The following is a 71,652-nucleotide window of genomic DNA, read 5'->3' on the forward strand; positions in this document are numbered from 1 at the left end:
TACAAGCATTATTTGCTTAATTATAATATTACATATCCAAATGCCACCTTTTTTCCTTTTTTAGGGAAAATTAATATTCGGTCCCTAGTTTTTAATGTTCATTAACTAAAATTTTATTAGCTTTTAGATTTTGATCAAAGTTCATAGCATTAATATATTAATGAATTACATGTAAGTTACATAATTTTTATTGTCACATCCCAGCCCGGGACGGATCACTTCCCGGGCCCGCTCTACCACCGTAGCACGATATTGTCCGCTTTGGGCTTACCATTCCCTCACGATTTTGTTTTTGGGAACTCACAAGCAACTTCCCAGTGGGTCACCCATCCTGGGAGTGCTCTGGCCTCCTTATCGCTTAACTTCGGAGTTCCTACGGAACCCGAAGCTAGTGAGCTCCCAAAAGGTCTCGTGCTAGGTAAGGATATGAATATACATTTAAGGATCACTTCCCTGGGCGATGTGGGATGTTACAATCCACCCCCCTTAGGGGCTCGACGTCCTCGTCGGCACACTTCCGGCCAGGGATTAGCTCTGATACCATTTTGTCACTCACAAGAAGCAGTACCATCACGACCATCTACTTCGCTGTTTCATTGGGTTTCCATCCCAAAAACTTAAACTTCTATATTTCACACAATATTCTCTCCAAAATGCCGCCGCAAATGAAGATCGTTGTGAAGGTGCCAATGGACTGTGATAAATGCAAAACCAAGGCCTTAACTATTGCAGCTGCTGCACATGGTGTTAGTAAAGTGTCGATAGAAGGAGCAAACAAAGATCTTATGGAGGTGATCGGGGATGATGTAGACTCGTTCTGCTTGACGAGGTCATTGAGAAAAAAGCTAGGTTGTTCCTGCGCCCTAGTCAAAGTTGAAAAAGTGAAGCCGGCAGTTAAAACTGTGGAAAAGCCAACTCCAACTCCTTCAGCAAGCTATGTTCAAAACTGTTGCATTTGCACTCCCCATTTTCGTCCAATGTACTGTGAACTAGTTCATGAATATCCAGAACCAACCACTTGCTTTAGAACTCCATGGCGCATGTTAGCCAAGCCCAGCAGTAGCCTGACTTCGATAGGTGGTCATGGCGGCGGCGGGAGGAGGCGAATAGGCTTGGGCAGGCTCAGATTGGCAACCGATAACTTACCTTCAACAGACGCTATCGCTGATGACTATTACGCCGTCTTGGGTTTGCTTCCAGATGCGACGGAATATGGGCAGCGAGGCTTATGCACACTCTGTTCTAATGCTCAACAGCAATGGCATTTGGATGTGAATTGAAGAAGATGGGAGAGATAAAATGGAAAGAAAGAAAAGCACTCTGATAGGGTTTTACAGCTGGAATACACTAGCTGGTGTTTAGATAGCAGAAAAAGAAAAAGGGAAGAAAATGAATACAGAAAGGAAAAAGCCAGGATTATGCCTTTGCTTTTGTCGACCACCAAAGCAGAAGATGCCATCAACTTTTGAAAAAAGAAAAACTTTCATCATGCATGTTCCCACTTTTCTGAAGAAGCCATTGGAATACGCACATGGAAAAAGATTTGCAACAACCCAGTACGTAGTAGATGCAGTACGCACCAACGACTGCTTTATTTATTTTTTGAATGATGTAAATTATTTTTCTTATCTTTCGGAGACATCTGTATAAACCCCATCAGAGGGTAATAATAATAATAATAATAATAATAATAATAATAATAATAATAAATAAATAAAACGTCAAGCCCAAAATAATGGGCTGGAATGTTATGTGGAGGACAAAGGCCCATATGCCCAAAAGAGTCAGGCCCTCTATTATCACCAACCAGGTGACCAAAAGTACGCCCAGTACTCCAAAATTATTCGGCAACCTACTGCTATTTCCACCAACCAGGTGATCAAAAGTACGCCCAGTACTCCAAAATTATTCAGCAACCCGCCGCTATTACCACCAACCAGGTGATTAAAAGTACGCCCAGTACTTCAAATTATACATGAGCATTACTCATGTCAATCATACATAAACATTCATGAGCATTACTCATATCAATCATACATAAACATTCATGAGCATCACTCATGTCAACATCCATGAGCATTACTCATGTCAATCAACATAAACATTCATGAGCATCACTCATGTCAATCAGCTTCGAAAGCTTCATTTACAGAGCTCTAGCTTCAAAAGCTTCATTTACAGAGCTCTAGCTTCAAAAGCTTCATTTACAAAAGCTCTAGCTTCAAAAGCTTCATTTTCAGAGCTCTAGCTTCAAAAGCTTCATTTACAGAGCTCTAAGCTTCAAAAGTTTCATTTACAAAGCTCTAGCTTCAAAAGCTTTATTTACAAAAGCTCTAGCTTCAAAAGCTTCATTTAAAGAGCTCTAGCTTCAAAAAGCGTCATTTACAGAACTCTAGCTTCAAAAGCTTCATTTACAGAGCTCTAGCTTCAAAGCTTCAACTTGCAAAGCTTCACCTACAAAGCTTCAGTGCATGGTCTACAAAGACCGCCTCCAAACAACCACCATTTCGGCTCATACATGGATTGAATTTGAAGTCTCCAGCCAACAACCTTTATTGACCGAAGACTTGGGAGACTACATTATGTACCATATATTGGGCCTCAACTTGGCCTCATGAAAAATACTTGGGGGACTTAGCCCATTATCTATGTACTGAGGAGCGAGCCCTTATTCTATAAAAGAGACTCCCTCACTTTCATTAGAGAGTACCCATTATTCATGTATTGAGGAGTGAGCCCTTATTCTATAAAAGGGACTCCCTCACCTTCATTAGAGAACATCGCCGCCAGCTGAGCAACCGCCTCGTCGCAAGCATCATTCCTAATCCATTATTCATGTACTGAGGAACGAGCCCTTATTCTATCAAAGGGACTCCCTCACCATCATTAGAGAGCATCAACTCTAGCCCATCATTCATGTATTGAGGAGCGAGCCTTTATTCTATAAAAGGGACTCTCTTACCTTCAACGCCACAAGCCGAGCCAACCAAGGCAACATAAGCCACGAGCCTCGCAGCCTTGCAACATGTGCTACTTTTAGTTGAGCATCATTTCAGATTGAGCACCGCCTCTTATCGAGCATCAGTTCAAGACAACATCTAGTTACTTCGGCCCACACATGGACTGAATTTCAAGTCTCCAGCAAAAAGACTCTCTTGACTGAAGACTTGGGGGACTACTGTTTATACCATACTTAGGGCCTCCGTATTTAGATCTCGTACAAATACTCGGGGGATTTAAATGTAATTATGTAATAAAGGAAGGGGCAAATATGTAATAAGTGATGAGCCATTATTCTATAAAAAAGACTCATCACTCTCACAATTGAGGAAGGCCATTTGCTTAGGCCATGGGAAGAGTTCTCTCACCCTTAGAAGCTCTCTCCCTCACTCCCCTCACCTCTAAGAGAAATACAATAATCAGTGTGGACGTAGCTCAAACATTGGGGTGAACCATGATACATCTTGTGTTATTTACATTCTTGCAGATTCATGGTTGGATTTACATTGTTCCAAGACCTCCGGTTTTGTGCATCAACAGAACTAATGTGTTTCAAGTTCAAAATTCCCTTATTTTTTAATATAATTTATAATAATAACATCGTATATAATAAGAAAATAATAATTATATATTATTATTCCAGCATCAGATATTTTATGCTTGGTTTTTCCATAATTGCTTATATAAGAAAAAAAATCATAAAAATTTATCTCCGGGTGTGAGAGACTTTCTCTCTAAGGGTGAGAGCTTTTTCTCTTTGTGTGAGAGCAGTACAAAACCTTGTTTTCTCCTCCTACCGCCGGCCCTAATCCTTTTAGGGTCGGCGGAAACCTTTTTTTTCTTTTCTTCTGTTAGTTTTTCCATGGTCTTTCTTCCTGTTTTGTTTTGCCTTCTCACCACCGACTATCTTTGTTCTCCTTCCCTCAAATCCACACATCCAACTTTCAAACCACTCATCTATACACCCATCTACATGAACTTCACCTACCTTCCACCGATTTCACCTCAAATCCAACCTTTAACCAATTTTGACTGCAATTTGTTGCGGTCATCATCTGAGAAGGCGAGTAGAGCTCCTGTGTTTACACCGGTTTAGGTGATTTCACCACCTCCTTCTCTTTGTCTGCCGAATCTGGCACTGTTGTTTGTGGTATGCCCACAAGCTTCGTTTATTTGGTGGTCGTGTTCGATGTGTTGTTATATGCTGGAAGACGAGATCCTTGTTCTTTCTACCTCTGAAGTGCTTGTCCGGGTATAGTTGGTGGTGATGTTTCAAGATCGTTGGAGGAGCTGCAGCTATCGACGAAGGTGCTAGAAGAAGACCTTTAGGGTTAGGTGTCTGTTTCTCTGTTGTGGGCTCAAACTTTGGTTGGGCTTTTGGGTTACTTTTGAGGTCCATTCCTTTGCTTATGTGGATATTGTATTTGGACCTCTAATGTGTATATGCTTGTTTTGTTAATGAAGTTTCCTTTGACCAAACAAAAAAAGAAAAAAAAAGAAAAAAAAATCTTATATTCTATCCATTAATACTCTGATTACTAAATTGTTTATTTTATACTTGTACTAAGGGTCAAGATCTCAAGCCGTCTTGCAGGTCCATATCATGGCAACTTGAAGCCTTGAAGTTAGCACCACTTGCAAATGTAAGCTCATACCAACCGAGCTCTCTATATAGACATTGGGATAAGTTATTGTTTTTGCATTCACAATTGAGGTATTAATTTTACATTTTTATGATAATTTTTTATATTCATTTCTTGTTTCTGATTTCACATTATTTTGTTGATCTCAATGTTTCTAACGAAGCAGGGAAAAAATATCAGAAACTCATGGAGGAGGAAAATCTTGCAGATTACCATTTGAAATCCAACAAAAAATTATTTCATTTCTCCCACTTAAAGAGGCAGTAAGAACGACTGCTCTTTCAGCTCGTTGGAAGAGCCTTTGGTCTCCAGTTGAAGCAAGTTTGAATTTTGATGCAAACCCAGCAAACCTTAAAGGAAACCCAGCAAAACATGAAGAGAAATACCAAGTTATGGGAACTTTCATGAAGTCTTTTGTTTTCCCAGAGCAATGGAAGCTTTATCTCAATGTTGTTGGAAGCAGTGAAGAACCACAGATAATTGTGGCCAAAGTCACCAAGGGGGTTGGCAGAGAGCTTCATCTCGAGTTCTTCGAATCAATGAAATTAAAAAAGATTTGAAGGGTTTGTGCCTCCGCAAAAATCCTGCAAAAACAGATGGTTTTTGTGGTGTGAAGCATCTCGATCTCAGATCAGTTACCGGCCTCACAGGAACTTTCGTGTCAGATTTGTTCTCCAGTTGCCATGTTCTTGAGAGCTTGAAAAGTGCATGGGATTGCATAGCCTTGATGTAGAAACAAATAGCCTCAAGAGCTTGGTGGTGGAAGATTGTTCAGACATGGTTTCTATTACAATTTCTGCACAAAATCTCAAGTCGCTTTGGTACTATGGTGTTCTTCCTCGGATTGTTAGGTTAAAGAATGCAATGAGCTTGGTTAATGTGGTGATTGATTTGAGAGATGGACCAGGCTGCAGTCAGTTTGAACGTGACCAATTTTTTTACAATATCTTAATTGGATTTGGATCCTCTTGATTTCTCTCCCTGGGGATCATAGGGATCAACGCACACAGACAGTTGATAACGAATCGTGCGGTCCCAATTAAATACTTTTTATATTTTTAAAAGAAAGCAGTCTCGTTTTACATGAAAAATATAAAAAAGGAAAAAATTATGGTCACACGATTTTTTATCAATAGTCCGTGTGCGTTGATCCCTAGGATCCCTAGAGAGGGAATCCGGCGAGGATCCAATTCCATCTTAATTTCTTTCAAGGATGTTGAGGCTCTCACTACAAGTGGCAGGATTCTTGAGGTATGTTTATAATGCATTTCGAATTGAACACTGTTTGGCTTCTTATTACACGTAAAAAGTCATAATTCTTATGTGTAGATCACAGTTTGACACGTATGCAAAAATAACTTATTATTAAAATCTCAAAAAGAAAAACTTTTGCATACATATTAAACTGTGATTTGTCTAGTGTGTAACAATGGTGACTTCATACATGAAATGAATCAAGTATTATCATGTCTGCGATTCTGACAAAGTGTAAATATGCTCTGTGTTTAAGTGGTTGTGTTCAGGTGGAGTGATTTTTGGATATCTTGATTTCCAATTCAACAAGCTAAAGTCATTAACATGGGTAGACTTTTTGATCAACAAGGAAAAAAGGAGACTCCCTTGCTTGCTTCCTAAATGCATGTCCTTTGTTAGAGAACTTGTTGGTTGAGGTAAGTGTTGTAGTTTTTAACCGATAAACGGTTTTCGGTCACCCAATACTTATGTTTATTCAATCTAATGCCTAGAAATAAACATAGGTGTGCAACGAGAGAAACATGATGTGCAGAAATCACATGGTTAATTTTAATACATATGCTTTATTGACACTTCCTCGCATTGATGAATGAGCAGATTGACAGCAACCTCAGCAGCATCCCTGCCCAGATTTCCACCATTACCTCTGGGAGGAGTTCTCTTGTATCAGGTCCAACACTTCACAGCTCAGACACCTCAAGAGCGTTGATTTTTTGGGGTTTACTGGCAAAGACAATGAACCACCACCGATGGATCTTGTACTTGAGAAGGCCATTACGCTCAATTTATTCACTTTACATCCCCAGAAAATTGAAATTAATCTTTCTATCCCACATCGGACCGCTAATTCTAACGATCCCCACTTGCTACTTTAACCTTTGAGTCCCACATCGGAGATCTATGTCAACTTTCGATGGAAACTGTCTTTTACCATTGTACCTTTTTAACTTTAATCAAGAAAAAATTGTTGCCAAAATGTGTACGGGATACATGGGAAAATCTTTAAAATATTTATATGTATTAATTAAATTTTAACCAGGACGAAATTGTTAGAACAATGCGTACAGGGTACACTGGAAAATAGTTTAATTTCCGACGATAAAATAGATGGACTCGGGAACTGAATGAAAAGAGAAGGAACTCTGTTTAAGAGGTAAAACTAGTTCAAAATTGACCGCAACGAATTGTAATAATCTTTGGTTGTGTCTCATAGATTAATAAGGGATTTGGATCCTCTGCTAAACTTAGGAGGTTGAGCCTCCTGAGCAAATCACACGGGCCGTTGAATTTTAATACAAGTTACAATATTATAACTTTTAGAGGGTCCCCTATTTGTAGCCGTTAGATCAAAATCCAACGGTCCGTATGATTTGCTCAGGAGGCTCGACCTTCTAGCTCAGGAGAGGATCCAAATCCATTAATAAGTATCACCATTTGAACTCCAAAGTTTATTACAAAAAAGGGTTGTTGTGAGCTAAAATACGATGCTAAAGCAGCACACTTCAGAAGGAAAATCATAATTCTATTTGGTTCCACATCGACCCAAAAAATGGACATGGATCCTCTCCGGATCCATGCATCCTAATCCTAGGGACCCACTAATCCGGACTATTGAAATTTGATCAAACAGCTAAAATTATTATAACTTTTAAAGTGGATCTTGTTTGTAGACGTTGGACTAAATTTCAATGGTCCGAATTGATGGATCCTTAGGATTATGATGCATGGATCCGGAGAGGATCCATGTCCCCAAAAAATAATAAGAAGGCAAATTGTAAATCTTTTTGGTCCCACAACGACATTTCAGACAATTGTTTAATACGTTTTTGTTAATTTTTGTCTATATAAGAAGTAAAAATAGACGTATGGATAACACTACCGAATTCTAAATTGTCGCATTGGCTAGAACGGATTTACTCAGCGCTTACAATGTTTTCCAGGGAAGCAAATAGGTTTCACATACACCCATTTATCTATCACATATGGTAGTACAGTCCGAGCATGAAGTTGAAATAATAAAATCCAAATGGCAGATGCAAAAATAGAACTGAAACAAGAACAACAAAGATAACAACAATGGCAAACATATTACCAGCAATCACTTCACCAAACTAATAGAACTATTTCATTAAACACGTTTGATAACTATTTCGTTTTTTGTTTTAGTTTTCATTTTTAATATGCAAATTGGAAACCAAAAAGTGACAACTTAAAAGAGAAATTAGTAGTACAAGGACAAGTTCCTCTGCAGCTGCAAATCCACCGGAGTAGAAATAATAAGGGTAAAATACAATATACCCCTCAATTTTAGATGTAATTGCAATCTCATACAACATTTTAAATTTTTTTAATTTCATACATTATTTAATATTTCATTGAAATTTCATATATTCGTTAGTCAAATTATTGAGTAATAATGTAGCAATGTATGACCTATATTTTTGCTGATCTAATAACTTTCGGCGGGATCTAATTGACTATTTATAAAACTTTAGAGGTAATAAAGTTAATAATGAAAATTGGCAGCGCCTTACTAGAAATTTGTGAAAACATTGGGTACAGCAAAGTAAGTTAACAGCAATCAGGTACAGAGAACGGCTGCGCCTACCGTCAGAGTCATGGGAGCCATAGCCGCCGCCATCTCACTGCCACTCACCTCCCCAACTCGCCGCTCCCTCACCGCCTCTCTTCGAACTTCTTCTACGATTCTGAAGCTCAACTCTCTCCCTGCAGCTGCATCGCCGAGAGCTCCTACTCTCCGCGTATCGGCCGTCTCGTTTTCCATGAACGTGGAAGCCGTTGAGAAAGCCTCCCCCGCTTCTTTTCTTGATCGGAGAGAAGCCGGATTCCTCCACTTCGTCAAGTATCACGGCCTCGGCAACGACTTCATCCTGGTATTCAATTTCTTTGACATGTTTGAATTTTGTTGCAATATTTGAAATTTAATTAGCATTGAAGAAGTTCGGATTTTGAGTTTGATTTTGACTGTTTATTGCGATTGATAGGTTGATAATAGAGATTCTTCGGAGCCTAAAACCAGTCCGGAGCAGGCAGCGAAGCTATGTGATCGGAATTTTGGGATTGGCGCCGACGGAGTGATCTTCGCGCTGCCGGGCATCAATGGCGCTGATTATACCATGAGGATTTATAATTCTGATGGGAGCGAGCCCGAGGTGAATCACATTTTCCCAAATATCGGCTTTACTTGATTCTTTGAAATGTTAATTAGATGAGTGATTGCCACATTGTATTCAATGTAGACGGTCTGAAATGGCAATGAACTTGTTGCATTTTATTGAATGGTGGTATTGTGAGTGAGTCGTGCATTTCGAACTTCTGAACTTTGATATCTAAATTTTGTCTGTAGATGTGTGGTAATGGTGTCCGGTGTTTTGCCAGATTCATTGCCGAGCTTGAAAATTTGCAGGGAAGGCATAGGTATGGGAAAGCTGGTTCCATATACTGATATTTTTTATTTTATTTTTCGCTTCAATGCGTTCTTATATATTACATTGTTTGCTTTAGTTTTTGTTTGCATTTAACGTTGAAAAGAAAAATTTATTCGTTCGCGTACGAATGGGTGTGTATATTTCTAACAACGCCATATGTAAACAATTGCAGCTTTAAGGTTCATACTGGCGCCGGTCTAATTATTCCAGAAATTCAAGAAGATGGGAACGTATGTTCTTTTTTATTTTATGTTTCAGTTGATGTAAAGTATTTCAGATTGGGATGATTTGAACACATCAAACATTTTGCAAAGCCTGTGACTTTGACAATATTATAAGAGTATCCATTGCTGCTCTGGATGCCTCCATCGTGCATTAAGTATTGGATGTTCTTCGTCTTCACTTTAGCAGACATCAATTTTCTTAATTACAGGTTAAAGTTGATATGGGGGAACCGATTCTTAAGGCGTCAGATGTGCCTACCAAACTGCCTGCAAACAAAGATCAATCTGTCGTTAAGTCGGGTCTTGATGTAGATGGAGTAACCTGGAATGTAACCTGTGTTAGCATGGGAAATCCTCATTGTGTAACCTTTGGTACAGAAGGAGGCCAGGTAACTATTGCTAGAATAACTTACGGCATATTCACTTATACTAGGGGTCTGGAGCAAAAAAAAATTTCATATGCATTTTGTCTGTTTTTTACCCTCCACTCCAATGAATGACCTAATCTAGGCGTAATAAAGCCAAAATTTCTTATGATTGATTAATGGTTTCCTCCAGCATATCACATCCTTTTCAAATCATCGAAACTTTTCTTGAACAGTCACGCACAAAAAAAATAATTCTGGTTGTGACTTCTTGCTTTTTGTTGAAAATGAACAGAATTTGAAGGTTGATGAATTGAAGTTAGCTGACATCGGTCCCAAATTTGAGAATCATGAGGTGTTTCCAGCACGAACTAACACAGGTTAGAATTTATTTGTCTGTGCAAATGCTTTTGTTTCTGGAAGCAGTTAGAGTTGGCATACCCTATTGTTAATGTAAGGTCACAGTTACATCCAACTTTGAAATTTCTGTATCCTTCGGTTTAAAATCATTGGAGTAGTGCTTGCTTGCAGTGGGTATTTTGAGATATACTTTGAAAAAGACATACTCACAAAATTGTCTAGCACTGACATCTTTTTTTTTTTTTAATTTACAAAGTTAGAGTGGAGAGGTCGCACTTGGTGCGATGGCAAGTTCCTTCGCCCATGAGCGGTAGGTCTCGGGTTCGAGACTTGGGAGCAGCCTCTCCATAAATGGGGGTAAGGCTAGCCGACATTCACCTCTCCCAGACCCTGCGTAAAGCGGGAGCCTTGTGCACTGGGTACGACAAAGTTAGAGTGGAATATTTATTCGAAAACAGCTACTCCGAGCTTTTATACTCTGAACTGCCTAAAAATGTAAAAATAACTCATGTGATGTCCATTCCAAAAACGATATTAGGTGCTTCAAGATTCCTTTCTCCATTCTTGCTTAGCAGTTTGAAACACAGTTTCAAGATTCTGTAATGGTCATGGTATATATTCCAGTGCAAATGAAATGTTTGATTTCAATCAAATTTCTTGGATCCTTTGCTCCTGTCTTGTTCTCAATTTGTCATTGTTCTGAAGCGTTTATTTTGCATTCACAATTCTCATTTGATTGTGATTGACAGAATTTGTGCAAGTTTACACACCTTCACACCTAAAGATGCGTGTTTGGGAGCGTGGGGCAGGTTAGTGCTGCTGCAACCAATAGAAGTTATTATACTGTGATCGTATACCAAATCCTTATGCATTGTTTCAGTGGGGAGTATAATTATTTTTCATTATAGGAGCAACGCTTGCTTGCGGAACTGGTGCTTGTGCTGTAGTGGTTGCTGCAGTTCTTGAGGGTCGTGCTGAGCGGGTAAGTTTTGGCATTCTTTTTCTTTTGGATATATTAACAAAAATAAATATAGATGGTTATTTATTTCACATGAAAAAAAAAAATTCCACTTTCATCTTTAACGTTGCCATGTTACATTGGTCACTTCTATAAGCGCGATACCCCTCCCATAAGCAGTGCTCTTCATGAAAAACCAGGGGTGGGTATTCTGATACATGTGGCCGAACAACTCAACAGCTACGTTAGTAATGCGGGGAAAGTTTAGTGTGCAACATTTAGTTATCTTTGACCGTTGCTTATTCATGTATTGTAAAATTCCAGATCAACTTCATTGTTACTGTAGTTTCTCTTGCTGTCCACTTCGCTCATTTTTTTTTATGTGCTTATCTTTTGGACATAGAATTGCACGGTTGATCTACCGGGAGGGCCATTGCAGATTGAGTGGAAGGAGGAGAACAACCACATCTACATGACTGGCCCGGCTGAAGTCGTATTTTACGGATCAGTGCCTCTGTGATTTCTTTTCACAAGATTGTCTTTGGATGAAGCATGAAGATGGATTTTGTAATTTAAATTTGTCTGAGTTATGTAGAATTGCCAGTAAAAAAACCTGTGGAGTCGGAGACGTTGAATATATCATGTGTTTGCTTTATGAAAGTTTGAATCCCTCCAGTTGCACTTGTGCTCCATGACGAAATGGTAATGTGAGCCAAATGGCCATCGAAAATGTGACTTTTAAATGATGGTTAGGGCCATGCGTTGGCGTAGTCATATTGGTTAGATGTTGTGCTCTCTTTATGCATTCAAGTTTGAATTGTCCTCTATGCAAGTTAGAATATTGCGCGTATAAAAATAAAATAATGTTTAAGAGATTGGCCCTACGAACACTTTGTGATACAAGTAAATATTAGAGAGTCAAACTCGGCATTTCAAGTGTGAGCAACAAGCCTTTTGCGCTCCATTTTCACATTGCATTAATATCCCACTTTTAATCTAGAATTATGCTTGGCTCAGTAACTCGGAGTGCGCATGGGTGATTGTGTTGTCGATGTAAGTGGGCTCCAGAATACAACAACTTAGTCACCCATGCAACCTAGCGTTAAGTTAGTGTGAACTGTCGGTGCAATTGGATCCCACAACTGAATAACTTTATGTCACATAATGCATCAACTACTTGTAATCAACCGCGCATACTAGCTTTCCCCTTCAGTTTAGCGTGCTTTGATCATAACGTAAAGTGATAGCATTTCATTAATGAACAAGAACAATTACGAGGGTTGTCATGATGGGTACATTGCTACAGTGACCCATTACTTGATCTGGAGATAATTTGCACAGACAAGCATAGAAAGTAATCCCTTAACTGGTTACCACAAGCAGCATTGACACCAGTACAAGCACCAACAGTACAAATTTGTTACAAAAACAGTGGAGGTAACAAACCTAAACCGAGGTATACACAACGTCATCGCTAAAAGCGTGACATCTTTAAACCATTGTGGATAAGGTGAGGCCACATCGTCCATCAACTTAGCAATGGCGCTCCACGCTCCGGCCATCCTGCATTGTCTCCTCGTAAGGCAACTGCCCGGTTTAGCTTTTACCAAGCCAAATCGCACCCCCATTAATCATTACTTGAACCTAGAAAGTCAGTTCAAATTACATAAGATAAGCCTTGTAATCATCATTCATCATGATAAATTTTTGGAGCCTTTTTACTTGATCGACATGAATCAGCTCTTATATGCTTCCCATATTCTTTAATATAGCTTTGTTTCTTACTATCGTTCATACACGTGTGGACAATTAATCATTGATGTATGTAAAACTCATAATAAGAACAACACTCGTTAATTGTTGACAAGTTAACACTTGATAAGACATGAAACATAACTAATTGTTACAATAGATATCAACTTTTCAGAGTATTTTAAATAGAAAAATGTTGGAGAGATTATTTTTTTAATGATTCATAGAAGGAATTTGACTTTTAAATGGCACATCATATGATCTACAAAATAATATTAAAAAATATAATCTCTCTAACATCACTGTTTTAAATAATTTTAAAATTAATTGTGCAACTCTATGCGTACATTTTGTTGAGAGGTTATTTCACATTTAGAAATAAGAATCTTGCATAAATTAATAATGTGCACGAACTAGATTTACATTTTAAAGTCTGCACAACATTTATCAGTGGTTCGGCAACTTTAAAACAAAATTAACTCATATTTTTTAAAAAGGGTAATTTTAACAAAGTCAATAAATGTTATGATATTGACAATATATTAATTAAATTTATTTGAATTATAAGTAGGTCAATGAGGCCACTTAGTACTACGATATAATAGTATTCCTCTTACTTGTAAATAAGATGTTTTAGATTCGATTCTTGATAAATGTGAAGTTGAATCACATTGTTATGGCAAGCTCATTGTAAGGCTTAGCTCACTCTCCCAACCCCTTAGTGCAGATACTACAAATATAAATAAATAAATAAATAAATAGGTTAATGAGACCTTGAGGTACTATAACACCTCAATCAAACAAAATTTACTAATTCATGTGACTATAGCTAGCAGCGTGCAAATTCTTTCAATTCGAATCAGGTCAATCACACACCTCCTAGACTTCACACTTCATGTGACTCTCGCAATTTCTGTTTCTTTCTTTTACATTGGATTTAGACTCTACAACTAAGCAGTGTACAAACTCTTTTTTTTTTTAATCAGGTCAATCCCATGCATCACTCACACACCTCCTACGGTTTACATCTCGCACGACTCCTATTTTTTACATTTAGATTCAGAAACTCCAATGTAATGTCCACTTTCTGGTTCTGTTTTTTTTTTTACATTTGGATTTAGATGTTACGTTGCAATGTCCCATTTCCTGGTTTTGCGCAACTGAGGTACACATACAAACCTCACCACCACCATCTGCTTCATGATCTCGTGGAGGGCGTTGTGTTCTAGAAGGAATCATGTCAATCACAATGTTGTAGTCACTGCGACTGAGCCGTTGGGATCTGGTGCTCCTAGCCGTCGCCAATGACCTCGTGTTCTTCATCATAGAGAGGCGAAGAAAAATACAAGAGAGAATGGAGAGATAGCCAAAAGAGATAGAAGGTAATAAATACGAATGAGAGAGGAGAGAAGATAAGAAAAGAAATAAACTGAAGAGTAAAGAATATAAATGTTACTTTTAACTAGCCTAAATTATTATGAATATTTCATTGATTATGAAAAAAAAAATTGATCATTAATTTATGACTAATTAGCAAAGATTCTATCTGGCTAAATAACATTTTTTTTAAACTAATCCAAAAATAAAGTAATAATCATTATTCGATTTTTCTATGGTTAGATTAGATAATTAGATGAGATTTTTATTGCTCATGTTTGAAGTAAGTTCCACACGGAAGTTCTCTTTTTCAAGAAGTTATATTAATATTGTAATATTATCAACGAGTGTTGTTATTAGTAATTCAAAATTTTCATTTTACTTTTCGCATATTTTCTTGAGGAGACTGCAAAAATCAGAATCATGTTTAAACTACTCTCTTCTTTTTCTTTATAGGGGTACAAATGGAAGTTCACTTTTATAAATTCACCCAGACGCAAGTTAACATACGCGCCTCGTTTGAATTATCACCGGGCGGCCCCACCCAGTTTGAAAAACGCATAGAATTCCGTCTCGCCCCAACGGCCACTTCCCCCGATACAAAAGCGCACGGTAGCCGTTGGAGAATTAGACACCACCGTTCTTCCTCATTTTTCAAATCCACCGATTCGATTCAAATTCTCTGAAAACCCTAAAAGCCCTTCCTTTCGCTCGAAAGAGGGAAGAAAGCTTTCTTTCTCCTTATTCCCCTTTCTCTCTCTTGGTCCAAAAATTTCATATATTTTCCGGTTGATTTTGTTAATCGAGTTGGACTTCGTCAGGATACACAAAATCACAGAGGTAATTTCGTGTTTCGATCCCAATTCAATTGTAACCTAATGCAAGGATTTTTCTACCAAAGACGGAATTTAGGGTTTTCTTCTGGTAATGCTGATTAGTTAAAATCAAGTTAATTAATCGGCACGAAAAGTTTCTAAATTTCTTGGTAGGGATTTAGGGGTTTTTTGATTGTGTAGCTGATATGGTTTATATGATTTTTGATGAAGTGTGTTGGTGTTGGTTTAGGTTTAGGAAGAGTGAAAAAGAGATGGCAATCACCCCTGATCAGACTAGGAAAGTTGGGATGGGGCTGTCACCATCCCCATCTCCTTTTCTTACTCCTCGTCCCGAAAGGCGGCGCAAAACGCTTGAGTACAATCCAAATCGTCAAGACAAGGATAAAGAGGTTAATGTGCAAGTTCTTCTCAGATGCAGGTAAGTTTTAGTCTCCCTTTTTTTTATGGTTCAAATTCTGATATGGAATTTCAATGATCATTTTGGTGGTTGCAATGTGATAGAAATATGTTCCGCTTCTCATTTAATTGTTGATATACTTTTCAACATCTGGACCATAGAATTGTTTGTGTACGTATTTCTCTAGTCATTGAAGTTGTGTAGCTTCAATTTTTGTTTTAATTTGATATGGATTTGTAGTGTAACATTGTTATGCCAGAGTGGTTCATGACATCGAGTTATCGGAACTTGCTCCAGTTTGATTCAAAAAGCTAAGCAATATCCTGTTGGTTTATTGTTGATTTGATTTCAGGCCTTTAAGTGATGAAGAGCAAAAGTTGAATATCCAGAAGGTGGTATCCTGTAATGAACAGAAAAGAGAGGTCACTGTTATGCAAAGTCTAAATAACAAGCAAGTAGATAAACTGTTCACTTTTGACAGGGTAAGGTTCTTTAGTCTCCATTCTGATAATGTTACTTCGTAACACTCTTTCAATCAACATGTAAAAACTGTTTTTGTTTATTAAAATTTGCAAGGTTTTTGGGCCAAAAGCACAGCAAAAATCAATATATGAGCAAGCCATTTCCCCGATAGTTAATGAAGCTCTCGAGGGATTCAACTGCACTGTTTTCGCTTATGGGCAGACGGGAACTGGTAAAACTTACACAATGGAGGGCGGGATGAGAAATAAGGTATAGAATCTACAGATTGATTATCTTGCCATATACTTGCTTTGATTGACAATATAAGATATCTTCTCTCTTCTGGCAATTATAATGTACACATACTGTTTCTTGTAGAGTGGCAATTTGCCTACTGAAGCTGGTGTTATTCCACGGGCTGTTCGTCAAATTTTTGATACACTTGAAGCACAAGATGCGGACTATAGTGTGAAAGTGACGTTCTTGGAAATATATAACGAAGAAATAACTGATTTACTAGCGCCTGATGAGAGTCCAAGAACTGCAGACGACAGGCAAAAGAAATCTATTTCATTGATGGAGGATGGAAAGGGTTGTGTGATAGTAAGAGGCCTTGAAGAAGAATATGTGTACAGTGTAAATGAAATTTATACTCTCTTGGAACGAGGGTCTGCCAAGAGGCGTACAGCAGACACTCTGTTGAACAAGCGCAGCAGGTATGTTTTCCTCAGTCACTAAAAAGATATTTAACACCAGAGGACCGCTTCATGTTAACTCTTGTCCCTTTTTCTTTGTCTGCAGTCGCTCTCATTCTGTCTTTTCCATTACTGTCCTCATAAAAGAAGCAACAGTTGGTGATGAGGAGCTAATTAAATGTGGCAAAATTAATCTTGTGGATCTGGCAGGATCGGAAAACATATCTCGTTCAGGTGCACGAGAGGTACTATAATAAGTTTTCTAAGCTTAGGCTTGCTGTATTTTGTTAGTCACTGGAATTGCAGCCAAAATCAGGCCCAGATAGTATATTTGTTTGCGTTTTTACATATCTAGGCTCCTTCTGTTATTCTAGTAGTATAGGTCTTAAAGACAATCCAAAGAAATGATAGAGCCCCAAAGTTAGCTTTTAAATGAATTTGTAATAATATTGAATTGCATATCAGAGTTTGATAAAACTTCTGTTTAAAACTGTAGGGACGTGCAAGAGAAGCAGGGGAAATAAATAAGAGCTTGCTCACGCTGGGCCGTGTCATAAATGCACTAGTGGAACATTCCACTCATATACCTTACAGGTACGTCCGGATATATATCGATCTTTATTCAATCAGTTTGTGGTTCACTATCTTTTTCTGTTATCTATATGTTTAATCTAATGTGCCGACTCTTTTTGCAGGGACAGTAAGCTTACAAGACTTTTAAGAGATTCTTTGGGAGGAAAAACAAAAACCTGCATCATTGCCACAATTTCTCCAACTGCTTCATGCATGGATGAAACTCTAAGCACACTGGATTATGCCTATCGTGCCAAGAACATTAAAAACAAACCCGAGGTTCGTCCTCCTCTTTCAGTCTATTGTTTCTTGAAATGTATTGCTTTATGTGATGACCATATGATGATGATGGGGTTTATTTTTGCAGGCAAACCAGAAAATGTCAAAACCTGTGCTGCTCAAGGAATTGTATTCAGAGATTGAGAGAATGAAAGAAGGTTGGATGACGATTGCATAACCTCGGATTGGAGATTAATTTTATACTAATCTGTTCAAAACTGAATGCAGATATTCGAGCGGCACGGGAAAAGAACGGTGTTTATATTCCGCATGAAAGATTTGTCCAGGATGAAGCTGAAAAAAAGGTGGACCTTCTCAAAGATTGGCGTTTAAGTTCCCTTTTGCATTTGTAATTTTGTACTAATGTAGCTTCATCGTTTAAATCTGAAAACTTTGCAGGCTAGGATTGAGAGAATAGAGCAATTGGAGAATGACCTCAACCTCACAGAAAAGGTACAGTTTGCTCTCTCCTCAGTTAATTATTCTTCTATGATATTCTGGTCATCAAACTCACTTCTTCTTTCAGCAAGCGGAAAGTTTTCGTGATCTGTATATCAGCGAACAAGAACAGAAGCTGGATTTACAAAGTGAGCTCAAGGACTGCAAGGTATGCATCATATACCTATATTTTTCCTCTACTCATTTTCAGTTTATGCATCTTATCAGGAATTTGATTTCGCCTATTTCAGATAAATCTGGATAACTGTAACAAGGCTCTGCTTGAACTTCAAGAGGATTACCAAATAGCCACCTCAACCTTGAAAGAGAAGGAGCATATCATCTCCAAAATGCTATTCTCAGGTAAGGAAATTGAGATATTATTGAGAAAATTTTGTACCTTTTTCTCATATTTTTGAAAAACTCTCTTTATCAGAAAATCTTTTAATTGGACGGGCAAAGGAGTTGCGCAGTGATTTGAAGAACGCATCAGAGGAAATGAATTCCCTCTATGAAAAATTAGGTATGATTAATGAACTTCAGTATGCAAGGTCATAAGCATGCCCCGTGCAGAAAAGTAACTTGTCTCCTGCATTTTGGTAATTGGCAAATGATTAATGATTATTGTAGTTTTATTTACTCTTCTGGCTGAACAAAATACATCTGACAAGAAAAGATGATGAGTATTTTAACCTAAGCAGTCACATGTCACCCAAAATCCTTTTTCCTGAACTATTGCATCATCATATGTACGTGAACTATTGCATCATCATATGTACACGCAAGTCAAGTGCTTTTCTGCTCTCTGCAGATCAGAAAGACAAGATGGAAGAAGAAAATCAGAGCTTGGTTTTGACATTTGGTTCTCAACTTGATCGGAGTTTGAAAGACCTACATAAGATCATCCTGGGGTCTGTTTCTCAACAGCAGTATCAACTAAGATGCATGGAGGAACATGTTCAGTCATACCTTGCGAGTAAATGTGATGTAAGAGAGACTTGGCTATGTCATGTACTATGCTTGCCTTGTTTCACCATAGTTATCTGTTTATTAAAACTGTTGCTATTATCAGGCAGCACAGGTACTGGAATCCAGGATTAAGAAGATAACAAAGACATATAGTTCTGGAGTAACAACCTTGAAGGAGCTGACCAACATGCTGCAAAAGAAAGCATCATCTGACCTGGACCAAATAAATGCTAAGACGTTATCACATACAGAGGCTGTTGAGAAGGTATCCTGTCCAAAAGTTTCATGTACCATTCGTAGGATGTTCTTGATTTATTAGCTGAGCATAGTACAAATGTTTGTCTTTATAGTTTCTTGAAACTGCGGTTAAGGAAGCCAACGAGGTCGTCCAAGATATTCAGCACTCTCTTGATGAGCAGAAACAGCTATTGGCTTTCTCCACTCAACAACAAGAGGAGGTAGGTAATTCATACTTGTTATAATTTGCTCTTGAAAAATGATTAGAGATTCTTAATCTTTGAGTAAAACTGTAGGGATTGCAAAGAAGCTTGATGTCAGCACAAGTAATTTCGAAGGCCACTGGTAACTTTTTTGATGACCTCCATGACCGCGCTTGTCAAGTTATGAGAAATCTTGAAGAAACCCAAATTCAACGAGTCAACCAATTGGTGAATTTTGAGAAGATGTTTAAGGTAAGCAAACCCAAAACCTACAGGTGTGTTTTGACACGATGATATATGTAAGGCTGATGAACTTTCATTGCTTTGAAACAGGAAGAAGCTTGTAGAGAGGAAAAACATGCTATGGAAAAAATTGCAGTAATTATTGGAACATTGACATCTAAGAAAGCCTTTATGGTAAGTATTTGATTTATTTTGTCGCTTGAAGAAGAGTAGTTTGTAGGTATTTCGTAATTTGACATTTAGAAAAAAAAAAAAAAAAAATTAGGTATCGGAGGCATCAACCAACATCCAGGAAAAGAGTAAAGAAGACAACACCAGGCTGCAAAAGGCAATCTTTAACATGCAACAAGTGGCATCGGATGCTAGGACGGAATTGAGCGAATATTTCGGAAAGGTGGAATGTGATTTTATGAAAGACACATTCTCAGCAGTTGAATCTCAGGCAATCATGGAAAACTGCCTCCAAGAGTGGTAAGTTTATTACTTGAACCAAATCTGAAAATATAGTGCAAAAAGATTGTATCCTCTGTTTGTGTAGGAAAATATAGCGCATGGTATTCTGGTATTGCAGCACCCTATGCAACGTTGATCATGCGTACATGCTGCATGGGTTTCCCCCTATCAATTTATTACTCCCTATAACCTTTTTTTCCCTTCACATGGTATATGCAGCTCAGAGAGAGTGGGTTACTCTGGGAAACAGTGGGAAAATGCCCAGTCAGCCATAAATACTCTTAATCAGAACAGTGCTGCAAATATCGAATCTACTGTGAAGTAAGTTTCCCATCTTTGACACATCAAACTTTGTAGTCATAGTTTGTTATACCATTCCAATGCTCCATTGAAATTTCAATTCCTTGCTTTCAACAGGGAAAATATCTCTGCGAACCATTCTGCACATGAAAAGTTTGTTTCTGCATCTTCCCGTGTGGATTCAGATTTCAGTGCTTTAGCCTCCGACACATTGTCATGCGTTAATGGTAATTTCAATTTACTTATACAACGAACTAAGTGCTTCACTCCTATACAATGCCTAACTGGTGGTTTGAAAACCTGCAGATTCGCTAATGCTGGACTATGTAAAGACAAAGGAAATAGACTCCATGACGGCTGTATGCGTTGATCAGCTTAAATCAGTACAAGAAAAGCATGGTGATGGCGTATCAACTATACGAAATCAAGCGGAAAAGTGCTTTGTAGAAGATTATTTGGTATGTTGTCACCTAGTACACGGTCAACTTCGTTGCATGCCTAATGTCATTGCTGACTGGTATGATTAAACAGGTGGATAAGCATGCTGGTGCGACCAAGAAACAAGTCATTGCTGTCCCCAGCTTGGAATCTATCGAGGAGATGAGAAGCTCCGTCGAAGTCAAAGAAGACGGTTCATCTAATAACAAATTAAAACGGAGCCAAATGGAAGGCAAGATCCCAGGTCCTAGAACTCCTTTCGCGGATGTCAACTGAATTTTGAATGAAGAATTCAAAGTACCTGCTGTATAAGGTTTCATTTCACAATATCGAAACATGCTCATCAACTGATGAGTTCCGAGTTGTTTTCTGCTGATCGAAAAAGTCCTATGCTGCCGGTGCACGCAGCTCATTCGGAGAGCGATGCATGGCTGGCAGGGTCTTGTGTTCCCATTTAATCCTTAGAAGTTACGAAAGAATTATGATTGTAATATTTTTGTAGTTTCCGTCTATGAAAACATTTAAAAGTTTCTCCAACTTCTCTAACTGATTGAAGTAATAATGTTGAAAACCATCTATGAAAACATCTAGTGTTTTAAGCTTCTTACATGACAAGTGTTTTAAGCTTCTTACATGACATCAAATGATTAATTTGAAACACCGTCACCTTAGCATTTATTGGCTAAGAGAAGAAATCAAACTATTCTTATTTTGTGAAAGTTTTTTTCACATTTACGGGCGAGAAAGACGAAAATTAAAATAAAAAAATATGTGGATGAATGAAAACAAAATTAGTCATTGGTTCTCAGCTTCGTTCGCAGTCGGCAGGCAGCCCACGCTTTTTTATTTTATTATCTTAAAAAAACACAGATTATTAGGTGCAGTAGTAACTCATTTACCAATTGTTTTCTGCCAATTTGTTTGGTAAGGACCAAGGAATAATCTTCCTTGTTAAACAAGACATGGATGATTCTCTGGGTGCTTTTTTGTTAAAAGTGCTTTTCTGACATCAATGCTTAGAACAATCTGAAATACTCAGAAGCTGCTTGGCAGCTTCCCTCCACGGTAGTAAATAGCCATAGCCCTCCGCTGACGACCCGCTGCATCAAGTTTAACTGGTCGAATTTATCTGCTTTCAAGCCAAAGCTGGTCAACGCTCACACGGTTACTTAAAGGTATACAATTTCACACGTGGATATAATCTAATCTTAACTGCTAAATTCATTACAAAAAAGACAACGATTACAAGTCAAACGAACAAGGGTCAAACTCGCTGATTACAAAAAACCCACCACACTAGCTGCTTCCTTAACGCGGTCCAAGGGCAGGATAGTCATTTCGAAAAAGTCAAAAGCAAACACTAGTAAACTAAATTCCTCTATAAATACGATCACAATTGGACGCTCCTCTTCATTCACTCACAACATTTTGCATTCAATTTTTAGAGACATTTGGCATTTGTACGTTTGCTTTTGCTTAGACATGAAGAGAGATATGAGAGGAGAAGAATCAGGGTTTGGATTAAAGGGTTTGGACATGGCAAAGTGTCTTATGCTACTATCATGTGGCATGGAGACCAAGTTCAAAACATGTTCAAACGATGTGTTCGAGTGCAAAACTTGCAACCGGAAGTTCACGTCGTTCCAAGCTCTCGGCGGTCACAAAGCGAGCCACAAGAGATCGAGAATATTGATGAGTCGTGATGATGAAAACTGTAAAGATGAACGTGAAAAAGGAAGCGACAAGTCCATGGTTATGAACAAGAAGGCTAAAACTCACAAGTGCTCGATATGTGGATTGGAGTTTGGCATGGGACAAGCCTTGGGCGGTCATATGAGGAGGCACAGAGCTTCTAATATGGACATGGCCGGTTTTTCTTACGCTCCTTCAGCTGTCACTTCGAAGATTCCAGTACTAACAAGGTCGAGTAGTAAGAGGGTCATGAGCTTGGAGATGGATTTGAACTTGACACCGTTGGAGAATGACTTAAAATTGTTGTTCGGGAAGATGGCACCAAAAGTTGATGCTTTTGTATCATAATTTTTTGACGTACTTGTTACATACCATGAGGGCTCACCATTGTATTATTTTCATTAATTCCCATTTTTATTCTTTCATTAATTTTATTGGATGTACAACAACGTTATATATTAATTGAATTAACACTTACTGATTTTCTTAACTTAATTCTTGTTTTGTTTTTCCAAGTCTTATCTTTTATTTTTACGTACCTAAATATGATCGTTTAATCTGTATGTTAGCAATTTGTGTTTTTGGTGTGTTTGATTCGTCTAGATATTTACGAGGTCACCATTATTTTAAGTAAATATTAAATTATATTTTAAAAAACAGTAGAAAGTTGACATATGAACAATTCTGTATATATGTGGGCTAAGTCCATGTTTGAACCAGAAAAAGATAGGTCAGCGGTCCATTGAAATATAAAGAAGCCTTCGTAGGAGCCTTCCGTTATGGGCTTTCCTTCCACCTTCCTCCTAAAAAGAACATCGATTGGTACTTGTCTTCTGTTTTATTACCTGAGATAATTTACACTAATTTATATTAGGGAGGGGAATGAGAGTTGGAACATAGTGAGTTGAAGAGGATGACTGTTAACAACAACATTTGTCTTCTTTGAATTTTTACATCTTTTGTAGCCAATAAATTGAACAAATTAACGGACAATCAAGAAGCGTAATAAGAGAAGTGCAAAAAGTAATAATGAATGCGTGCAAATGGTTTTTTTTATTTTTTTATTTTTTTATTTTTTTATTTTATCAAAAGTACGATATTCATTAAATAAGACCGAATTCATACAAACTGAGGATAGCGTGCATAATGCGTGCAAATGGTTGATTGCTCTGTTCTTAAAGCATTCTTCTTCAACGCACTGTTTTTTGAATTCAAACTCTCCCCTCCCTTTAGTATAATTTTGAATAATAATTTTGTTTATACTAAAAATAATGAGAATGCGAGAATCATTATCCGTCCTTCAAAACGGCAGAATGCCCTCAGTTTCATGTTGGGCTTTCACCCGCTGCTTCCTCCTCATGAAACCTGATTGCTCTGATCTTCTTTGACCTTTTTCCCACCTCCTGAGCTTTTCATTGAGCATTATTCAAAACTAATTAAGCATGAGGTCAGTCATTACATTTTATTCTAAAGATAACAACGCAATACTACGATATAAATTAATGTTATGTTGTTACACTTGTGACGGATTCACTTATTTTTCTTTTAAGGCAGTTCTCGAACTTTTTGTCTTCATGGTAGCCACGCTCAAGAAGAACATCAAAGGAACATTGGGCAATTTCATGTGTAACATTAACAGGTCTTTTTGTGGATTCGCTAGTGGTTAAATTAGAACAACCGACCAAAATGATTCTTACTATAATGTTGGTCTAGATTTACAGTTTCATTATAAGTAAGCATCTCAAAAGTTCTATTAGTAATGTGAAAATGTCAATGCCCTCGGCCGAATCAAGCAGTGGGATTGCTTCAAAAGAAATCTTTAGCTCAAGGCAAGCTCGGTTCACGAAAGTAGGCATCAGAAATAGGCATTTTTCGATTCACGAAATGCCACTTTCAATAATAAAGGGTAATTCACATGCACCGATCTCTTGTTCCACATCAAAATGCCATTTTTACAAATTTTGAAAACTTCTATTTTCGAAATTTTCTTCATCAAATTTAACTCATATCTTATCCTACATCCAACTCTCCCACTTAAAAGGAACTCAACCTCGATCATTTGGAATTGAAATGAACGATGAGCAACACTCAAAACTGTAGTTATTAAGGCGCTAATTATGATATGAAATAAGTGTTTGATTACTGATGCGAGAATTACTTGACACACAAATTAAATCCTCTTTTTGACAATTGTAGTATGGATGTAAGTAGGGTATCGTTCTAGGCCGGGGATTAGGAGGGATTGCTAATCTATTCTCAATTAATTTAAATATATTAAATAAGACTCAAGGACACAAAACTAGGCTAAAAACTCTAATAACCCGAAACACACTTAGAATGACTCAAAATAATGAAAACAATTAAATTAAACACTAGGAACTGAAATGGACGGAAATTAAATTAAAAGACTAACAATAAAGAAAACTAACTAAATAATATAATTTAATAATGGATGGGTGTTTGGTTTTGATGAAAAGTAAATTAAACTTAACTAAATTACAGAATTGACAAAAACATAAAATTAAGGTAAAATGATAAATGACGGACTGGCTAGAGGGTTCTTCTCCACACATGACACATATGCAACCTAAATTGATTTTCAGTTGTTCTTTCAATAAATTGTGAATCTCAATACTCCAGATTAACCGTGAACAGCACTTTTTTAATCTTCAAGTTTTCCTTAAGTTATTGAATTGGACGGAAAAACGCATACAACAATTCAAAACATTCTTCAAAAGTCCCCTACGTGAAAAGCACAATAGAGATACAATCAAAGATCATTAAACTTTGTGAAAACTATAAGCATTGACGAGGCATTCGTAACTATGAAAAGCATGATACTCTTGCCAAGAATTTACTTAACGTGATTGTGACTAGCAACCTTTACTACTTGTGAAAATAAGTTCATAACGATTAGGTGAAATTCACTTATATTCTAGCATCAAATTCATGCATGTAAATTAAGCGTGCACTCTCAACCAACATACACAAATCAGTTTTTATACGAACGGATAAGTAAATTGAAATCACAACTTATGAAATCACAACCGAAGGTAATCAATTCATATTACAGATATAATCATGGCTTTGAATTAACCTCTAGCCAAGGTAAATTTAATTACACATTATTAAAACAAAAATAAAATATAAGTTTGGAAAGATTTAACCGAGAGAGATGAGAGTGCTTGCTGCTTCTGTCTGTCTGACTTCCCTTTCTGATCCAGTCTGCCCTCTCTTGCCATGCCTGCCCATTGCCTCTGTCTCTCTGTTTTCTTTCCGCGCTCTGACCTCCTGATTCTGCTGCCGCAAGGCAGCTCCTTCTCTTCAGTCCTCTGCTGCACGCTGCCAAAGGCAGCTCTCTGACTTCCACCAATCCCCCCCCCAGCTGCCTGTCTTTCCTTCTGCTTTTATTCCCTGAACTCCCCGCAGCTTCACGCTGCCACGTTTCTTTCTTCTTTTTTTTTATTTTTCTATCCTTTCTTTGTCCAGCTCCCAAGCTACTCACGCTGCCCTCTCCGTGCTGCCTTGGGCATCTTCCATTTTTTTATTCCTCCTCTTCTTCTTGTCTGCCACTTCTTTCTTTTCTTACTCTTCTGGCAGCCTCTTTTGACCTCTCACGCTGCCCAAAGGGCAGCTCCCTTTATTTGTCTAGCTGTCTCTCTCCCATGCTGCTTTCAAGCTGCCCAAAGGCAGCCCTCTCTCCTTTTGCCAATCCCGTATATCCTATTTTTCCTCCTGTCCTTGGATTCAGCCTTTTTCGCTGCTAGCCTCTCACGTCCTGCCATTTCTCTTCATGCTTTGCCAGCTGCCAAAGCAGCTGCTCTCTTATTTTATTATATCTCTTCCATGCTTCACACTCCCCGCATCTTCTCCTCCTTTGGCTGTGGATTCTTTTGTTGTCTAATTGAAAAGCCATGCTTGGTAAACAGATATTGGAAAAATCAATACCGTGATGCATATATACATTCTGCATAGATTTAAGGACAGAGATTTAGTTCAATTATAATCGCAATGAATAAACTAAATTAATTGATCTAAAAAAAATCATAATGTTCGAAGTAACTATTCTGTTTATTATTTAAAACTCATTTGTGCCATTTTTATTTTCTTTGCATAACAAATCCTATAAACACAAAAATAACGTAAATAGCTCAAAATATAAAGAACTAACTAAGAAAAGACGGGTAAATTTGAAGTAAAAATATATATAAATATGATCCGATCAATTACTCTGTTTAATTACCATGAAACTTACATATTCGGATTCGACTAGTGTTGAAAGGGTAGTACTATCTACATACCTATTCTTACTTCTCACACACTCTCAATTGTCGATTATCAGATCGAATGAATAAAAAAGATCAATTGCAAAACATTAATAAGGAGATGTGAGAAGTAAAAATAAATGTGTGAATAACACTTTCCGTGCAAAAATGGTGAAGCTAATTAATGTACTGAAAATCCAATAGTAGTTTGAATTGATACCAGTCTTTTCAAATCATTGTCATACACTGAAACCAGAGCCAAACTGAACCTTATTTACCCTGTTGGTTAGTCTGCTTGTAAATGGAGTATACCAGTCTCTGGCGATAAAAAGGGACGTCCATCGATCACTCAGTTCACTGTCTAAATCGGGGGAAGAACAAAGTTGCGTACCCTATATTTTCCTGTGCATTTTACCCTGCAGATTTATATATGTCGGTCCCGTGCATCCTAAATCTCGGTACGTACTTTGACCTAGCTGCCCTCATTACGTAGAAGTTACATGCATTAGGTTTGCAGTGAGCTACTTTTTAACTTTTCCCCTTCTACTAAAAGAAAGATCCTCAACTTTAATTTCTGTTGGGTGATTGGGTCCCTCGAGAAAAATCCAGTTCCACCGTAACCGTTCCTTTAGGTATCGTTTAGTATGCAGACGAAACGGGACGGGACAAGAGGAGACGGAACGGAGAGGAAGCAAAGATGCCTGCGGATGGAAACAACGAGGAAGAAAAATGAGACAAAAAGATTATAATTTTGTGTCTCACAGATGTAGAACGAGTTGTTCCAGAAGGGTGAAGCAGAACGAAAATTCACCCAAAATTCGTCCCGTGGAACAACGCGTTCCACCCGTTTTAGGCACATCAAACGTGGGATGGAACACCTCATCCCATTCCGTTCTGTCTCGTTCTATGTACCAAACGGTCCCTTATGTTGATCCACGATGAAAAGCTGAAGTGCCTAAGGCTCAAATTATTGTGTAGAGTTAGGGGTGGATATTTTTGCCAAATTGCCGTGCCAACCGAATTGCCAACCGTGTCATACTTATTTTGTGCCAAATTTTTTGTACCAATCGGTAATGGTACGGTATTGTACCGTACCGAAATTTCATGGTACGGTATTGGTAATGGATACCATTACCACGGTATTACCGTACCATACCGAAAATACAATATAATATATCATTTATAAATTATATAATAGATAATTATATAACACATATTTATAATATTCCAATCATTTGAAAATAAAACCCTACTTATATTAGCATTGTTGTTGGTGACTTTGATCTCTTGAAATTGTGGAAATCAAACACAAAAGAGTTCCTAATTCTTTCACAAATAGCCAAAATATCTTTGTAACCCCCACTTCTATTATTGCTATTGAAAATGCATTTAGCCTAGGGATGAGGGTTGTGGACCCTTTAGGGTATCATTGACTCCTAAAATAATGGAGGCACTAGTGTGTACTAGTGGTTGGCTTAGGGCAGATAAAGTAAACTTTTACAAGGAACCAACGGAATATATGCTTCAATTTTACAAGGAAATGGAAGAAGAGAAAACAAGAAAGATATGCTTTAATTTTTTCAGTAAATTTGTTATTAAATGATTTTCAACTTTAATTCTTCTTGCTACTAATTAATATGTTTTCTTTGTTTGTAATGTAGGCTTGACACAAACTCAATCTTCTACAAGCTCAATGCCTCCTCCAAAAGCTTCGACATCTCAAGCTTGAATAACCGATCAATGAATTCTCCTTTTGAAATTTACTTCCAATTTTCATTTGGTTTGAAACTTTAATTTCTATTTGGATTGTTAACTTCTATTTGTTTTGGTTCGTAACTTCTATTTGGATTGTAAGCTTAATTTTCATGATGAATCTTGATGCATCATTTGAATTATTATGTGTGTGAATTGTGAATGATGAATTTAATCTATAATGTATGAGATAAAAGTACAAAAAAAAAAAAGTTTTGCCCTTGAATTGGGTTAAAAAAACAAAAACAGATTTTGTCCCAAAACAAAATGGCAATTACCATTGTCATACCATGCCAACCGAACTTTTGGCAATACCTAACTTCAGTATACCGAAAGTTTGGTATGGTAATGGTAATAGATTTTACCAAACCGAAAATTTGGTACGGTAATTGGTACAAGGGTTTTGGTACAGTAACTGTACCGAACCTAGCCCTATGTAGAGTTATAAAGTGGGCGGGTGGAAAGATAGGACAAATAAAAACAGACGTAATAATACTTAAATGTAATTATATACATAAAAGTGAAGAATGTCTCTGTCACGGTTGCATAATTATCTCTTGGAATTATGATTAAAACACTCATTATCCTCTCCACTTGGTTTGTTGATAGAACATTAGGACCATCTACTCAATACAAATGTATAGAAGAATAATCATCTTGAAAATAATCATGAGATCATGATCAATCGGTGTTCTAAATTCTGATGGACCCTTTCTCCAAATGGAGAAGAGAGGCAAATCCCACTTACCCATTGTAGTATACTAACTTAACCGTTGGTTTCTTTTCATTTTTTATTTTTGTGAAGCTTTAACTAATCCACTTCAAATTTGTTGCTCGTGATCTCCAATATTATGGCCTAAAGCGATTGTTTGCACTTTGCATGTGTGCAATTCATGTGAAGGAAAGAATATTTGAAGGTGGAATTGATCACTACAAGAAGCTCTCCAAAAGTTGGTCCATGCGGAGCCTTCAAGTTTTTTGTGCATCAAAATAAAAAATAAAAAAACTATACGTAAAACGAAAAATCAAATCCAATCCTCCAAATATTGAATTTCACAAAAGGATATATAGTTGCAGACAATTGTGTTAACATCCACAAAGCATCATGTTCATAATTAAACAACGTTCTGAGCTTAAACAAAACATTAATGTAATAATTGTGGGTCGGAACAATGTTTGTAATTAGCTCAAACGCATTAAAAATTACAACTCCAATCCAACGTTCAATAGTTGAGAGAACACTACTCAGCCTTCCAAACACCTTCGCTAGCCAAAATGTATTGGATGAAAGAAAATGGCCATCCAAACAAAAAATGAATTAAAAAGGAGTGCCTCACACGGAGGTTGTCCGAGAAAGTCGGAGTGAAATATTTTGCGATTGTTGTGAAAACCTAGAGTGAGCGGCGGCCGCTAGGATTTTGTGAATACCATTAATTGGCTGTTTTCTGCAGAAAGGTTTTACAGTAGACGGTGGCTATGGCAGGGAGACATAATATGGAGGGTTTGGTAGCAAAGTTTGGCACGAGCATTTCTCTGTCGGAAAAGGAGAAGGGCAGCATAAAGATTGAAAAGAAGGCCGTGGAGGGTGCATTACTAGGGTTCCATTACAGTGTTGTAGCGGAGGTGTTTTCTATGAAGCCTGTCAATGAAAATGCGTTTATTGATCAGTTCACAAGTCTGTGGAGAGGAAGAGAGAGGGTATCCATTAAGGCTTTGGGTGGGGCGAGTTTCATGGCTCGGTTTATGGGACAGTGGGATATGTGTAGGGTTCTCGAGGTGGATAAACCATGGTTGTTTCGGGATGATTTGGTACTGGTTGTCAATGGTGCGCGGCATGGGCGTTGGGCTGATTCCTTGCACTTGGTCACGATGTGGGTTTAGATGCATAATGTTCCACCACTGAATATGACGGAGGTGGTTCTAGGGCAATTGGGGGCTTGCTTGGTACTGTTGTTAGGGTGGATAAGGATGATGGTAGGGATTGTATTGGGACATTTTTATGTGTAAAAATTACCTTTGATGTCCGGGAGCCGCTTATGAGGGGAGCAAATGTGGATTCCCAGATGAGGACACCATGTGGGTAGACTTTCGTTATGAAGATCTACCTAGCTATTGTCTCATTTGTGGAAAGGTGGGGCATGTTACTAGATGGTGTAAAGCACAGAGAATCGGAGATGAAGCCTCAGAGGTTGACTTGGAGGCTTTATTTACATTTAAAGGGCTGGATGCTGAGTATGATTTGCGAGGCAATTGTTTTATGGGGAAAGGAGAGGGACAACGGGGGACAGAGGGCGGAGTGGTTCCGCTTCATCATCAGTTGGGAGGCTATATACTTGGAATTAGGGGAATTTACATGGAAGTCGTGTTCGGGAAGAAGAAGAGAAAGAGAAATAAAGGTTAGAACGAGAGCGAGCTTTTGATGCAGGGCTTATTGGTCCTAGTGGAGTCATTGCACCGGGTGTAGAGATAATAGAGCTGGTGAGTCACCCGGAGGAGTTTGAAGGTAATGGTGAGATTATTGAAGTGGTGCAGCAAGAGAGAGACATTGATCTTAATATACCGATACTGGAAGTTGGGAAAGAAGAGTTTGCAAGGGTCCTTAGAGGGCCTGGTGCAGGTGGGGGTGTGGAACAAGGGTCATTATCGCAGGATTCAGATCCATTTAATCCTCTTCCCATCATTGAGGCTGTTTCGAGGGGAAGGCTGAAAAGGATTCGGGATGATGATCAGGATACCTTGGTTGTGTCATAAGATGGATTGACTCGTATGCACAAGATACAACCGTTTGTAGTGGACCAAGCGGAGGCTACCTGTGTGGAATCTCTATGCTCGCAATGAAACTTATATGTTGGAATTGTCATGGTATCGGGGGGGGACCTGACAGTTGACAATCTTTTGGAGCAAAATAGGCTCTACTCCACCGAGGTTGTGGCTCTCTTTGAAACAAAAAATAATAGTCGAAAGTACCGTTACTTGAAGCGTAGGCTCGGCATGTCATGTATGTATGCTATTGAGCCTAGGGGAATTGCTGGTGGTATGTGTGTCTTTTGGAGGGATGCGAATGATTTGGTCTTGGTAAAATATGGAGATTTTTTTATTGAAGTTCTCATTGAGGATGGGGTGCGACATTTCAAATGGAGATCGGTGGTCGTGTATGCGTGTACGGATGAGCGCAAGCGAACACAACAGTTTGAGGTGTTATTGACACGTCTAGCAGGTTATACGGAACCTTGTTTGTTAATGGGGGACTTTAATGATCTCCTTTTGGATTCAGAGAAAGATAGGGAGAATGATAGATCCGTGGCAAGCATGCGAGCTTTTCGTAATTTTGTGGCCTATGCAAGTTTATTGGATTTGGGATTTGAAGGATACTCTTATACGTGGAGGAACATACAGGAAGAAGGTTTTATTCAGGAAAGATTGGATTGTGCTTTAGCTACGCATGATTGGGTTCAAAGTTATCAACAAGCAATAGTGAAACACATGGAGCTGGAGGGATCAGATCATGTTATGTTAGTGTTATCGACGGAGGTGAATCAACCTAGGCGTAAGAAACAATTCATGTACGATCCGCGATGGAGTCAGGACCTAAAATGTGATGAGGTTATGCCTGCATGTTGGGGTGGTTTACATGGCAGATCTCATGCACAATCTTCGCAAGGTCAAGCATAGGTTAGTGACATGGCAAAAAAATGAAGGGCATAATGAACAAAAAGAGATTTGTCGTTTGAAAGAAGTACTTCGTGTTGCGTATCAACAATCGGTGTTTGATGGCAACTGGATTCTAGGGTTAGAAGAAGAGCTTACAAGGGCATTTAGAAGGGAGGAAATAGTTTGGCGTACGAAATCCTGAGTACAGTGGTTGAGAGAAGGTGATAAAAATACTTAGTTCTTTCATGCGCAAACTTTGAGATGTCGTAGGAGGAATATGATTCGAGGACTAGAAGCAGAGGATGGGACATGGTGTACGAATGTGAAGCAAATCAATGGCATTGTCATTGATTATTTTACTTCTTTATTTACCACGGATCGGCCTATGCATTTTGTGGAAATTTTGCAATGTGTGCCGACTGGGGTGGGTGAGGTGGATAATCCTATGTTGGTTGCCCCAGTCACTGATGTGGAGATTGAATCTGCTATTTATCAAATGCATCCAACGAAATCACCAGGCCCATATGGTTTCAATGCGGGCTTTTACCATCACCATTGGGAGACAGTTAGAGGTGTTGTTATTGGTATGGTCAAATCTTTTTTTGTTTCGGGAATAATGTTAGATGAAGTGAATCATACTAATATTGTGCTTATCCTAAAGTAGATAATCCCATGAAAATGTCCCAATTTTGTCCAATTTCGCTTTGTAATGTGGTGTATAAAATTATTTCTAAAGTTCTAACAAATAGACTGAAGAGAGTTCTCCCCAAAGTGATTAGTCATAATCAATTAGCGTTTATGGCAAGTAGACAAATTTCGGATAATATTCTAGTGGTGCATGAACTTCCCCATTCTATGCAACATGGGAATGATGAGGGTGTGGATTATATGGCAATGAAATTGGACATGACAAAAGCTTATGATCGGGTTGAATGGACATTTTTGAATGCAATGTTACTAAAGTTGGGTTTTGATGATATTTTTTGCCATTAGGTGATGGCATGTGTGAAAACAGTCTCTTATAGTGTGGTTGTAAACAGTGAGACCACGGGTTATATTAAGCCTCGAAGGGGAATTAGACAATGAGATCTGCTATCACCTTTTCTCTTCCTTATTTGTGCAGAAGGGTTCTCTTCCTTACCCCATAAGGAAGAGAGGATGGGACAACTATGTGGTATGTCGGTAAATGTGGGGGCCGATCCTTTATCACATTTTTTTTTACGGATGACTCAGTACTTTTTTGTCGAGCTGTGGAGGGTGAGGCTCATACAGTCAAGAGTTTGTTCCAACAGTATGCGGTGAGGTCAGGACAATTCATTAATTTGGATAAAAGCTCAGTACATTTTAGCATGGGATGTTCGAAGGCAATGAAAGATCAATTATGACAGATTTTAGGGATTAAATACCAGGAAGGTTTTGGAAAGTATTTGGGGATTCAAGCAGATTTTGGAGCATCAAAGAAGAAAGTGTTCCAAGAAGTACAGAATAGATTGGATGAGAGAATTAATGGGTGGGTGGAACAATTTTTGTTGGTGGTTAGGAAAGAGGTTTTGATTAAAAGTGTTGCGGCTGCTCTACATATATATACTATGTCATGTTTTCAATTGCCTATCCAATTGGCAAAGGAAATTAAACAAGTTATCGCAAGGTTTTGGTGGCGGGATCAGAGGATAAAAAAGGGTTTTCATTGGATGACTTGGAACAAAGTTGCAAAAAAGAAAGTGTGTGGTGGTCTTGGGTTTAAGGAGATTATTGATTTTAATTTGGCTATGCTAGCTAAGGTGGGGTGGCAGCTCATCTGTAATCCAGATTCAATTTTGGCTCGAGTACTTCAAGCTAAATACTACCCTTCTTCATCATTTATGGATGCACCAGTGGGGAGAGGTACATTTTGGGGTTAGAAAGGGATTTTATAGGGAAGGAAAATTTTGAAGGCGGGTGTACGATGGCGGGTGGGGGATGGAAGGTGTATTCAAATTGTAGATGACCCGTGGTTGCCAATACCAAGGACTTTTCAATCCAACTCACGTCATGAGGAGATGCCTACTTTTGTTGCCAATTTGGTGGATATGAGGGGTAAGTGGAAGCGGGAGGTGATTGAATTATGTTTCCATGAAGACGAAGCTCGAACAATTTTAAGTATGCCACTTAGTCAGTTTGGATGTTCGGATTGATTGGTGTGGCATTACACAAGAAATGGAGTATATTCGGTGAAGTCTAGGTATATGGTTGCACAAGAAATGAATAGGAACGGTGAGCTCGGACGGAAAGGTGTGAGTCAGTCTAGCATGGCTGATAATATGGATGTGGTTTGGAGGGACATTTGGAGATTGAAGGTTCCACCCAAATTATGTCATTTTATTTGGAAGGGGTGTAGGAACATTTTGGCAGTGCATATAAACTTACATCGGCGGGGGATTCGTTTAGAGAATACTTGTTCTTTTTGTGAAAATTAGGTGGAAACACAAGTACATATTTTTTTCGATGCCATTTGCCTGTGCTTTTTGGTTTGGTTCCCCGCTTCAATTAGATGTAGCTATGGTGGCAGGGGGTGATTTTTTGGAATGTTGGAAGTGGTTATATGCAAAATATGGTAAGGAGAGGGATGCTTGTGACCTGAGGCGATGGGTGGTTGGTGGTCTATGGAGGATATGGAAATGTTGTAACAGCTTGGTTTTTTGAGAAGGTTGCAATAGAATCCCTTGTTGTCATACAATTACTTAAACAACAATGGGAGGAGTTGGTGATATGTGACGAAGCACATGTGCAACAATCTCCCCGTGGGCAGCAAGTGAGAAGACAAGGCTCTCATGGGTAGATTAAGCCACCTTTTGGAACTCTTAAAATTAATTGTGATGGTGCTTGGTGTAGTCAAATGGGTATAGGTTGTGTTGGGTAGGTGGCCAGGGATTTTGTGGGCATTTTCAATGGTGCTGGTGGTATTGGAAATATTCCTTGTGTCTCAAGTATTATGGCGGAAGCAGAAGCAATGCGGGTGGCTTTGGTGGCTTGTGTGGAGAGAGGCTTTACCTCTATACAATTGGAGACTGACTCCCAGGTTCTTGTTGATATGATTCATGGTTGTACACAACCGGAGGTGGTTTTTGATAGTATCTTGTTGGATATAAGTATTTTGAAGCAACAATTTAAAGCTATTGAGTTTTTATATGCTCATCGTGCTTGTAATAAGGCTGCGCATATGGTGGCATCTTATGTCGTGCCTATGGGGGGTAGTCATTTTTGGGATGGTTTTGAACTGGAGTGGTTGTTTAACATATTGACATCTGATGTAAACATTTCGATTCGAATTTAATATTAATCCAACTTTTGGTAAAAAAAAAAAAAAGTTCAATAGTTAATCCAAAAGCCATTCCTTCAAGATAATAACGAGGTTATTGTGGAACATATGACCAAAACATCACTTTCACCCAGATTATGCATGGTTCATCATGGATCCATCAACCCTTAAAGCAGCTCCAACATGTGCTGGAGCCCGAGGGACAAGTGAGGGAATAAGGCCGGATAGCCCGACCAATCAAGCCCACAGTGTGCTGGTGAGGGAGCCCGAGCAGGCCCGAGAGAGAGTCTCGTAGAGAGTTACCAGCCAGAAAGCCCGGAGTGGGTTTGATGCAAGGCTGATGTCGCCCTGACGTCAGCCACATTTTTTCTTCTATTTTGCGTCAGTCGCTCGGGCCCACATGCGCAACGTCATCAGTGACCAATTGGAGGCCAAGTGGCACCTCGACGTCCGTTGGATCTCAACGGTTATTTGTTTTATACCGTTGGATTTCCAACGGTAATAATAATTTTAAAACCTTATTTAATTGCAACCGTTGGATCTGAGATCAACGGTGCACGTTATTCACCTTTACAAATTAAAAAGAAAAAAGAAAAAACAGTTTAAAAATCATAAATCTTACCGTTGTGCTACGTGGCACAATCTGGAATGTTGGAATTCAAATTTTTTAATCCAACGGTAGATATTAATTAAGTGAATAAAAATTAAAAAAATGTAAAAAATTAATAAAAATCAGAAGAAAAAAAATTTTGAATTTTTTTTTTTAAATTGATTTTACTTTTCTATAAATACCTTCTCATTATCTTCTACCTTACACCACAATTTCATATTTTCTCAACTACTTTCAACCACATTCCTATCTTTTTCTCAAAGTTTCAATCCAATTTTTTTTCCAACAAAATGACTAATGATACAGGTACGAATTTGACACTTCTTGAAGATGTTGCATTGTGTACTAGCGGGGTTGAAGTTACTCATGATTCGCTTATGGGTAATGAGATGCAGTTACTAGAAATGTGGAGTCTTTTTCATACCAACTATCTTGAGAAAATGGGTGGGAAAAGAACCAAAGAATCGATGTCCAGTCGTTGGAAATTACTTAGTCAATCGTTTAGTACGTGGAGAGATGTTTTGGCACAAACTAGTGATAATCTTCGAAGTGGGGAAAATTTATCGGATCATGTAACAATATATTATTTATTTGTTAGCTACTTTGATTATAATTATTTGTTTGTATAATTTATTTGTTACCTACTTTCATTATAATTATTTGTTTGTATTATTTATTTGTTACCTGCTTTCATTTTAATTACTTCTTCTCCCGCATTGTGCAGGAACTTCAAGCACAAGCTTGGTATAATGCCAAAACCAAAAGCAAAAACATATCATTCAACCGGTGGGAATGTTGGAATATTGTCAAAAATTGTCCTAAATTCAGAGTTGTGTTTGTTGGTCCAGAAGTTTTCATGAACAACACCCCTCTACACTCTACACTCGATCATACCTCGCATGTTCATGAAGATGACGTAGAAGAAGTGCCCGAAACGTCCCCTCAAAACAAGCGTCAGGGTCGGACCGTTATCCAATTAGGCCTCAAGGTAAGAAGGTTTCAAAGAGAAAAGGGAGTGCTTCCAAGAATGATTATTCAAAGTATATGGAAGAACTTGCTTGCCAAGGTGAATTGACTTTGGCGTGGGCAATGGCAAAATTTAAGGCTGATAAGGCTAGAGAGAAGGCAAAAGCTGCAGCTATTGAGAGAGAATTTCAAGTTAATGAGAGAGAAATAGAGCTACTTTGGTAAGAAATGGAAGAGGTTAGAGAAGAAAGAATGGCTCAACGAGATCGTGAAATTATGAACACGCCTTTAGAAGGAAAGTCTCCAAATTTTAAATATTTTTGGAAGTTGGAGAAAGCGGACGTGGTGCGAATGAGGCATGCAAGAGAAGCGAGAGCAATAGGAGATGGTCCTAGCACGACAAGAGAAGATCATCCTAGCACCACAAATTGGTTAAGTGATGATGAATAGAGTATTTTTTGTAATCAGAGCCCATAATTTTCCAATCACTTTGGATTGTAATTTCTTATTTATTGAATTGAGTACTTTATGTTGTTTCCAATTTATTGATATTAGTACTTTATTTAAACCAAAATTATATTTATTTAATTTGGTAATTTATTTATACTAAGAGAATCTGTATTCAAAAGACATTTAAACACACCAAATAAAATTACATAAACATACCAAATAATAATAAATAAAAAACTCACTAAATGAACTAAAAAAAACACACCACATAAAATTAAATAAAAAGAAACACTAAATGAACTTAAGTATCTTCAGCTTGTTTCAATTCCCACTGGTGCTCTATCAAGTCAATTTGCCGAGCATTGTGCATATATGGCATTTGAAGTGCAGTATATCGTTGAATGAGCCTATCATTGTAATGTACATCCCTTTCTAATGGCTCGTGTTGCACAAGTTCTTCAGTGACATCATGAGCACAATATATTTGTGTTCTGGAATTGTTCATCGTGTCTGGCTCATATTCATCAATGGCATCATAATCGTACTCATCTTCCACAATCATGTTGTGAAGAATGATGCACGTCATCATGATGGATCGAAGCGACTCTACATCAAACATTCTTGTAGCACCCCTAACAATCGCCCAGCGAGCTTGGAGGATGCCAAAACAAGGCTCCACATCCTTCTTGCACCCCTCTTGACAGCTTGCAAAGTGTTTTTCCTTTGCACTTCACGGACGTGGCACTATTTTGACAAACGATGACCACCTTGGGTAAATGCCGTCTGCTAGGTAGTATGCCCCGTTGTACTTATGTCCGTTGACCCAGCATGTGACTTTTGGTGCCTTTCTTTGCAAAACATTGTTGAACAATGGGGATTGGGCAAAGACATTGAGGTCATTTTGAGCTCTCGGAACCCCGAAAAAGGCGTGCCAAATCCATGAACCAAAAGATGTCACCGTCTCCAAAATGGTACTTTTTGATCATTTTTTATCCCCATAAGCGTCTTGCCAAGCACTTGGACAATTTTTTAAGGTCTAGTGCATACAATCAATGCTTCCAATCATCCTAGAAAAACCTCGCATCTCGCCCTTCTTCAGAAGCCTTTGCAAGTCCATCTCAGTAAGTCTCCGGAGGTATTCTGCAGTGTAGATAGATTTGATTGCTCCGCAAAACCTCATCAAGGATTCAAGAATGGTTGATTTCCCCATCCTCGATATCCCGTCCACTTGGTCTGCAAATGCTCCATATGTAAGCATTCGCAAGGCAGTAGTAATTTTTTGCTCAGGCAAGAAACCCATAGCACCAAAAGCATATTTCTTTTGCATAAAGTAAGATTCATGGTTGCAAACAATGCATATGATTTGTTGAACAAATGTCGTTCCATTCTAAAACAACGTCTAAAGTACGTATCAGGGAATGCACTGTTACAGACAAAATAATCGTCCAAGAGATCCATACCTCGTCGTTGCCTACTTATATCAAGGTTTGCGGAATGGTTGGGCCTGCAGATCTAAGCCACAGCTTGGATGACTCAACGAGAATGTGAGGTTTTGGCCATTCTTGCTTCATCATCTCTTCTTGTACACTCCTCATCATCTTCTATCTTATTTTGGGCCACTTGGAGATTGAACATTCCTTCTGATTGGTTAAACAATTATTCCTCTTACTGATCAATTTCCCACATCATCCTTGAAGAAGAAGACATTGTAAGAAGAAAGTAGAAACTATGAATAATGATACATATTTTGATTTTGGTGAAGAAGGAAACAGAAACTATGAATAATGATAGAGATCTTGAGAAAATTGATGTGAGATTTCTGAGGATGGAAGGTGGACTATATGGAAGATTCAGAAAGGATTAGGTTGTAGATAATGCCACGTGGCATGCCGTCATTCATTAAAAATCTGACCGAAATATATCCTTAATGATTGTAAACAGATTGTGACACGTGTCGTGACATGATTGGTTAAAAATCTTATCGGAAATCTATCATCAACTATTCTGAAAAGATAACGACACATGGCACGATGGCATTAGATAAAAATCTTATCAAAATCCATCACCAATAATTGTCATGTCACATCCTAGCCCGGGCCCCTACCACATCCCGAGCTCGGCTCCATCGTAGCACGATATTGTCCGCTTTGGGCCCCGACCACGCCCTCATGGTTTTGTTTCTAGGAACTCACATGAGAACTTCCCAGTGGGTCACCCATTATGGGATTGCTCTCCCGCGAACTTGCTTAACTTCGGAGTTCTGATGGAACTCGAAGCCAGTGAGCTCCCAAAATGCCTCATGCTATATAAAGGTGAGAATATACATATAAGGCTTACAGGATCCACTCCTCTAAGCGATGTGGGATGTTACAACCACCCCCCTTAGGGGCCTGACGTCCTCGTCGACACACATCTGGCCAGGGATTGGCTCTGATACCAAATTGTCACATCCCGGCCTAGGCCCCCACCACATCCTGGGCTCGACTCCATCATAGCACAATATTGTTCGCTTTGGGCCCCGACCACCAATGGCGAAGCTACAGAGGGACTGGGATTGGCGGCCGCCCTTTCCCTCGTCGAAAATTAAGCCTATGAACGTGGTTCCGCCCCTCTGGTCTCCTCGAAATGAATGGAGTACCTGCATTGTAGTTTGCAGATGGTTTCTGCCTTTCTAGGTTTCTGCTGCTGTGCGAATCAGCTTGTGTAATTTTTTTTTTAAATCCCTTAAATGAAACGGCATCGTTTCATTTAGTATTGAAAAAAAACTCCTTAAATAAACAAACGACGCCGTCGCCATCGTTAATTGCTTAAAAAGATAGAAAACTTTAAAGGGGACCACTATCCCTGACTCATCGTGCCTTCCATTTTTCAAAGCAGACCTTCACTTTTTCAAACGTAATCCCCTTTTTACCAATCACAAGATTCGTGCCCCCCCCCCCCCGAATCCCAATAGCTTTCAGCCTTTCATATTTCAGCCACTCTCCTCCCTCCGTTCTGTTGTCCCTTATATCTCCATCAAGCCGAGCCAGCCTCCAACATAGTAGCCAACCTGTTGGCTGTTGGATTGGTTTTCCACTTCTCTCTCAATTTTAGGTAAATTTTTTAACTTTCTAATTTATATTATCCCTAACCCTAATTGATTAATTAATACAAAATTTTAGTTAATTAATATAGAATCATAGAGTAATACACTAATATAGTTATTGATTTTTTATTTTTGCATATAAATATGAATCCTATGAAAGCTTATTGATGAATGAAATTATTGTCTAGAGTAAAAATTGAATTCTTGATTATTGATATTAATTTATTAATTGAATTTTTGTGTATTGAATAATTTATATGAATATTGGTATTGATTAATTGTTGGTTTAATTTGTTAGTACTCATATTGACTATAGTATAGTAGCTTACTCTAGAATTAAGAGTCAAAGACTGTTTTTTTCTTTTCCATATACAGTTAAACAATGGAACGATACTATAAGAAACAGTGCTAAAATCCTCCTTCAAATATATCGGGTGGTCCTTCTTCGAATATTCCGAGTAGTCCTCCTTTGAATATTCCAAATATTCCTTCTTCGAGTATTCCGGGTAGTTCCCAACAAAGTGAGGTCACTGAGTTGGATGAAATACTAGCTAATCTTCCTGTAGACCCTGGACATAGACGTTGAATGCTTGATTATCCACCTAATTATCATGAAGCAATTCGCCGACATTATTTCCAAAATAATCCTTGTCAACCTAAAGATCACATCATGCCGAGAAAAGTTAGCAACAATCGATGTTTTGTCACCCGTTGATTTGATAAATTTAAGTGGTTGGAGTATAGTATAGTAAAAGATGCCGCATTTTGCCATTATTGCTATCTATTCAAGTGTGATTTTGATAAAGAGGGAAATGCTGGAAGTGATGTCTTCATTGAGATTGGGTTTACAAATTGGAGGAAAGGACTCGAAAATTTTCGAGATCATAAGCGAGGTGTTGGAAGTCTTCGTAATAAAGCTTTACAACAAGCTGGAGATTTGATGACACAAAAGCAACATATTGAAACATTTGTGATTAAGCAAACCGATGAAGCTCGCATTAATTATCACACTTTATTGCGTGGTGCACTTGATTGCACAAGATGGTTGTTGCAACAAGGTTTGCCTTTTCGTGGCCATGATGAATCGTTCAACTCAAGCAATAGAGGTAATTATTTGGAGCTTATGCAATTTCTGGCCGATGATAATGAGAAAGTTAGGAAGGTTGTGTTTGAGAATCTCAAGTATACTTCTTCCGATATTCAAAAGGATCTTGTTCATGCTTGTGTTATTGAAATTATTAATGCAATCACTAAAGATATGGAAGGTACATTTTTTTTCTCTCTTGGCTAATGGATCACGAGATGCTTCGACTAAAGAGCAAATGACAGTGGTATTGTGTTACGTGATAAAAAAGGAGAAGCAATTGAAAAGTTTTTTGGTGTTCAACATGTCTCCTCTACAACTAATAGCTTACTTGAAGAGGCCATTGAAAGATTGTTTGCTACAACAAATTTGAGTATGTCCATGTTACGAGGACAATACTATGATGGAGCTAGTAATATGAAAGGTGAGTTAAATGGTCTTAAAACAAAGATTTTGAACAAATACCCTCAGACATTTTACATTCATTGTTTTGCATACCAACTCCAACTAGCTCTTGTATTTGTGGCAAAGGAAAATGAGGATGTTGCCAATTTCTTTATCAATGCTAGTAGTTTGGTGAATCTTATTGGACTATCGTGTAAGTGTCGTGATGCATTTAGAGAGAAACAACAAGAAAAAATTCAGAAAGCTCTTGATCTTGGTAATCTTGAAAAGGGTAAAGGGTTAAATCAAGAAAGTAGTCTCATGCGTCCATGTGATACACGGTGGAATTCGCATTATGGTACTATAGTTAGTATTATTGTTATGTTTGAAGCCGTGGTGGAAGTGGTTGAATGGATTAAAGGTGATCGCAACCAAGATAATCTCGGTGACGCAACTAGGTTATTCAAAGACATACAAACTTTTGATTTTATGTTTCACCTTTTCTTGATGAGACTTATATTGAGAATTACAAATGAGTTATCACAAGCATTGCAAAAGAAAGATCAAGATATTGTGAATGCGATGGTATTAGTGGAAGTATGCAAGCAAAGACTACAATCCTTGAGAGATGATGACTTTGGGGACTTGTTTCATGATGTAGAAAAGCTTTGTGAGGAGCATGATATTATCATTCCTAACATGGAGGATTTGCATTTCGTACCTGGAAAATCAAGGCGCAAAGCTCCAAAAATCACAAACTTCCATTACTATCGTGTGGACCTTTATTTTCAAGTCCTTGATATGCAACTAAAGGAATTGAATGATCGCTTCAATGAGGTAAACATCGAGTTCCTTCTTTGTATGACATGTTTGAGTCCGGTGAATAATTTTGCATCTTTTGACAAAGCAAAAATTATTCGTTTGGCCCAACTTTATCCTCAAGATTTTGATCGTATGGATCTCATGAATCTTCCAATTCAACTTGACAATTACATTCATGATATGAAGATGCATAGTGAGTTTTCATCATTGAGAGGAATTAGTGATCTTGCAAAAGAGTTAGTGAAGACCGGGAGGTGTGAAAACTATATGTTAATGTATAAGCTTCTTACATTGGCTTTGATTAGGCCTGGCAAACGAGTTATGTCTGTTGTGTTCGTGTTATTTTCTTGTAACACCTGTTATCTTAACGGGTCGTGTCGTGTCACACCCGTTATCTTAACGGGTCCTTAACAGGACGGGTAAAGTGACCCAACCCATTATGACCGTTAAGAAAAATATTTTTTTTTCTTAAATTTGCACATACCACACATTGCCACATAAATACTACTTCAAAACATTAAAACACATTTGTCATTTAAGTACTACATTTACACTTGAAAATAAGTGCCTAATAAAAAAATAATACATACACTACTAATTTACAAATATTAAATGTGCAAGGATATGCAAAATGAAAAAGTTTTTGTTTTCAAGGTTGTGATGTCTTTCTCAAAAGTTTAAACCTCAATTTACAAAATCATCAATTTACATCGATCATCATGAAATTGTATTGGAACTTTGGCTTGATCTCAGCCGATCCAATGGTCATCAACTTTTTAAATTTCATTTAATATATATATAATTATATTATATAATTATTATAGTTTTTAGGGGTATAAAATTGTTAAATTAATATATATTATATAATTATTATAGTTTATTCATACTTTTATTAAGTATAACATAAGATTTTGTGATATCCACTAGTGTAAATATTTTAAATTGAAGATCGAATTCATTCTTTTTATTCATATAGGGTCAAGGAGTGTAGCTGTAAAAAATCATCAAAATCGGAGTTAAAATAACTGTTAAATCGTGATTTTTCGTTTTATAACCGTCGAAAAGTTTTGTCTCGTTACTTGATCTCTGAATGTTTGTTTTTTTACAATTTTTGGCGTATGGGATCTCGAAGTATATACAAACATGTTTGACTGTTGGATCGTTGAAACTAGTTTCGTAGAATGCGTGTATCTCATCAAAACAATAGATTTACTAATACTTAAAAGTTTATTCATACTTTCATTAAGTATAACATAAGATTTTTTTTTATCCACTAGTGTAAATATTTTAATTGAAGATCGAATTCAATCATTGTATTCATATAGGGTCAAGGAGTGTAGCTGCAAAAAATCATCAAAATCGGAGTTAAAATGATCGTTAAATCGGGATTTTTCTTTTTATAACCGTCAAAAAGTTTTGTCCCGTTCCTTGACCTCTGAATGTTTGTTTTTTGCAATTTTTGGCGTATGCGATCTCGAAGTATATACAAACATTTTTTACAGTTGGATCATTGAAACTAATTTCGTAGAATGAGCATCCCATCAAAATAATAGATTCACTAATACTTAAGAGTTTATTCATACTTTCATCAAGTATAACACAAGATTTTGTGGTATCCACTAGTGTAAATATTTTAAATTGAAGATTGAATTTATTCATTGTATTCATATAGGGTCAAGGAGTGTAGCTGTAAAAAATCATCAAAATCGGAGTTAAAATAACCGTTAAATCGTGATTTTTCGTTTATAACCGTCGAAAAGTTTTATCCCATTACTTTATCTCTGAATGTTTTTTTTTTTTGCAATTTTTGGCGTATGCGATCTCGAAGTATATACAAACATGTTTGACGGTTGGATCATTGAAACTAGTTTCGTAGAATGAGTATCCCATCAAAACAATAGATTCACTAATACTTACGAATTTATTTGTACTTTCATTAAGTATAACATAAAATTTTGTGGTATTCACTAGTGTAAATATTTTAAATTGAAGATCGAATTCATTCATTGTATTCATATAGGGTCAAAGAGTGTAGCTATAAAAAATCATCAAAATCAGAGTTAAAATAACCGTTAAATAGTGATTTTTCGTTTATAACCATCGAAAAGTTTTGTCTCGTTACTTTATCTCTGAATGTTTGTTTTTTGCAATTTTTTGCTGATACGATCTCGAAGTATATACGAACATGTTTGACGTTGGATCATTGAAACTAGTTTCGTAGAATGAGTATCCTATCAAAACAATAGATTCACTAATACTTAAGAGTTTATTCATACTTTCATTAAGGATAACATAAGATTTTGTGGTATCCACTAGTGTTAATATTTTAAATTGAAGATTGAATTTATTCATTGTATTCATATAGGATTAAGAACTGTAGCTATAAAAAATAATCAAAATCGGAGTTAAAATAACCGTTAAATTGTAATTTTTTGTTTTATAACCATTGAAACGTTTTGGTCGGTTACTTGATCTATGAATGTTTGTTTTTTGCAATTTTTTGCTGATACGATCTCGAAGCATATACAAACAAGTTTGACGGTTGGATCTTTGAAATTAGTTTTGTATATTTCGTATCCCATCAAGTTCAATGGTGTGTGTGTGTGTGTGTGTGTGTATATATATATTAAGTAGATTTAAATCTATTTATTTTGTACGTATAATTGACCGGTACACGGAGTAGTACATCCCGTGTCATTATAAAAATAATGGGATATGTCATATGTGTGATAAAAAGTTAATAACTTAAAAAAAAAAAATTTCTCACCACTTTTATTAATTTTCATTTTCCCTCTTTTTTTTTTGTTTCCTTTTCAGCTTTTCTTATAATTTTCATTTTTCCTTTCCTTTTTTTTCTTCAAAGGGCAGCAGCCTACCCATCTTTCCCTCTCGTTTTTTGTTTCCTTTTCAGCTTTTCTTATAATTTTCATTTTCCCTCCCTTTTTCTTCAAAGGGTGCGGCAAGAATGGAATTGAATTATGGAATCAATGGATGCATATTAATTAATAATTATTATGGTTTTTATAAAATTTAATTTAAAATATAATATATATATATATATATATAATATTATAATAGTTAATATTTTGGGGGTATAATTATTATAGTTAATATATATATATATATATATATTATAGTTTTTAGGGGTATAAAATTGTTAAATTAATATATATATATATATATATATATATATATAATTATTATAGTATTTTTTTAGGGTTATAAAATTATAAAATTAATATTCGGCTTATCGTGTATCGTGTTACTCACGTGTATACCCGAATCAACCCGTTATCTTAACAGGTGCTTATCGGGTTACCCAATAACAACCCGATTCGTTATCGTGTCGACCCAAACACTTGTTAATTTCGTGTCGTGTCATGTCGGGTTATCGGGTCGTGTGAGGAATTGCCAGGCCTAGCTTTGGTGTTACCGTTTGCAGCCGCTTCGGTGGAGAGAGCTTTTTCTGCTATGAAGATTGTGAAAACACCATTGCGTAACAAAATAGGAGATCAATGATTGAGTGATAGCATGGTTGTTTACATTAAGAGAGATGTATTTGCTTTTATTGATAATGAGCCTATTATGCGACGTTTTCATGATATGAAACATCGCCGGCAACAATTGTAATTTGTTTGTATTGATTAATTATGGAAGACATTACTATATAAAAAGATTTAGTTGTTGCCATTTTTCTTTAACCTTGCACTCTTTTAAGTTCGCCCCTCCCCCCGAGAAATCCTGGCTTCGCAACTGCCGACCACACCCTCACGGTTTTGTTTCTGGGAACTCACACGAGAACTTCCCAATAGGTTACCCATCATGGGATTGCTCTCGCGCGAACACACTTAACTTCGGAGTTCCGATGGAACCCAAAACCAGTGAGCTTCCGAAAGGCCTCGTGTTATATAAAGATGGGAATATACATATAAAGCTTACAGGATCCACTCCTCTAGGAGATGTGGGATGTTACATGTCATTTTGGATAATGACACGTGGCGGAACGAGAACGATTAAAAATCTTATCCGAATTTACAAATTAAATTATTTTGTATTATTTTATAAATAAATAAAATACTATTATTTTATTGCCTATTGCCAGGGCTAGGGATGGGTAAAATACCCATGAATTTGGGTAACCCCAGTTACCCGCCCATTTAAAGTTCATGGTTACGGTTATGGGTATAACCGTTTATCCGTGAAATTTAAATGGGCGGTTATGGGTATTACTTGTGGTTATAACGGGTATCCATCAGTTATGGGTATTATCCGCGGTTATAACGGATATCCATTTACCCATTTAATTTAATATATGTAAAATTAAAAAAAAAATTAAAAACCTTAAATTTTCAATTTCTCTGCCAGAGTCTGAAACACCCCGTCCCCGCTCATCTCTCCTTCCTCGCCGCCCTCTCTCTCATCTCTGCCGTCCTCTCTCTCATCTACGCCGCTCATCTCTCTATCTCTCTATCTATCTCTCTCTCTCTCTCTCTCTCTCTCTCTCTCTCTCTCTCTCTCTCTCTCTCTCTCTCTCTCTCGGTTTCTCTTTGGTTTTAGTTTCCATATTTTCTTGCATTTTCTCAGAAACCAAACAAGGCATCAAATTTAAAATTTTCTTTTTAACTCTTATTCGGTGCTGGGTTTTGATTGTTCATTATTTCAAGTTTCATGAATTGGGTTTCTCCAAGAATTGTGATATTTTTATGAATTTTTGTGCTTTAGCAATTGATGAAGCTTGAATTTCTATATAATTGATTACGTGTTAAAGAATAATCATACTCTGTTTTTTTTTTTTTTTTGTGTCAATGGAGAAAAAAGGGTCTTGATACGATTTTTAGATGTTCAATTTATGCTGGGAAGCCTTCTAACTTTGTATTTTATAGGATTAAGTAATATGTTTTCTATAGTTTATGAGCTAAAATGTCGAAAAAATGGGTCTTCGTTAATGTTGTATATGCTGTGAAACAAAATGCAGTGTGTGACTGTGATGTTTAGTCGTCTATCGAGCCTTCGAAATCCCCGAATTTTGTAATTTTCAAGTTGTTAAAAAAAACATGTAGACGGGTGAAAAACAGAGTAAATGGATAAAAAAAAGATAAACGGGTTCAAAAACGGGTAAAGGGTTATGGTTAAATGAGTACACGATTATGAGTATGGTTAACCATTTATAAACGGTTATGGATATGAGTATAACCGTTTATGCAATTACCCAACAGGTAAACGGTTATGCGGGTATGAACATAAACGATTATGGGTAAATAACCGCGGTTACCTGATCGTCATAACCATTGCCCATCCTTAGCCAGGGCTATTCAAGTGTAGGAATGGAGATGCAAAAGACAGTTACTGTTCATTAAGGACAGTTACTGTTCACTGAGTGGGTTAAATAGTGGATAGCCCGGGGGGGCCTTTCCCACAGTGGAACTGCTCTTACGATCATAGTTGGACATGGACTATCATAGTATCATTTCATTATTTAATCAAATTGTTATTATTATTTTGGTTCAAACTTCAAATGATATTTCATCAAGACTTTTACTTGTTTTGTTTGTTGAGCTAGTAAATACATGAAATTCTTTTCATTTGTGATAGATACTAAGAACAATTTTTTGTTGTAACTGTTATAGTACTATCACGTGTTTTGGTCACACAATTTTTTTAGCTTAGATTAAAATCGAATATTATATATTTTAATAAGCTAAGAATTCATATTCGTGTGTCCAATATTAATTATTTATTAAAACCATTATTTATGCTAACAATGCATGTATTTACCTCTTACGTGCCAAAATGATCCAATGCTGAAATGAATGTGAGTGGTGCAAGTTGAGCATAAACTGTGTGTTTGCACCTAAAATGTGCCCATTTTTACTTATTTGGTTCATTGGGGTAAAATATGGTATTTGAAGGATTAATATACAAGAAAGCTAACTTGGAAAGATATTTGGCTGCAAGTGGATGAGTTTGGCACTATAATATTGTTTTTCCCATTTGTTTGGGTGGTGGAGGTTTGTCAAGCCTTTGTTTAATCAAGATATATGCATGTATTGCAAGTGGATGGGAGAGCTTTCGGATAATGATAAAATGAAAGAAGTCAACTTGTTTTTTTTAATTGTTAGTTTATTACAAGTGGAGGAGACATGTGCTAAAAACATGTGGTGGAGATGTAAGTTCCCCTTTTAATATTGTTTCTACATGCAAGTTGGCAAAAGCAATGCAAGCTGCCCAAGTTTCTTTCGGGCAAGTACAAGTTTCTCAGCACGTGGCTCTTTTCAGATCTCTATTTAAAGGGGCAGATGCACAAGGATTATGAACACTCAATCAAACAAACAAATACAAGCACAAACTCTGCTCAAACCAGATTTGCCTTCACGAAGCTGTAGTCAGCTCCCAAGCCTTCATCCTTTTCAGAATCAGCCCTCACAAAAGCTATTTTCTTGTCTAGTTTATTAGTTCTGCTGCTCACTTGTAGTATTGATCTCCTTTGTAGTTTTCATGTACAACTCATTTTCAATCATTTAAATTACAAGCACTCTGCAATATTAGTCACTTTCCTCTGTCATTTACATTTCCGAGCAATCTTGTCATTTACATATCGTTCTATCTCTTCATATAAGTAAAGTCCTTATTTTTAAGGCAAAGAAAGAACCTTGATTTGAGCAACTCTCACTCAAATGGCACAATCTCTTGATTTGAAGTCAAAAGGCGCAACTTCAATCATTCAAATCCCGTCTACTAGCGTCATCTAGTAGTGGCACGCCCGCACCCACCAATCTCGTATGTGAAGTAAATTCCCAGCTTGCCCACAAGGCCCATGACGGATTTAGGGAGCAAACATTGTGGTTTACTAGAATTACACGGATCTAATTAATCGTATTCACATCAATTGGGTCTGAAAGCAAAGTCAACCCATCGGATAATCCCACCCACCTTATGAGTTTTAAACAAAAATCTATATATTTATGAACGAGTCTTAATTATTATTAGTTGTTAAATTATTAATTTGAAATACATTTCAAACAAAAATCTATATATTTATGATTCAAATAATAACAATATACTCGTAAAATATACATGTTTCGACGAGTGGGTAATTTCTCTAGTATCAATCGGCATAATGATTGTGAACTTTGTACAAAATAACGAGTATCTACTATAAATATAATTATACCTACGTAGACAATTAGCTGGACCAAAGCAACAATGTTTCACTATTTTATTTACGCATAGCAAGATTAATTGGTTGCTTAGCCACTTGCTTAATTGGTCAGCCATGACCTCAGATCTGTCCAATCTTACTAATAATTACGCAGCTGTTATTTTCAAAAACACCTGAATTTTCTCTCGCCAAAATCATGGGGCCGGGGCATAGATCCATTGATTAAGAAATATAAGAAGTTTCTCTTAATCATGGGACGGTTTAATTGTGAGTTCTCCATTCGTGGATTAAAATATGGAAGTGAATAAATTAAGAATAATACTTCTATTTTCCCACTTGCACATAACGTATTTTTATCATAAAAATTTCATAATTGAAATCATTCAATTTCTTAATCTTTATGTGAAGATCATGCTTACAAAATATCATCTGAATTTGAAAATCATTTAGTCATCCAAATGTATCAAATAAATCAAGAGTGTAAGTATCAAGTAACATATCAATGATGATTCGTCTATTTATTTGATACATTTTGATGATTAAAAGATCTCTAATGCAAATGATTTTTTTGTAAGGATGATCTTCAAATGAAAATTAAGAAATGAAATGGTTCTGATTATAAATTTTTTACAGTAAAGATACGTTGCAAGTATTATCCATAATTTAATAGTATTCTCCTAGTACTGGTTGATCAGATGAAGTCATTCATTCATTAGAAAGCTAATTTAGTGGTCTAATTTACTACTAATGCATGCCTCCGAGTTTCGTGTTCATATTGATGTTAACCAATATCAATGAAAGATCTGTGATCTACGAAGAACAGTTTTAGAGAGAGAGAGAGAGAGAGAGAGAGAGAAGAAAGAAGTTGAATATGATTTTCCTTAATCAGCAAGTAATGCAATGTACATCACTATTTATACACAACAGACTTAACTACCTAATCGTCCCACATCTCCTAATATTGTGACAAGTGTAACAATCCTGCACTCACTAACTCATACTCTAACATCCCCCCGCAATCTCTTGCTTTGATAAGCTAAGCATGAGATTGTCACAATGTGTTCGAAATAAAGGAGCACTCAATCCCTTGGTCAAGATATCTGCAAACTGTTCTCTGGAGGAAACAAATTGAACAAAGAGTTGTTGTGTTGCTACTCGTTCCCTAACAAAATGCACATCAATTTCAATATGCTTTGTCCTTTGATGCTGAACTGGATTAAATGAGAGAGCAATAGCTGACATATTGTCACAAAACAATACTAGAGCTTGAGATATAAGAACATGCAGAAACACAAGCAATTGTTTGATCCAATCGAGTTCTACTGTAGTAGTAGACAAAGCACGATATTCTGCCTTAGTAGAGGACCTGGAAACAGTTTGTTGTTTCTTAAAAGACTAAGACACATGATTTGATCCAAGAAGGACAACGAACCCAATAGTGGATCGTCGATCATTTGGGTCTCCTGCCCAATCAGCATCACTGAATGCTGTTAAATTCAAATCACCTCTATGATAATTGATTCCCATGTGCAATGTTCCCTTTAAGTACCTGAGTATGCACTTCACAGCTCTGAAATGAGCAACCATTGGATTTTGCATAAATTGGCAGACCTGATGCACAGAGAATGCAATATCAGGCCTGGTGAAGATAAGGTATTGCAATGCCCCCATAATGCTTCTGTACAAAGTAGGATTGCCAAATGGATGACCATCATCCTTAAGCAATCTGTTATAGGGTAGATAGGGAGTATCACAAGATTTGGACTCATTCATTTTTGTCTTGAGTAACAAATCTTGAATATATTTGGTCTGAGACAAAAATAACCCAGATTTGGTTTTGGAAATTTAAATTCCCAGAAAATAATGCAAATCACTTAAGTCTTTGATCTCAAACTCAACTGTGAGAGAGTGAATAACATCCTAAATTGCATTGGATGCACTGCCAGTATTGATGATGTCATCAACATGCAACAATAGGATAACAATCTCATAATGCACTTGTTTCACAAATAAGGAAGAATCAGAATATGTATTTTTGAATCCCAGTGTAGGTAGAAATGTAGTAAACCTCTCATTCCAAGCTCCAGGAGCTTGTTTTAACCCATATAAGGATTTATGAAGTTTGTAGACCAAATGTGGATGATTGAGATCAACAAATCCATGAGGTTGAGCCATATATACTTCTTTGTTGATAATTCCATGCAAAACAAAATGCATTCTTGACATCCAATTGCCTTAAACTCCAACCAAAGTGTGCTGCAAGAGCCAAAACAATTCGGACAGTAGTTGGCTTGACAACAGGACTAAATGTTTCTCCATAATCTTGTCATGGTTCTTGACTGAAGCCCTTAGCCACTAACCGAGCTTTATGTCTAGCAATAGAGCCATCAACATGCTTTTTAATCTTAAATATCCACTTACACCCGACTAAATTCTTATTTGCAGGTAATGACACCAAACTCCATGTTCCCTGAGAATGAAGCACATCAATTTCTTCTATCATAGCTTTCATCCAAACAAGAACTGTTAATGCAGTTTTGTAGTTAATTGGCTCAACCAAAGACAAATCAATTCTACCAGATTCTTGTAAAGTAGTCAACAAAGCCTTCTTCTTCACAATTCCACTTTTGCTTCTGGTTTGCATGGGATGCAAATTCATAGAAGGAACCTCCAGAACTACTTGCAAAACTTCAGGTTGAAATGAAGAACCTTGATGCGTATGAGTAGAGGATATTGCTTCAGCATTGGATTCAGGTACCACAGGGACTGAGGGAGAAGATTCAAGTGTACCAGTAATGGACAGAGGTAAGGGTGAGACAAATGGAGAAGATGAGGATGACAGGGGGGATGGTTGTGATGCTGGAAGACAAGACTCAATAGAATTACTAACTGTAGGAGTTGTATCAATATTGGAGGTGACATTGGACACAGGTAGAACAACAACATTAGTGTTTGTGACAGTAGGTAAAAGAGATGAAGGTTGAGACATCACAGAAGGTGTATGGGAGGACTTGGACATGGATAAAGCTGGAAATGGATAATCATGTTCATCAAATATAACATGCCGAGAAATGTAGGTTCTGTTCCCAGATACATCATAACAAATATACCCTTTATATTGTGAAGCATAACCTAAAAACACACATTTAATGGTTTTGGGTTGAAGTTTGTTACTAAGATATGGTTTTAACAAGGGATAGCAGGCACAACCAAATATTCTCAAATGGGAAATTTGTGGAACAACTCCAAATAGAACTTCAAAGGGAGACTTATCAAGAAGAACTGATGTGGGCATTCGATTAATCAAATAAGATGCGGTTTGGACAGCATAGGACCAGAAAGAAGTTGAATATAATTTTCCTTAATCAGCAAGTAATGCAATGTACATCACTATTTGTACACAACAGACTTAACTACCTAATCATCCCATAACTCCTAATATTGTGACAAGTGTAACAATCCTACACTCACTAACTTCACAATCCTACACTCACTAACTCATACTTTAACAATTGCGACTACGTGAATCATGTTTCTGCTCACTTCTTAAGTAATACAATGATTAAAGTTAACCGCCCCAAAAAGATGTGTGTTGGAAGAAACAGACAATTAGGAATGAACGTCATTGCTTAGCTAGTTAATTAACAAAAGCAAGGAACATGCATGTTTCTAACTTATAAAGTGTTTATACAACTTCTCAATGAATCTCCATAAGCTAATTTGTTTAATTGTTAAGATACGTTAATGCGCTAGCTGTTGGAGGGAGTGTTCGAAGAAATGATCTATTTTAGCTTACAAACCATGTGACAATGACGTTAATTATGCATTACATAAATAATTAACCACTTTGAAAACCATTCCATTAGCATAACTATCTAACTTAATCATCCGTAGTACTAATGCTATATTATCATCTTAATTAGAACTTTGTGGAGCTGTGTAGAAATATAGGTTTTCGTGGACGGCAGGACTCCTTGTTTAATAAGTTATTCACGTCTGTTATGAAGTAAATTAAATCCAAAGTGGGATGATTAATTAGTGTTAGTGTTGATATTTGTTGCATAAAATTATAATATTTAAGGGATTTTTCATAACCCGGTTAACTGATGAGTTGTGAAAAAAAACCCACATATAATTTTTAGTTCGTTAATGTTTAGATTTAGATGTAGGCCCTAATCTCTTATTTCATATGTTTATGTCCATTTTCCCATTAAATTAAATTATAAAAATAGACCTGATATCCTTGCTTATATGCATCATTTACGTCTTAATTTAAAATTTGAAATTAGAATCCTTCTGACCAAAGACACAAAATAAACAAGCTAAAAAAATCACGATCAATCTCATGGAAAAGTAAACCCTACCTAACCAATAGCTCGTGAATAAGTTAGAAGAAAATTACATATTGCAGAGAAACTACACTCCAATTGTAGCATATCTATCGAGGAGGTAGAATACAAATTGATATGATAAGAAGATAATTCAGAAGAAAAATAAGTACTAAAAATTACCTATTTTATAGAAACTGCACAACAAAAATTGTATATCTATCTAGAAGAGGGAAATTAAACTAGAAAAATTGTACATCTGTATCGAAGGTTTATTGTTGTTTAATAACTAGAAAATGATTGCCTATTGGATAAGCTTGGTAGAGCAAAGGGAAAGGGAGGAATGTGACAATTTGTTTCTAATTTTACGATCTTATTAATTTTAAATGAGTGAATTGACGAAAATGTCCCTAGAGGTGAGGATGTTGACGGATTGAATTTGGAGCTACAACTAAGATTTTACGAAACTACGAAACTTGAGGGTGTTTTATGAAATTTGAATTTTAGGTATTTTATTATTTTAATATTTTCTTTAAGCTTTCTGTCCAATGGGACCAGCCCACGTGGGACTCCCCACTCCTTCCTCCAATCCCGTGCCCTCTCCTTCCCACTCTCCGGCCAAATCTTTTTCACCTCACTCTCCCAATGGATGATTGCCACCTTACCACTCAACTCTCTCTTTCTTCTTCCTCGGCAAGCACCGAGAGGGTGCAACCGCTTGAACCACCACCACTCGTCATCTCTGGCGAGCCAAACCTTCAAGCCGCCACCAAATCTCGCCACGTCAATGAAGGTTATCAACATTCCAGCCAAAACTAGAACCAAGGTTAAAGCTCGAACTCTAGAACTTTACCACCATATTTTCTGACGATTACCTCTTGGATTTCAATGAGGGTGAGTCTCGAAAATAACCCAAAACTTAGTGGATCGTGTTTTGGTTTGTATTTCTATATTTTTCTAAGGTTTTTGGTAGTAGTTTTGGTGCATAAACGCGTTGGTAAAACTCCCCAATTTTTCGACGAGACTCTAGCACTGTGCAGGTTATTTCCGACCATTTTCGATCACGACTCAACCCCAGATTGGTATATTTCGATTCCCTAACTCCTGAGGTTTACTTTGGCTTTTGGATTTTTGATTTTGCCTGAGAAATGAACATAATATAGCCTTTTGAAATTTCTTAGCCAAATCTTTCCTCAGAATCCGACGACCTGCCAGAGAAGAAGAAGCAAAAAAAGGGCCTTAGGCTCAAAGCCCATCCCAGATCCTTAACCGAACCCTGTTCTAATTGGGCCAAAATATTCTAAGAATATTATTGTTGTTTTGAAAATTTCTCGAGAACCCTCATAGGCTAATTTCACATTTTGAGTCCGTTTTTTACACCCATTTAGTGAAATTTCAAAGTTTTAACGTGGTTGACCATCGGGGCATCTCGGTTGACTTTTTAGGGTTGATCGTTGACCTTAAGTTGACTTTTTACAAAATTTGTCAGGAACCCTTCTTAGCGTATTTCGACTCCTTGATTTCAAATCGGCAGTCTGTTTTCTGAAATTCAACCGTTTTAAGATAGTTTCTTTATTAGTCTTACTTTGTACGAAAATGTGTAATTACATTAGTACGTTATATTTACCTAAATGGTTTCATTTCTAGGCGAAACGTTTCACAAGGACTCTCGATGCTACAAGGCGGGTTCAACTCGACAACATGATTTGTGAGTGGGTCTTTTCTTTGATATATATATATATATATATATATATATATATATATATGTATACACACACACACGTTTGTTTAGTTTCCATATATGCATCTAATGATGAATTTGCTATATGAATGCCATGATTAAATAACGTTATAAGAAATGTTGTACTGTTGTGAAATGCTAAAATAATCCTACGGGATGCGCAAGTAAGTTTACTATGTTGACTAGAATTATTAAATCATTATCGCATGATTATATTTATGTAGTCAGCTCATTATTAAATCATGTTCGCATCTGCACTGCACAGTCACCTTAGATCCAAGTAGGTTCCAGTCATGTTGTACATGTTGCAATAGGCAACTCCGACATCTTGTCGTACATGTTGCAATATGCAACTATAACTTATATGTGACCACGGATAACACCAGTCTTCATGTGATTGTAGCACTAGAACGTATAATATGATTACACCCAATCCTGTCGTACATGTTGCATTAGGCAACTCCGACTTATGGGCTAGCATAGATCGATGAGCATCTGATTTTATTATGCTACTGTTGGGATATTGTGATTGGCATATTTCTGGAATTATTGTTGATTTGCATTTTCATACTTATACGTAGTATGATTTTCTGGAAACTATACATGTTTTACAGCGAGAGGTTAGTATGTTCAGAAAATAAATGTGTTTTATAAAACTTTACTTTCAGGCCCACTCACCCTTGTTTTACGCCCCTCCAGGTTTTAGCAACTCAGCTTTCGTATCGACGAGGATTTTTGGCAAATTTTAGTGTAGACGATTACCTTCAATGGTATAATTCTCACCCTATCTTACTGTACTGTATTGTACTTATGCTCTGACATCACGTGTGAAATAGGTTCATTCCTGCTCACAACACACTATTGTATTTAGGCACTTTTAGGTTTAAATTTATTCACATTTTCCACATCACTACACTTTATGGCTTCGTCGTATTCTAGGTGTTGGCCAACACAGCTCGATTTGAAATCCTAGTGGACATTCCGGGTCGGGTGTGTCAGTTTGGTATTAGAGCATAAGTTTGAGCAGTATTGCGTTCATCACACACGTGATGTAAGCATTCACGGTTTTTTAACCTAAGTGTCAAATCTTGCCACCTCGTTGAATACGAAAAACATGTTAGCTTTTCCCTAAGTTTTGGGCATTTTAGACAACTTATCGATGTTCTAGATGAACATTTCGGTGAACCTCTAGACCTTAACAAATAATCTTCTTGCCAAGGAAAATCCTGACTTTGAAATGAGTTTGTGGCATGAAGCAGGGCTATTGTATCAGTAATTGTGTACCACCGGAGACTTTACCAATCAATCTTATCACTATTCTCCAGTCATCATTACCAAACCTTTCGAGATAAGAAACCAAGAATAGTTTCGATTCCTTGGCAATACTCGTTAGTATGCCACCTATCAGAATTCCTATGAAGTTTATTTTCGTCAATATTCTAGAATTGTCTTTAAGTGACAACCTGGTGCTAAAGGGGTAGCATTCGACAAAAGAACATTTGGGTCAGCCATTTTTGGTCCTTGATGACACTAATCTTTCCAAATGCGCTAGTGATCATTCCGGATCTTCAAGAGGAAGATCGACTTCCATTTAAGTCCGTTCTAAAGTAGAATATTAGCAAATTCATTTTTCCGGCTTTAGGACATTCCAATCAATACTAGTTCCTGAATTTCTTTTGGTGATGTACTCGTCATTTCGATGAGTATAAGCATGAGAGTACGAGTTGTTATACCTACGATCAGTAGAAACCCCCGAAGTAGTAAGTATTTTTCCCTAGAATTAATGAAAACCACCTTATAGGACCAATTCCTTACCAATCATCTGAAACCATCCACCCGAGTGGGCTCTAACTTGTAATCAGCCTACAATGGCACTACTAAATAACGATATTGTCCATTCAAGAACTGTCAACCAGTATTTCGGCGGTATGATTTCTGATACCGGCCACACGATAGTATTTGGAGTGATACCTTTATGCCAAAACGCCGGTTCACAGTTTCAGGGTAACGAACAATATCAAAATATCTTATGTGCGTTAATTAGCAGCGCGATTGTTAGACTGATTAACAATGACTATCCAAGCCAAAGAAAATAATCGTAGAAACTTAGGAGCAAGTTTTGTGTTAGGACAGTAAACTCATGGTTGTTTCTACCTTATCACCTATCTAGGTAAGCAAAACCTTTTCGACTAGCCACATTTTCAATCACTTATACAGGTAGACAATAGAATTGAAGTACGAGTTAATTTCTCACTATTATAGTGAATTTAGTATCAGGAAAGCTATGAAGATCTATTAGCAAGTGGCGTAGTGAAAGGTAGTAGTATGGTACATTTCGAGGACGTATTTTTTTGGCGTTATTTCTAAAATTTTGCCTAGGATATCACCAAATGGTGAAGTCAAGTACGCCATCGATCCACTTTCTCGTCCTACACCAATTTTCCTTGTGTATTTGTGAGCAACTCCTACAATTGAGATAACTTAGTTACGGAAGCTTACCGATTGGAAATTTATCCGACGAAACACCTTACCTAGGGAACCTCAAACCTATCCACGAAGGCAAAAGGCTGAACCTTAGGATCGTACCTAGATCTTTGCAACATAATCAGGTGAGGGTTAAAACCATTAACCCATACTTTGAATTGATGGTCTACCCGACCACTTTTGGAACTCGAGTTTTCTTCCGTAGCTTATTGAATTCATGGTAGTCTTACAGACGACTTTCCCACCTACTTCAGCAGCGAGATCAAACTTCCTAAATATCGACATTCAGCTTTATACAAAATTTCTCAAATGTTAGTTGTTTAAAATGGTACTTTTCTTAGGAGACGTGATATTGGTAGATGATATTCTTTTATTTTCCCCAAAAGGTTGTAGTGGAAGAAAGTTGAAATTCTCACAAAGTGTTGTGAAATTCAAGATATCTTTGGTCTTGTCGAATTTATCGACAATTTGTTAGCGATCTTCTATAGTGTTTTTCCTCACTCATCGACCAAGGAAAGTTAATTTAGTTTGAGATGTTGAATATGAATAAAGTTTCTGACAACCGAACTATTGTCTCCCCTCACCTCTGTTTTACGCCTTTCGATGACATCAATCATTTCGAAATCCTTGGTGACGTGTTCTTTGAATGTTTGTATAGTTTCCATGTATGCATCTAATGATGAATTTGCTATATGAATGCCATGATTAAATAACGTTATAAGAAATGTTGTACTGTTGTGAAATGCTAAAATAATTCTACGGGATGCGCAAGTAAGTTTACTGTGTTGCCTAGAATGATTAAATCGTTATGGCATGATAATATTTATGTAGTCTATTTATCATTGCTACACTAGGTGTTAATGATCGCCCAGGGCCAAAGCCAATCTTTCACGTGTATATTCACATCCGCACCGTACGCTCACCTTGGATCTAAGTAAGTGCTAGTCATGTCGTACAGGTTGCAATAGGAAACTCCGACATCTTGTCGTACAAGTTGCAATAGGCAATTCCGACTCATATGTGATCACGAATAGCGCCAATATTCACGTGGTTGTAGCACTATAGCATATATTATGATTACACCCAGTCCTGTCGTACAGGTTGCATTAGGCAACTCCGACTTGTGTGCTAACATAGATCGATTAGCATCTAATTTTATTATACTATTGTTGGGATATTGTGATTGGCATATTTCTGGAATTATTGTTTTTTTATTTTTTTGTCAAATGGAAAACTTTAATAAATTCTAATAGGAATGTTTACATCTTCAGCAAGAACATTAAATAAAAATTCTGGACCAATAGCATTCCAACGGAAGGTACCTCCAAGTGAGGCAACGTATGAGGCAACATCATGAGCAGCGGCATTTCCATTCAGCTTGACAAACCCAAACCTCACCCCTTGAAATTAGATACCAACTGACCAATATCATGAATATAGCATTCCAAAGTCACATCCACCACATATTTCCCATTAATCATACTAATTATCACCTGAGAATTAGACTCGATCTCCATTTCCTTATAACCCAACTCCAGACAAACCAATAATGCCACACGAATTGCCGCAACTTCCGCCATAGCCGCTGTGTTGAAAAAAAGTCCACCATCTCTCCCCAGCCACTCACAACAACCCAGCAAAATCTCGCATTACCTAGCCATATCCACTTTTGCATGTCTTAGCGCACCATGCGCCATCGCAGTTGACCTTAATCACCCCAAAACCTGGCCGCTTCCATCATACTGGCTGTCCAGCAAATACAGCCCCTGCCATGACCTCACTCCCCCCATATTCATGTTTTGCCGCAGAGGTGCAAACTCTAAATTCCAAAAGTTATGCGTGCCAAGTGAACCATCTCCATGGGATCATTTAACACCTTATGAAACACCATTTCATTCCTACTCTTCCATATTCTCCACATAATAAACACACACTCCTGCAACATATCATTTTCATGAAATCTCATACATAACCCCTTCCAAGTCTCATGAAAATCTCGCCCAATAATAGTCGTGATATCTAACTGCAAAGAACAACAATACCACAAAACATGACTAAACTCACATACAAAAAATAGATGGTTCTCCGTCTCCTTCGCAGCTCCATACATCACACATTTACTCACATTCGTCGTCGAAGAAGGTTGACCCTAATTGCAATGAGTCATTGCAGCAGCGACAAATAAAAAATTTCATTCTATTTGGCATAACCAAACTCCAAATTTCCCTCCAGACCCGATCACAGTCCTCCCATCGGTTGCTACTCCCTGTCCTTTTCCTTCCAAGTTCCCCATTTTCTTGCATTTCCATGGCAACATCGTACCCCGTTCGAACCGTATAATCACCATCTTTGGAATAATGCCATATGACTTTATCAGAACAACCTCCAATACTCATTGGTAATCCCATAATAAGATTACCCTCCTCCTCCACAAAACATCGTTAAACTAAATCATGCTTCCAAACCCTCACCTCGGAGTCAATCAGCTCCTTCACCTCGGAGTCAATCGAACTCTAAAAGTATGTGGTCGAGGAAGCCGCGGATCATGGCTAATCTGAATACAACTCCCATCACCAATCCTCCATCTCATGCCTCTCTCGAGAATCCTTCGTCCTTGTATAATACCTTTCCATCCCCACGAAAACCATATACCCTTAGCCTCCATAAACGAACAATCTAGAAAATATTTTATTTTAAGAATTTGTCCCAGAAGCGAACTCGAATTATGCAAGATACGCAATCCAATCTTTGCTAAATAAGCTAAATTAAAGGACACTAAGTCCTTAAAACCGAGCCCCACAATTTTTTTCCTTCTTTTCATTTTCTCCCATGATATCCAATGCATGCCGTGTTTATCCTTGTTCCCTCGCCACCAAAACTTAGCAATAGCAAACTCCAATTCCTTACACAGACTCACCGGAAGTTTAAAACACGACATCGCATAATTTGGTAATGCCATAGCAATCACTTTAATTAGCACTTCTTTGCCAGCATGGGAAAGAAACTGCTCCGCCCACCCATTTATTCGCCCTTCCATCGCTTCCTGAACCCTTTCAAACACCACCTTCTTCGAAGAACCAAAATGCACCTTTATCCCCAAGTACTTACCAAATTCTTCATTGCCTGTGATATTTAAACAACAAATAATTGCCTTTCTCTATATCCGCGAACATCGAGCCCCAAAATACAACGAACTCTTCTCCCTATTTATAATTTACCTCGAGGCTTCCGCATAGCATTGTAAAACATCTATGACCACGCAAGCTTCTTCCTCCTCTGCCCTGCAGAAGATAACAGCATCATCAGCAAAAAATAAATGGGATAATGACATTCCCCCAAGCACCACCCATATCCCATCCAACGCACCCCACTCATCCCTCTTCTGCAGCAAAGCCGAGAACCCTTCAACATAAATTAAAATAGAAACGGAGACATGGGATCCCCTTGTCGTAGCCCTCACTGCGGGTGAATAAACCCAGTGGAAGCACCATTAATCAACACACTATAAGTAACCGTCATAATGCATTCCGCAATTCTATTCCGAAACTCATCTAGAAAACCCAAAGCTTCCATCATTGCCAATAGAAAGCTCCATTCAACACGATCATAGGCCTTCGCCATATCCAACTTCATAGCCACCGACACCTGATCCCCATCGCCATGTTAATTATACGTAGTATGATTTTATGGAAACTATACATGTTTTACAGCGAGGGGTTAGCATGTTCAGAAAATAAATGTGTTTTATAAAACTTTATTTTCAGGCCCACTCACCTTTGTCTTGCCCCCCTCCAGGGTTTAGCAGCTCAACTTTCGTATCGACGAGGATTCTTGGCAAATCTTGGTGTAGACGATTACCTTCGATGGTATAATTCTCACCCTATCTTATTGTACTATACTTATGCTCTGACATCACAAGTGAAATTGGTTCATTCCCACTCACAGCGCACTCTTGTATTTAGGCACTTTTAGGTTTAAGTTTATTCACATTTTCCACATCACTACACTTTATGGCTTCGTCACCTTCCAGGTGTCGGCCAGCACAACTCGATTCAGAGTCGTAGTGGACATTCCGGGTCGAGGTGTGTCAAGGAAGGAAACCACTGCACTAAAAAAAACATTTGTACCGAGAACAATATAGATGAAAAGATTAGTATAATCATATACGTAAAGATGGAGTAGGAGAAGAATGAACAAAGGGCCTCATCTTGTTCCTTGCGTTGAAGAAGACAACCAATTAGGGAAGCAAATATTGTATAAATCGCAGCTTGCTGATATAAACTCATTTGGCATAAATTACATTGAATTACAAAGCTAAAATTAAGGAATTTCCTCCTAAGGGTAAATACAGTTTGTAGGATCGGTTGAAAATATTGAAGTGCACAGTGGGTATTTCAATAGGGAGGAAAATTGGATGAATAAATGTGGGCTGACTCTTCACCACGTAGAAAGAAAGTTTGCTTACATGGAATATTGGTCAAAGGGTTTAATCTAAAAATAAATTTTTTATAGGTTTTTCATTTTCATAGGTTTTTATAGGTCTTCGGAGGTATATAGTTTTTATACCTTTTGTTACATGGGAGATAATTGAACTCTAGCTATTACAATTCCAACTCATTATCTTACGTACGTACATATCTTCATCACTTTGGCTAACCTCAAAAGCTTACCTTAAGAGGTATGTATGTGCATATTCACCCATTATATACTCTACGTGCCTATACTATCCAAGATAAAATATCTTGATTTTATTTAGACAACAAATATATTTTTATAAGGACCGAAATATGTATATATGGTTAAGGTGGTAACTAACCTATTAATGATATAATTATGATAATGTTTTGTGGATCATGGTGAAACTAATGCATTTATTTGAAGGGTACTATATTGAGGACTAGGTATGATTTAAGTTGCAATTAACAGTCTTAAAAGCATCTGATGAGGCCCAGAGAAGCAATTGTAATATGATTGTTCTCGAAGTGGCCCATGGCCTTTTATCAAAATGATTATTTATTAATTAAAATTCGTGTTAAGTAATGTTGTGGAAGGCCCTCCACTTAAATATGATCGGCTCGTGAGCCTCATGATTAGGAAAGTTAACCTTAATCATGTTTAGTGCTGAACCAACAGTTTGGTCGTCTTTTAAGTGTTGTTATGGCAGCTTTTTTATAATAATTAACTAATCCACTTTCCATAGCAGCATATGCATGCATATATCGATGATCCTCTCCAAGCATGGCCTAAAGGTGATCACCGCATGGTTGCCATCTTTCTTGACTGATATCCGAAATAATACCAACCTCACCTGTTCAAATATCCAATTCCATGATTAGAAAATGGTGGACATGCATTTTTTTCCCTGTAAATTGAAATATAAAATTAATACTTCCTATAGGTTAATCTTAATCCTCCCAAGAGAGCCATATATTGTAATCTCGAGTTTCGGCTGAAAAACCACGTCATCAACTCCTTGCACGGCTTTCCAGTTTGCTTCACGTACTTATTAAGTTTTGAAATAAATTTTACAAATAAAGAAAATATAAAATGGTCACTAAAGTTTTTTGTGACAATCTTCAAACGATTTTTCATCGTTGAAGAGGCTGTTCATATCTTTAGTAGCCGTTTCTGGATAACTATTTGAAAAAAAATGTGGAAGAGAAAATCTTGATAACTAATATGTCACCTGGCTATGAGGCTTAAAAAAAAATTAAAAAAAATAAAAACTGTATATATAGCTATTGTAGTTCATTTACTATATTATTGCCTCATTTTCTTTGAGCCATGTCTCAAATAATGGCAGATCTTGTCTCATATTAGGGATTCAAGCCTTTCTCTATCCAAATTGATGTTCCTAGGCGCAAGTTATTGCCCACCTGTTCCAGCTACTTGGCTCCTCAGGTTCTTCCTCCATGGATTTTGATTGGAGGCTTGCTTTGGGTTTCAGTGACTGTTAAAGTACAATTTACACTGTTTAATAAAATTATGGGAGCGGGCGCAACTGGTTTGCCACCCCATTTTCTGTTCATCCTTTTGATTCGTTAGTTCTTCTTGGAGGCAGTCGCTTGGCGATCATTGTGTGGCTATTTTGGTGGAGGAGGTTGGTTCTCGTTTCTAGATCTAAGATTTTCAATTTAAAGATTGTTATGGGGCTCACTTTTGGATCATATTACTGTTGGAAATGAATCCTACATTAATGAGATGAGAGACTTTGCATGGATTTATAAAAAAGTTAGACTATTTATCATATTACCAATTGATTTTATGGTGGAACTTCAACTCTCTTCTTACCTTGTTTTGTTTTTGCTTTTCTATTGAGATGCACTTTTACTTTAGGTTGTGAATTGTCTTTGAACTTTCCTCATTTTGTATGAGTGTATTTTAATTTTAAAAACACAAAAGAAAATGTCTACACCATTGGAGTCATTTCTGCCTGCGTAACACACATTAAAAACAGTTTGCATGCTGAATTCTCTTCACCATTGAAAATACTCAAACTATGAAGCCAATTGGAAACTATCCAACTGCTCCACGTAAGCATAGAGGTTAAAATTCAAAAACCTCCATTTGTCTAGTCAATGATCGTAGGAATAGTGTCCAGGTGCCCTTGAAAACCCTAATAATATCATTGAGCTCAAAAGTTTGTGACATCTTGAAAATTCTAGACCCTTGTTCTTCACCCAAAGAAGCTTACATTCACAAATAACATATCCAGTCCGAAGAAACGTGTTGACATTGCGTAACACTACCATACACTTTACACTACATTTGGAAACTGCAACATCTTTTATACAATTTTAAATGTTGCTACAACAAATCATCAATGTATAAAATTGGAACTTTCTAATCCTCGGATTATGTTAAGCAATTATCAGTATCTATAGTACTCTTTCCGTTGGCTTAATGCCTTTCGGCTTCTTCTTCTCACTCATATTTGCGAACAGTTTGCGCCATATTTAATCATCCTACAAGGCTAAAAGATTGCATGCCGAATTGCCATTTCTTCTGAATTTTGCATGTCAAGTGTCAGCCCGTGGCCGTGAAAAATAGGTTCCGAATTCAGCATGGGACCAGATGTGGCAAGTCTCAAACCTTTGTTTTAATCGTGTTGTGTTGTGTCAATTATAATCAAATCCGTATTAAAAAAATAAAAATATTATTAAAAGTATAAGAAAAATGGACTAAACGAGTTACATATATCTGACACAAAACATTCAAGATTTTAAATAAATATCAATAAACTGTAAATATCATGATCTTGAACTAATTTTTTTGTGAAAACTTAACTATAGTAGTTGCATGCTAGCGTCACGCAATTTGGAAGGATGGTGAAGTTTATATGTCACTGAGGCTAATATCCAAATAGTTTCTTCCTAATGACCAGAAAATCTAGATTATGGAAGATTCTAAAGGATAAACACTGGACCGGCCTTGAGGACTTGCTACTGCGCTCGTCAAAAAGGTTGTCATGTAAATGAATGATTTACGTGTGTTACATTACTACGGGCACTCAATATTATATTTTCTTAATTAAAGATTGCTTCTGATTATGTAACACTGCGAGAAGACGAAAGCAATGTATGGTTAGATTAATATATTACTAAAGATAAATGCTAAGAAGACTCTCTCAAAAGTTTATTTTTTATAGATTCTCTGTCACTTCATATTTTGAACACAATGTTCTTCAATTTAGCATTAAACTGTGAAATGACAAAATGTCTATAAGAATCCCAATTTAAGAGTCTCATTAGCATTACTGATGACTGGTTACGAAGTGCCAGCTAAAAAAACATGACTACTTTTGAAGTTAAAACTCCATGAAAAAGTTAGTCATCCTGACTGAAAGAAAACCCATTACTATGGCAACACTGAGCGGAGCTTTTACAGAGTTTCTTATGGATTGAGGTAGTTATTGTATTTCAAATATGTTAGGCCTTAATGTAACATCCCACATCGCCCAGAAGAATGATCCTTAAATGTATATTTTCATCCATACCTAGCACGAGGTTTTTTGGGAGCTCACTGGCTTCAAGTTCCATAGGAACTTTGAAGTTAAGTGAGAAGGAGGCCGGAGCACTCCTATGATGGGTAACTCACTGGAAAGTTGCTCGTGAGTTCCCAAAAACAAAACCGTGAGGGAATGGTAAGCCCAAAGCGGAAAATATCATGCTACGGTGGTGGAACGGACCCAAGCCGGGATGTGACATTAATGTCACATACATGCATTAAGTTTATTAATTACATTAGCAATCATATTTTTCAAATGGGCAAATACCAATTTGATATATTTAGTCACATAAGCAAATCGTATTTATTTTGTATTTGAAGTCTTAAGTTCAATTCTTTATTTGTCTCTTGATAAAATTCACTAAAAAAATTTTATCAGTGCATAATCATTTGAAATTTTCTAATATAACATTATATTTCTAATCATTAATTTCAAATACATTGTATGCAAAAAAATAAACAATACATACTCTGTATCGAAGGAGACAAATTTGATTTATTAAAATTATCTTGATTTTACTTTTGTACAAGCAAGCTAGTGTAATTTAATAATGAAACCGATTATGGAAGAAAACATCAGGTTGATGCCATCAGAGTTCCTATTAAAGTACACACCCTTTACCATTTTCCTCTCCACTCCAACTTTTTTGTTTCTTCAGGTAAATAAATCAAAACACCTCCAGGCTCCAGTGCACCATGTCTCCCTCAAGGTGCCCTAGAACGATATCTATTGCCATTTTAAAACTTAATTATCTTCCAGTATATTGGGTTAGGTTGTAGGCATGATTTTATCGAATATTTCTAGCCACTGAGTGCAGGCCACACGGCCTTGGCTCAACTCAGTCGGGACACCTTGCCAACAACCATTGGCTTTTTTCCACCTTTTCATTTCAACAAATAATATTATAACTTTAAACTAATCCATAGTGTGTTAATTTGTCATTGTTCGTAAAAGAGCAGTTTCACCCCTAAAAAAATGCATCAATACCCAACGCATTTATCCACTCAGTGAACAGTGATAGACCCTAAGGAACAGTAATAGGCCAAATGCACCTCCACCCCTAAACAAATGCGTTGGCACAAACAATCTTCACCCCTACAAAATACGTTGGCACCCAGCTCATTTTAAATTTTTTAAATTTTTTTATACAAGAATAAATAAATAAAATAGTTTTAATTTCGGATAGGATTTTTAACCAATTTCGTCACGCCACGTGTCATTATCTGAATATACTATTTTGTGAATAAATTTCCACTAAGATTTTCAACCAATTCCGACGCGCCACGTATCACTATCTGTTTACAATAATTTAGCCAAGATTACGATAAGATTTTAACCAATCTTATCACGTCATGTGTCATTATCCGAATGTATTATTTTGTGGATAGATTTCCAATAAGATTTTCAACCAATCCCGACGCGCCACGTGTCACTTCCTGTTTGCAATAATTTAGCCAAGATTTCGATAAGATTTTCAACCAATCACGTAGTGCCGCGTGGCATTGTCCAGAACCTCATCCTTTCTTTTTTTGTCCATATAAACCCTACATCTCTACATCCATCCTCACACCAAATTCAATCCTTCTTTTTAGCTCAGAATCCTTCTTCATCGTTTTCAAATCTTGAGTTCTTTTTACAATGTCTTCTTCAAGGAGATTGTATAAACAATTTGAGGAGCAACAGAAAAGATTGTTGGCATAACAGGAAGAATTGGTCAATCTCGAGGAAGGTGGAAGTGGAGATAAGGCTTTCGCAATGAAGCAGGATGAGGATGATGACCATAGAAGGCAGAGGGCCTCACATTCCCACCGTGTCATGAAAGTTGTGGATCAGATAGCCAAACTCAGACGTGCCGTAAACTTCGATAGAAAAATGGAAAGATAAGGTAAAATTCTCTTGGAAGATTATTTTATTCCCAACAGCGTATTCCCTAATCATGTTTTTAGATGTTGTTTTAGAATGCAACGAGGTTTGTTCGACAAAATCATGAGTGCTATTTGCTACCATAATCCATACTTTGTGCAAAAAGATGATGTTTTTCATGTTTTAAGTCTTATTCCTGAGCAAAAAATTACGACTGCTTTGCGAATGCTTGCATATGGAGCATCTGCAGATCAAGTGGATGAGATCGCGAGGATGGGAAAAACAACTGTTCTAGAGTCCCTGATGCGGTTTTGCTCTGCAATTGAAGCCTTCTACACCAATGAGTATCTCCGGGCACCCACGCCAATAGACATGCGAAGGCTTTTGAGGAATGGGGAGATACAAGGCTTCCGTGGCATAATTGGAAGCATCGAATGCATGTACTGGACTTGGAAAAACTGTCCAAGTGCGTGGTAAGGAGCTTATGGCAACAGAAAATGAGCCAAAAGTATCATTTTGGAAGTGGTGGCTTCATTTGATACATGGATTTGGCATGCTTTTTTGGTGTTATAGGAGCTCAGAATGACCTAAATGTCTTTGTCCAATCTCTAGTTTTCGACGAACTATTGTAAAGAAAATCACCGAAATGCACATATTGGGTTAATGACCATAAATACGACAGACCATACTACCTTGCAGACAGCATTTATCCAAGGTGGTCAACATTTGTCAAAACAGTGCCACATCCATAGAGTGAAAAAGAATAACACTTCGCAAAATGTCAAGAGGGGTGTGGGAAGGATGTGGAGCGTTGTTTTGATATCCTGCAAGTTCGTTGGGCGATTGTTAGGTCTGCTGCTAGAATGTTTGATGTCGAGGCTCTTCGATCCATCATGATGACGTGTATTATTCTCCACAACATGAGTATGGAAAATGAGGCTCTTCGATCCGTCGATGAATACGAGCCGGATCTGATGAACAACTCAAGAACACGTATCTACTATGCTCATGATCGAACCGAAGATCATGTGCAACACGAGCCGTTGGAATGGGATGGACGTTACAATGAATTGATTGTTCAGCGGTACACTTCAGTGCAAGAGCCATACTGGCACGTAACTGGCCAAAATGACTTGATTGAGCACCAGTGGGGATTGCAAGAAGGTGAAGATAATTAAAATGAGCTTGTGGTTGAAGAATAAAGTGTATTTTTTAAGTTTATGTAATTTTATTTAGTGTGATTTTTTTTTAAGTTTATTTGGTGAGGTTATGTAAATTTAATTGGTGTTTTTTATTTTTAAGTTTATTTGGTGAGTTTATGTAATCTTATTTAGTGTGTTTTTTTTAAGTTTATATGGTGAGGTTATGTAATTTTATTTGCTGTTTTTTTTAAGTTTATTTGGTGAGTTTATGTAATCTAATTTGATGTGTTTAAATAAAGTACAATAAATAAATTTGGAATTGCATAAAGTTCTAAAAATAAATAATAAATTACATAAGGTACTAATAATAAATAAAAAATTACACAAAGTACTAATAATAAATAAGAAATTACATCTATAAATAAAAATAAATAAGAAATTACATAAGGTACTAAAAATAAAGACGAAATTACATAAGAAATTAAATAAAGTACTACAAATAAATACAAAATTATACAAAGTCTCTAGAGCTAGGATATGTGGTGCTAGGATTTGTGCAGCTATAACCCCCTCGACTTGTTTCCGCATCTTTTGCACGCCTCCTTCACACGACGTCTCTTTTTTCCGATGTCCAAAAATATTTCGAATTCGGAGACAGTCCTACTAGAGGCTTGTTCATAGTATTACAATCTGCTTAAGTCATCCTTTCTTCTATAAGCATCTCATTTTCTAGATTAAGTGCATCTCTAATCATCTCGTTCTCTCGATTAACTATTTCTCTTTGCCTCTCAGCCGCTGCATCACGTCTATCAGTAACTACTAATATTGTTGCCATAGCAGTAGTTTTTTCCTTATCTCTAGCCACTTCCTGCGCCATGTTCAATTCACCTTGGTGAGCAAGTTCCTCCATATATTTAGTGTAGTCATTTTTGGAAGAACTACCTTTTTTCTTTGATGCTTTTTTACCTTGAGGCCTGAGGGACTGACTAGTCGGTTGGGTTTTCAGCATTTCTTCAGCCGTCCCTTCCGTGTCTTCAAATTTGTTGCCTTCTTGTTCGGCCGTATCTGCTCCTGGAGAACTGTGTAGACCCATGCTGTGCATGACAACTTCTGGACCGGTTGCCACAATTTTGTATCTAGGGTAATCTTTGACAATTTCCTAACATTCCCATTTGTTGAATGATTTGTTGTGATTCTTCGCATTGTAGAATGCTTGTGCTTGTAGTGTCTATAAATATGGGATAAGATAGTATTATAAAATGCGGGTGTAACACAAATAAATAAATTAAAATATTGATGCGGGTGGAATACATATAAATAAATAAAAATATTATTACCTGATCCGCTAAACTTGTCCCACTACGCAGATTACCAGAAGCATGAGAGATGGCGTTTTTCCAACAAGTAAAGGATGTGCTGAGTTTTTTCCAACGACCTTGAAAACCTTGACTACTTCTGGCGTCTTTTCCATGTAAATCTCAAAACGCTTTCGTAATTTTACTCCACATTTCTCGCTTATCCATCTCATTACCCATAATCGAGTCATGAGTAGTGTGAACCCAACATTCACACAACGTAACATCTTCAATGAGCTTCCACGAAGTCATTTTTTTCTCTCAAAGTGTAGAAAATATTGAAATGTAGAAAGTGTAGAAAGTGTAGAAAATAATGAAATGTGGTGTAAGGTTGAAGATGAAGGTTAGGTATTTGTAGAAAAAAACAAATAATTTTTTTTTAATTTTTATGTATTTTTTTAATTTTTTTTCATAATTTTAAATAAATTTTAATTTAGTTAATTAATCTGGACTGTTGGATTTGAAAAATATTCAAATCCAACAACCTATAAGTTGCCACGTGGCCAACGGTCATAATTCTAACTGTTGTGCCTTTTTTTTTTTAATTTTTGGGGGACAAACGTGAACCGTTGATCTGTGATCGGATGATCCAAATTCAAATTCAAATT

General features: G+C 37.1%; 5 protein-coding genes and 1 long non-coding RNA gene across 9 annotated transcripts; all 6 read left to right on the forward strand.

Moving 5' to 3' along the window:
* Positions 1-5,212: 5,212 nt before the first annotated feature.
* On the forward strand, positions 5,213-6,787 carry LOC126620188 (uncharacterized). The gene is made up of 3 exons (XR_007622270.1): positions 5,213-5,894; positions 6,154-6,313; positions 6,495-6,787. It is a non-coding gene; the product is annotated as an uncharacterized LOC126620188 (long non-coding RNA).
* A 1,647-nt stretch (positions 6,788-8,434) lies between these two features.
* LOC126620189 (diaminopimelate epimerase, chloroplastic-like) lies at positions 8,435-12,036 on the forward strand. 2 transcript variants are annotated; one of them, XM_050288687.1, is made up of 9 exons: positions 8,439-8,791; positions 8,903-9,070; positions 9,265-9,335; positions 9,519-9,576; positions 9,780-9,959; positions 10,231-10,315; positions 11,045-11,104; positions 11,204-11,277; positions 11,657-12,036. In XM_050288687.1, the coding sequence occupies exons 1-9, from the start codon at positions 8,516-8,518 to the stop codon at positions 11,771-11,773; spliced, it is 1,089 nt and encodes a 362-aa protein (XP_050144644.1). In that variant the 5' UTR covers positions 8,439-8,515; the 3' UTR covers positions 11,774-12,036. The 2 variants fall into 2 exon arrangements, with proteins under 2 accessions (XP_050144645.1, XP_050144644.1); XM_050288688.1 differs by lacking the exon at positions 9,780-9,959 and having other exon boundaries at positions 8,435-8,791.
* Positions 12,037-14,941: 2,905 nt separating this feature from the next.
* On the forward strand, positions 14,942-21,442 carry LOC126620190 (kinesin-like protein KIN-5B). 3 transcript variants are annotated; one of them, XM_050288690.1, is made up of 24 exons: positions 14,942-15,222; positions 15,429-15,636; positions 15,968-16,097; positions 16,192-16,347; positions 16,456-16,793; positions 16,879-17,017; positions 17,269-17,366; positions 17,468-17,624; positions 17,713-17,782; positions 17,853-17,929; positions 18,024-18,077; positions 18,151-18,231; positions 18,314-18,425; positions 18,499-18,585; positions 18,874-19,049; positions 19,135-19,296; positions 19,382-19,489; positions 19,565-19,723; positions 19,805-19,888; positions 19,980-20,185; positions 20,387-20,488; positions 20,585-20,694; positions 20,774-20,925; positions 20,999-21,442. In XM_050288690.1, the coding sequence occupies exons 2-24, from the start codon at positions 15,470-15,472 to the stop codon at positions 21,179-21,181; spliced, it is 3,108 nt and encodes a 1,035-aa protein (XP_050144647.1). In that variant the 5' UTR covers positions 14,942-15,222; positions 15,429-15,469; the 3' UTR covers positions 21,182-21,442. The 3 variants fall into 3 exon arrangements, with proteins under 3 accessions (XP_050144647.1, XP_050144646.1, XP_050144648.1); XM_050288689.1 differs by having other exon boundaries at positions 15,448-15,636; XM_050288691.1 differs by having other exon boundaries at positions 15,454-15,636.
* An 876-nt stretch (positions 21,443-22,318) lies between these two features.
* On the forward strand, positions 22,319-23,087 carry LOC126620192 (zinc finger protein ZAT11-like). The gene has a single exon (XM_050288692.1). It carries the CDS (start codon positions 22,388-22,390, stop codon positions 22,943-22,945), a length of 558 nt encoding a protein of 185 aa, XP_050144649.1. The 5' UTR covers positions 22,319-22,387; the 3' UTR covers positions 22,946-23,087.
* An 8,386-nt stretch (positions 23,088-31,473) lies between these two features.
* Positions 31,474-32,467, forward strand: LOC126618176 (uncharacterized). Its single transcript, XM_050286259.1, has 2 exons — positions 31,474-32,161; positions 32,253-32,467. The coding sequence occupies exons 1-2, from the start codon at positions 31,474-31,476 to the stop codon at positions 32,465-32,467; spliced, it is 903 nt and encodes a 300-aa protein (XP_050142216.1).
* A 7,650-nt stretch (positions 32,468-40,117) lies between these two features.
* LOC126618177 (uncharacterized) lies at positions 40,118-43,317 on the forward strand. Its single transcript, XM_050286260.1, has 4 exons — positions 40,118-40,248; positions 41,419-41,939; positions 42,030-42,979; positions 43,270-43,317. The coding sequence occupies exons 1-4, from the start codon at positions 40,118-40,120 to the stop codon at positions 43,315-43,317; spliced, it is 1,650 nt and encodes a 549-aa protein (XP_050142217.1).
* The last annotated feature ends 28,335 nt before the right edge of the window (positions 43,318-71,652 follow it).

Source organism: Malus sylvestris, chromosome 4, assembly GCF_916048215.2.
Source record: "Malus sylvestris chromosome 4, drMalSylv7.2, whole genome shotgun sequence".
NCBI lineage: Eukaryota > Viridiplantae > Streptophyta > Magnoliopsida > Rosales > Rosaceae > Malus > Malus sylvestris.

What these genes read in the sequence shown, in the direction of transcription:
- LOC126620189 (XM_050288687.1), top strand. Translation starts at nt 8,516, where the DNA reads ATGGGAGCCATAGCCGCCGCCATCTCACTGCCACTCACCTCCCCAACT. An exon ending in AATTTGCAGGGAAGGCATAG is followed by an intron (nt 9,336 to 9,518) that starts GTATGGGAAAGC and finishes AAACAATTGCAG; the next exon opens with CTTTAAGGTTCATACTGGCG. An exon ending in TTGAGGGTCGTGCTGAGCGG is followed by an intron (nt 11,278 to 11,656) that starts GTAAGTTTTGGC and finishes TTTTGGACATAG; the next exon opens with AATTGCACGGTTGATCTACC.
- LOC126620190 (XM_050288690.1), top strand. Translation starts at nt 15,470, where the DNA reads ATGGCAATCACCCCTGATCAGACTAGGAAAGTTGGGATGGGGCTGTCA. An exon ending in GATTGAGAGAATGAAAGAAG is followed by an intron (nt 17,783 to 17,852) that starts GTTGGATGACGA and finishes AACTGAATGCAG; the next exon opens with ATATTCGAGCGGCACGGGAA. An exon ending in CACATTGTCATGCGTTAATG is followed by an intron (nt 20,695 to 20,773) that starts GTAATTTCAATT and finishes GAAAACCTGCAG; the next exon opens with ATTCGCTAATGCTGGACTAT.
- LOC126620192 (XM_050288692.1), top strand. Translation starts at nt 22,388, where the DNA reads ATGAAGAGAGATATGAGAGGAGAAGAATCAGGGTTTGGATTAAAGGGT.
- LOC126618176 (XM_050286259.1), top strand. Translation starts at nt 31,474, where the DNA reads ATGGTATCGGGGGGGGACCTGACAGTTGACAATCTTTTGGAGCAAAAT. An exon ending in GGAGGTGAATCAACCTAGGC is followed by an intron (nt 32,162 to 32,252) that starts GTAAGAAACAAT and finishes TTTACATGGCAG; the next exon opens with ATCTCATGCACAATCTTCGC.
- LOC126618177 (XM_050286260.1), top strand. Translation starts at nt 40,118, where the DNA reads ATGGCGAAGCTACAGAGGGACTGGGATTGGCGGCCGCCCTTTCCCTCG. An exon ending in TGCATTGTAGTTTGCAGATG is followed by an intron (nt 40,249 to 41,418) that starts GTTTCTGCCTTT and finishes GTTGGAGTATAG; the next exon opens with TATAGTAAAAGATGCCGCAT. An exon ending in AATCACTAAAGATATGGAAG is followed by an intron (nt 41,940 to 42,029) that starts GTACATTTTTTT and finishes GTGATAAAAAAG; the next exon opens with GAGAAGCAATTGAAAAGTTT.